At 44.7% G+C, this 70,000-nt stretch overlaps 1 protein-coding gene across 1 annotated transcript; it reads left to right on the top strand.

Moving 5' to 3' along the window:
* Positions 1-40,886: 40,886 nt before the first annotated feature.
* LOC127924701 (mothers against decapentaplegic homolog 3-like) lies at positions 40,887-67,793 on the top strand (the record flags this gene model as incomplete). Its single annotated transcript, XM_052509406.1, has 2 exons — positions 40,887-41,732; positions 67,561-67,793. Coding segments are annotated over exons 1-2 (436 nt in total), but the record flags the coding sequence as incomplete, so codon positions are not given.
* Positions 67,794-70,000: the final 2,207 nt, after the last annotated feature.

Below are 70,000 nucleotides of genomic sequence, written 5' to 3'. Positions count from 1 at the left end.
ATGGGAATCCATAATAAACTCCAGGAAGAGTAGCTGCTGCCTTGGCAGGAACTAATGGGGATCCATAATAAACTCCAGGCAGAGTAGATGCTGCCTTGGCAGGAACTAATGGGGATCCATAATAAACTCCAGGAAGAGTAGCTGCTGCCTTGGCAGGAACTAATGGGGATCCATAATAAACTCCAGGAAGAGTAGCTGCTGCCTTGGCAGGAACTAATGGGGATCCATAATAAACTCCAGGAAGAGTAGCTGCTGCCTTGGCAGGAACTAATGGGGATCCATAATAAACTCCAGGAAGAGTAGCTGCTGCCTTGGCAGGAACTAATGGGGATCCATAATAAACTCCAGGAAGAGTAGCTGCTGCCTTGGCAGGAACTAATGGGGATCCATAATGAACTCCAGGAAGAGTAGCTGCTGCCTTGGCAGGAACTAATGGGGATCCATAATAAACTCCAGGAAGAGTAGCTGCTGCCTTGGCAGGAACTAATGGGGATCCATAATAAACTCCAGGAAGAGTAGCTGCTGCCTTGGCAGGAACTAATGGGGATCCATAATGAACTCCAGGAAGAGTAGCTGCTGCCTTGGCAGGAACCAATGGGGATCCATAATGAACTCCAGGAAGAGTAGCTGCTGCCTTGGCAGGAACTAATGGGGATCCATAATAAACTCCAGGAAGAGTAGCTGCTGCCTTGGCAGGAACCAATGGGGATCCATAATGAACTCCAGGAAGAGAAGTTGCTGCCTTGGCAGGAACCAATGGGGATCCATAATAAACACCAGGAAGAGTAGCTGCTGCCTTGGCAGGAACCAATGGGGATCCATAATAAACTCCAGGAAGAGTAGCTGCTGCCTTGGCAGGAACCAATGGGGATCCATAATAAACACCAGGAAGAGTAGCTGCTGCCTTGGCAGGAACTAATGGGGATCCATAATAAACTCCAGGAAGAGTAGCTGCTGCCTTGGCAGGAACCAATGGGGATCCATAATGAACTCCAGGAAGAGTAGCTGCTGCCTTGGCAGGAACTAATGGGGATCCATAATGAACTCCAGGAAGAGTAGCTGCTGCCTTGGCAGGAACCAATGGGGATCCATAATAAATACAAATAACATGCGGCCAACAAGTGCTGTATTTATGTAATGTTTCACATTGCATGTCAGATAGTAGTGAAATTGTGTCTAAAACAACGTTGCTAGGTTGTGTATTTGTAATAATATCCAAGTAGACACGATTGTCTCTTGACAGGGTATTGAAAGAATCTGTGGAATTTCTGTGGAATCTCAACGGAATGTTGTGACACTGATATAAAAGAGTAGTGTGTTCCTCCTGTGTTTCTCCTTGTGTCCCCGAATTTCCAGTATATACTACCTCTGTGGTCTAGCCATTGGTAGGCCTAGTTATTATACAGGTCACTAATTGCATAGAAATAACATGGTAAATTGGTAAATTTCATAATAATAATTCATCCATTGAATAAACACCCATTGATCTTTGGACAATAAAGTAAAATGCTCATAGATGTTACAGTCACCTACTTTGGAGCTTAAACGGATAGTTTGAGATTTGATCAATTAAACCCTTTTCTACTTCCCCAAAGTCAGATGAACCCATGGTTACCATTTGTGTGTCTCTGCATCCAGTATGTAGGAAGTTAGAGGTAGTTTTGGGAGCCACAGTTAACTAGTGTTAGCACACTGACTGTAGAAAAACAGCTTAATTTCCAGAATTTCAGACTGTCCCTTTAAGTGACGGACTCAGATTGATCTTGAAAACATTAAGCAATTTTGACTGTGACAAATGTCTGGGACTAATTGGTTTCTTATGAGTGAGTTATCATTTGTTTGTCTCTGTAAATTCACCCACGTGCTTCTGTTTGTCACGTATCAAACAGGAAAGAAGCTCACACATACACACACACACACACTGACACACACACACTGACACAGATACTGACACACACACACACACACACACACACACACACACACACACACACACACACACACACACACACACACACACACACACACACACACACACACACTGACACACACACACTGACACACACACTGACACACACACACACTGACACACACACACTGACACACACACACTGACACAGATACTGACACAGATACTGACACAGATACTGACACAGATACTGACACAGATACTGACACCGATACTGACACAGATACTGACACAGATACTGACACCGATACTGACATACACACACACACACACTGACACACAGACACTGACACAGATACTGACACAGATACTGACACAGATACTGACACAGATACTGACACAGATACTGACACCGATACTGACACAGATACTGACACAGATACTGACACCGATACTGACATACACACACACACACACTGACACACACACACTGACACAGATACTGACACAGATACTGACACAGATATTGATACAGATACTGACACAGATACTGGCACAGATACTGACACAGATACTGACACAGATACTGACACAGATACTGACATACACACTGACACAGATACTGACACAGATACTGACATACACACTGACACAGATACTGACACAGATACTGACACAGATACTGACATACACACTGACATACACACTGACACAGATACTGACACAGATACTGACACAGATACTGACACAGATACTGACACAGATACTGACACAGATACTGACATACACACTGACACAGATACTGACACAGATACTGACACAGATACTGACATACACACTGACACAGATACTGACACAGATACTGACACAGATACTGACATACACACTGACACAGATACTGACACAGATACTGACATACACACTGACACAGATACTGACACAGATACTGACACAGATACTGACATACACACTGACACAGATACTGACACAGATACTGACACAGATACTGGCACAGATACTGACACAGATACTGACACAGATACTGACATACACACTGACACAGATACTGACACAGATACTGACATACACACTGACACAGATACTGACATACACACTGACACAGATACTGACACAGATACTGACATACACACTGACACAGATACTGACACAGATACTGACACAGATACTGATACAGATACTGACATACACACTGACACAGATACTGACACAGATACTGACATACACACTGACACAGATACTGACATACACACTGACACAGATACTGACACAGATACTGACATACACACTGACACAGATACTGACACAGATACTGACACAGATACTGACATACACACTGACACAGATACTGACACAGATACTGACGCAGATACTGATACAGATACTGACATACACACTGACACAGATACTGACACAGATACTGACATACACACTGACACAGATACTGACACAGATACTGACGCAGATACTGACACAGATACTGACATACACACTGACACAGATACTGACACAGATACTGACGCAGATACTGACACAGATACTGACATACACACTGACACAGATACTGACACAGATACTGACACAGATACTGATACAGATACTGACACAGATACTGATACAGATACTGACATACACACTGACACAGATACTGACACAGATACTGACATACACACTGACACAGATACTGACACAGATACTGACACAGATACTGATACAGATACTGACACAGATACTGACACAGATACTGATACAGATACTGATACAGATACTGACACCGATACTGACACAGATACTGACACAGATACTGACACCGATACTGACACAGATACTGACACCGATACTGACACAGATACTGACACAGATACTGACACCGATACTGACACAGATACTGACACAGATACTGACACCGATACTGACACAGATACTGACACAGATACTGACACAGATACTGACACAGATACTGACACCGATACTGACACAGATACTGACACAGATACTGACACCGATACTGACACCGATACTGACACAGATACTGACACAGATACTGACACAGATACTGACACAGATACTGACACAGATACTGACACCGATACTGACACAGATACTGACACAGATACTGACACAGATACTGACACAGATACTGACACCGATACTGACACAGATACTGACACAGATACTGACACCGATACTGACACAGATACTGACACCGATACTGATACAGATACTGACACAGATACTGACACAGATACTGACACCGATACTGACACAGATACTGACACCGATACTGACACAGATACTGACACAGATACTGACACCGATACTGACACAGATACTGACACAGATACTGACACCGATACTGACACAGATACTGACACCGATACTGATACAGATACTGGCACAGATACTGACACCGATACTGACACAGATACTGATACAGATACTGACACCGATACTGACACAGATACTGACACCGATACTGATACAGATACTGACACAGACACTGACACCGATACTGACACAGATACTGACACCGATACTGACACAGATACTGACACAGATACTGACACAGATACTGACACAGATACTGACACAGATACTGACACCGATACTGACACAGATACTGACACAGATACTGACACCGATACTGACACAGATACTGACACCGATACTGATACAGATACTGACACAGATACTGACACCGATACTGACACAGATACTGATACAGACACTGACACAGATACTGACACCGATACTGACACAGATACTGACACAGATACTGATACAGATACTTACACAGATACTGACACCGATACTGGCACAGATACTGGCACAGATACTGATAGACACACACTGACACAGATACTGACAGACACAGATACTGACACAGATACTGATACAGATACTGACACAGACACTGACACAGATACTGACACCGATACTGACACAGATACTGATACAGACACTGACACAGATATGAATACAGATACTGACACAGATACTGATACAGATACTGACACAGATACTGATACAGATACTGACACAGATACTGACACAGATACTGATACAGACACTGACACAGATACTGACACAGATACTGACACAGATACTGACACAGATACTGATACAGACACTGACACAGATACTGACACAGATACTGACACAGATACTGACACCGATACTGACACAGATACTGACACCGATACTGACACAGATACTGACACAGATACTGACACCGATACTGACACAGATACTGACACAGATACTGACACAGATACTGACACAGATACTGACACAGATACTGACACAGATACTGACACAGATACTGACACCGATACTGACACAGATACTGACACAGATACTGACACAGATACTGACACCGATACTGACACAGATACTGACACAGATACTGACACAGATACTGACACAGATACTGACACCGATACTGACACAGATACTGACACAGATACTGACACAGATACTGACACCGATACTGACACAGATACTGACACAGATACTGACACAGATACTGACACAGATACTGACACCGATACTGACACAGATACTGACACAGATACTGACACAGATACTGACACAGATACTGACACCGATACTGATACAGATACTGACACAGATACTGACACAGATACTGACACAGATACTGACACAGATACTGACACCGATACTGATACAGATACTGACACAGATACTGACACAGATACTGACACAGATACTGACACAGATACTGACACAGATACTGACACAGATACTGACACAGATACTGATACAGATACTGACACAGATACTGACACCGATACTGACACAGATACTGATACAGACACTGACACAGATACTGACACCGATACTGACACAGATACTGACACAGATACTGATACAGATACTGACACAGACACTGACACCGATACTGACACAGATACTGACACCGATACTGACACAGATACTGACACAGATACTGACACCGATACTGACACAGATACTGACACAGATACTGACACCGATACTGACACAGATACTGACACAGATACTGACACCGATACTGACACAGATACTGACACCGATACTGATACAGATACTGACACAGATACTGACACCGATACTGACACAGATACTGATACAGACACTGACACAGATACTGACACCGATACTGACACAGATACTGACACAGATACTGATACAGATACTTACACAGACACTGACACAGATACTGACACCGATACTGACACAGATACTGATACAGACACTGACACAGACACTGACACAGATACTGACACAGATACTGATACAGATACTGATACAGATACTGATACAGACACTGACACAGATACTGACACAGATACTGACACAGATACTGATACAGATACTGATACAGATACTGACACAAATACTGACACAGATACTGATACAGATACTGATACAGATACTGATACAGACACTGATACAGACACTGACACAGATACTGACACAGATACTGATACAGATACTGACACAGATACTGACACAGATACTGACACCGATACTGACACAGATACTGATACAGACACTGACACAGATACTGACACAGACACTGACACAGATACTGACACAGATACTGACACAGATACTGACACAGATACTGACACAGACACTGACACAGATACTGATAGACACACACTGACACAGATACTGATACAGATACTGACACAGATACCGATACAGATACTGACACAGATATGAATACAGATACTGATACAGACACTGACACAGATACTGATACAGACACTGACACAGATACTGATACAGATACTGACACAGATACTGACACAGATACTGACACAGATACTGACACAGATACTGACACAGATACTGACACAGATACTGACACAGATACTGATAGACAGATACTGACACAGATACTGATAGACACAGATACTGACACAGATACTGATACAGATACTGACACAGATACTGACACAGATACTGATACAGATACTGACACAGATACTGACACAAACACTGACACAGATACTGACACAGATACTGACACAGATACTGACACAAACACTGACACAGATACTGACACAGATACTGACACCGATACTGACACCGATACTGACACAGATACTGACACAGATACTGACACAAACACCGTCCTTGAGGATAAAAACATAGAGACAGAAAACCTGCAGGAAAAGAAGGAACAGCACATCAGAAATCAGCTCAATGTAATTGAAGAATCCATAGACTCTAACCACTTCTGGGGAAATTGGAAAACACTAAACAAACAATAACACAAATAATGACCTATCCAAAATGGAGATGTATGGGTAAACCACTTCTCCAATCTTTTGGCTCTATAATAAAAACTAACAGCAAAAACATATACATGATCAAATACAAAATCTTAGAATCAACTATTATAGACTCCCAGAACCCACTGGATTCTCCAATTATCTTGAATGAACTATAGGACAAAATAAAAAACCCTCCAACCCAAAAGGCCTGGGGGTTGATGGTATCGTCAATGAAATGATCAAATATACAGACAACAAATTCCAATTGGCTACACATAAACTCTTTAACATCCTCAGCTCTGGCATCTTCCTCGATATTTACAACTGAGGACTGATCACCCCAATCCACAAAACTGGAGACAAATTTGACCCCAATAATTACCGTGGGATATGCGTCAACAGTAACCTTGGAGAAATCCTCTGTATTTTCATTAACAGCAGACTCGTACATTTCCTCAGTGAAAACATTGTACTGAGCAAATGTCATATTGGCTTTTTACCAAATTATTGTATGACAGACCACGTATTCACCCTGCACACCCTAATTGACAAACAAACAAAACAAAACAAAAGCAAAGTCTTCTCGGACTTTGTTAACTTCAAAAACCCCTTCAACTCAATTTGGCAAGAGGGTCTGCTATACAAATAGTTGGAAAGTGGTGTTGGGGGTAAAACATACGACATTATAAAATCCATGTACACAAACAACAATTGTGCAGTTAAAATAGGTAAAAACACACACACTTTTCTTCCCACAGGGCTGTGGGGTGAGACATGGATGCAGCTTAAGCCCCACCCTCTTCAACATCAACGAATTGGCGCGGGCACTAGAAAAGTCTGCAGCACCCGGCCTCCCCCCACTAGAATCTGATGTCAAATGTCTACTGTTTTCTGATGATCTGGTGCTTCTGTCAACAACCAACGGGGGCCTACAGCAGCACCTAGATCTTCTGCACAGATTCTGCCATTCACACCATAATTTGCAAATAAATTCATTAAAAATCCTACAATGTGATTTTCTGGATTGTTTTTCCTAATTTTGTCTGTCATAGTTGAAGTGTACCTATGATGAAAATTACAGCCCTCTCTCATCTTTTTAAGTGGGAGAACTTGCACAATTGGTGGCTGACTAAATATTTTTTTGCCCCACTGTACATATTTCCCTCAGATTACACAGATCCACAAAAAAATGGAAAACAAACCCAATTTTGATCAACTCCCATATCTACTGGGTGAAATACCACAGTGTGTCATCACAGCAGCAAGATGTGTGACCTGTCACAAGAAAAGGGTAATCAGTGAAGAACAAACACCATTGTAAATACAATCCATATTTATTTTCCCTTGTGTACCCTTAACCATTTGTACATCGTTACAACACTGTGTATATACATAACATGACATTTGTAATGTCTTTATTCTTTTGGAACTTCTGTGAGTGTAATGTTTACTGTTCATTTTTATTGTTTATTCCACTTTTGTACATTATCTACTTCACTTGCTTTTGCAAGTGAGAGAGAGAGAGAGAGAGAGAGACAGACAGACAGACAGACAGACAGACAGACAGACACAGAGAGACAGAGACAGAGATAAGGTGCAGTGCCCCCCTCCCCCCTCTCTCTCTCCCTCTCTCCTTTCCTCCCTCTCTACTTTTCCCTCCCTCGCTCTCTTCCTCTCTCCCTCCCTCCCTCTCTCTCTTTCCCTCCCTCACTCTCTTCCTCTCTCCCTCCCTCTCTCTCTTTCCCTCCCTCATTCTCTCTCTTTCCCTCTCCCTCCTCTCCTCCCCTAGGGGATGGGATGTTCTCAGCAGTTGTAAAGCAGGCTGGCGACTAGCAGACGGTCTGGCTCCTCTGGCTGGCTGGGCATAGACACACAGCCAGACATTCTGTCATGGGCTTCACTTTCACTGGGCTCAGCTAAACAAGCTCCCCCAGCACCATACACACACACACACACGCCTATACACACAGGCAGGCAGACAGGGAGGCATGAACACACAGACACACACACACAAACGCAAACACACAAACGCCTATACACACAGGCAGGAAGACAGTGAGGCATGAACACACAGAGACACACACACACACACAACAACACACACACACACATACAAACACTTCCTTCCCTGATGCCTGAACATGATACTGAACACAGGAGCTGTTTACTCTGTCCTACTTGTCCAAACACACATTGATTTACGAGGAGAGAGACACAGATAGGGCCTGACGGATGACAATGTATTTACTGTCAGAACCTACAGCAGATGTGTGTATTCTGACAGATGCTCATGCTGTGAGACTGCTTGGTGTGTATTACAGTAGCCTCCTTCCCTGCCTCCTTCCCTGCCTCCTATCCTTGTCACCTATCCTTGCCTCCTATCCTTGCCTCCTATCCTTGTCACCTATCCCTGCCTCCTATCCTTGCCTCCTTCCCTGCCTCCTTCCCTGCCTCCTATCCTTGTCACCTATCCCTGCCTCCTATCCTTGCCTCCTATCCATGCCTACTATCCTTGCCTCCTATCCTTGCCTCCAATTCCTGCCTCCTTCCCTGCCTCCTATCCTTGCCTCCTATCCTTGCCTCCTATCCTTGCCTCCAATCCCTGCCTCCTTCCCTGCCTCCTATCCTTGCCTCCTATCCTTGCCTCCTATCCCTGCCTCCTTCCCTGCCTCCTATCCTTGCCTCCTATCCTTGCCTCCTATCCTTGCCTCCTATCCCTGCCTCCTTCCCTGCCTCCTATCCTTGCCTCCTATCTTTGCCTCCTATCCTTGCCTCCTATCTTTGCCTCCTATCCTTGCCTCCTATCCTTGCCTCCAATCCCTGCCTCCTTCCCTGCCTCCTATCCTTGCCTCCTATCTTTGCCTCCTATCCTTGCCTCCTATCTTTGCCTCCTATCCTTGCCTCCTATCCTTGCCTCCTATCCCTGCCTCCTTCCCTGCCTCCTATCCTTGCCTCCTATCCTTGCCTCCTATCCTTGCCTCCTATCCCTGCCTCCTTCCCTGCCTCCTATCCTAGCCTCCTATCCTTGCCTCCTATCCCTGCCTCCTATCCTTGCCTCCTATCTTTGCCTCCTATCCTTGCCTCCTATCTTTGCCTCCTATCCTTGCCTCCTATCCCTGCCTCCTTCCCTGCCTCCTATCCTTGCCTCCTATCTTTGCCTCCTATCCTTGCCTCCTGTCTTTGCCTCCTATCCTTGCCTCCTATCCTTGCCTCCTATCCCTGCCTCCTTCCCTGCCTCCTATCCTTGCCTCCTATCCTTGCCTCCTATCCTTGCCTCCTATCCTTGCCTCCTATCCTTGCCTCCTATCCTTGCCTCCTATCCTGCCTCCTATCCTTGCCTCCTATCCTTGCCTCCTATCCTTGCCTCCTATCCTTGCCTCCTATCCTTGCCTCTTATCCTTGCCTCCTATCCTTGCCTCCAATCCTTGCCTCCTATCCTTGCCTCCTATCCTTGCCTCCAATCCTTGCCTCCTATCCTTGCCTCCAATCCTTGCCTCCTATCCTTGCCTCCTATCCTTGCCTCCTATCCTTGCCTCCTATCCTTGCCTCCTATCCTTGCCTCCTATCCTTGCCTCCAATCCTTGCCTCCTATCCTTGCCTCCAATCCTTGCCTCCTATCCTTGCCTCCTATCCTTGCCTCCTATCCTTGCCTCCTATCCCTGCCTCCTATCCTTGCCTCCTATCCTTGCCTCCAATCCTTGCAATAGACACCTGAGACCAAACACACAAACACACTATGCCATATTGTTTCAATTCCCACAGAGCGATTCGTCTTTTTCTGGAAATAAGTCTTAGAAGATATACAGGTCTGTAATATAGTTAAGATGAATCAATCGATGGATCAATATAGATACAGTGGTGTCATTGATTTCTCTCTCTTTCTTACTCTCTTTCTCTCTCTCTCTCTCTTTCTCACTCTCTTTCTCACTCTCTCTCTCTCTCTTTCTCACTCTCTTTCTCTTTCTCACTCTCTTTCTCTTTCTCACTCTCTCTCTCTCTCTTTCTCTCTCTTCTCTCTCTCTCTCTCTCTCTCTCTCTCTCTCTCTTTCTCTCTCTCTTTCATCTCTTCTCACTCTCTCTGTGGCATCCTTCCTAAACAGCTCTCTCTCTCTCTCTCCTCACTCTCTCTCTCTCTCTCTGTCATTCTCCCCCCTCTCAGGATATCTATCTCCCCCTTTCCCTCTCTCATCCTCTCTCTCCCCTGTCACTGCGTGGGGTGGTGTAACAGGAGAATGTGGCATTCCTTCCCTAAACAGCTCCCTCTCCCTCTTCAGTTCTCCCTCACTAGGTAGAATTAGAGTACCACTAGTTCAACCCTGTCATTCTCCCTGACCATGATGGGTAGCTGTAGAAGTAGGTACAGGATATCTCTCAGCTCTTCTACAGACAGTTTACTGTGATAACCACTCACCACCACAGTATTACAATATACTAGAAGTCAATACAGGATATGTCTGTAGGGCTTGTGGTGAATGTGTATCTGTCTGCCTAGTTTATATATGCTTAGTGGGCATTACAGTAGTCGGCATCCATGGTTCTATAGACAGAGCTACCGGGTGGTGCAGGACTTTGTTTCATCCATGGTTCTATAGACAGAGCTACCGGGTGGTGCAGGACTTTGTTTCATCCATGGTGCAGGACTCATCCATGGTTCTAGACAGAGCTACCGGTGGTGCAGGACTTTGTTTCATCTGGTTCTATAGACAGAGCTACCGGGTGGTGCAGGACTTTGTTTCATCCATGGTTCTATAGACAGAGCTACCGGGTGGTGCAGGACTTTGTTTCATCCATGGTTCTATAGACAGAGCTACCGGGTGGTGCAGGACTTTGTTTCATCCATGGTTCTATAGACAGAGCTACCGGGTGGTGCAGGACTTTGTTTCATCCATGGTTCTATAGACAGAGCTACCGGAGGACTGGTGCAGGACTTTGGTTCTATAGACAGAGCTCCACTTTGTTTCATCCATGGTTCTATAGACAGAGCTACCGGGTGGTGCAGGACTTTGTTTCATCCATGGTTCTATAGACAGAGCTACCGGGTGGTGCAGGACTTTGTTTCATCCATGGTTCTATAGACAGAGCTACCAGGGTGGTGCAGGACTTTGTTTCATCCATGGTTCTATAGACAGAGCTACCGGGTGGTGCAGGACTTTGTTTCATCCATGGTTCTATAGACAGAGCTACCGGGTGGTGCAGGACTTTGTTTCATCCATGGTTCTATAGACAGAGCTACCATGGTGGTGCAGGACCATGGTTCTATAGACAGAGCTACCGGGTTGTTTGTTTCATCCATGGTTCTATAGACAGAGCATCCATGGTTCTATAGGAGGTGCAGGACTTTGTTTCATCCATGGTTCTATAGACAGAGCTACCGGGTGGTGCAGGACTTTGTTTCATCCATGGTTCTATAGACAGAGCTACCAGGTGGTGCAGGACTTTGTTTCATCCATGGTTCTATAGACAGAGCTACCGGGTGGTGCAGGACTTTGTTTCATCCATGGTTCTATAGACAGAGCTACCGGGTGGTGCAGGACTTTGTTTCATCCATGGTTCTATAGACAGAGCTACCGGGTGGTGCAGGACTTTGTTTCATCCATGGTTCTATAGACAGAGCTACCAGGTGGTGCAGGACTTTGTTTCATCCATGGTTCTATAGACAGAGCTACCGGGTGGTGCAGGACTTTGTTTCATCCATGGTTCTATAGACAGAGCTACCGGGTGGTGCAGGACTTTGTTTCATCCATGGTTCTATAGACAGAGCTACCGGGTGGTGCAGGACTTTGTTTCATCCATGGTTCTATAGACAGAGCTACCGGGTGGTGCAGGACTTTGTTTCATCCATGGTTCTATAGACAGAGCTACCGGGTGGTGCAGGACTTTGTTTCATCCATGGTTCTATAGACAGAGCTACCGGGTGGTGCAGGACTTTGTTTCATCCATGGTTCTATAGACAGAGCTACCGGGGTGGTGTTTCATCCATGGTTCTATAGACAGAGCTTTGTTTCATCCATGGTTCTATAGACAGAGCTACCGGGTGGTGCAGGACTTTGTTTCATCCATGGTTCTATAGACAGAGCTACCGGGTGGTGCAGGACTTTGTTTCATCCATGGTTCTATAGACAGAGCTACCGGGTGGTGCAGGACTTTGTTTCATCCATGGTTCTATAGACAGAGCTACCGGGTGGTGCAGGACTTTGTTTCATCCATGGTTCTATAGACAGAGCTACCGGGTGGTGCAGGACTTTGTTTCATCCATGGTTCTATAGACAGAGCTACCGGGTGGTGCAGGACTTTGTTTCATCCATGGTTCTATAGACAGAGCTACCAGGTGGTGCAGGACTTTGTTTCAGCCCAACACTACCACTCCTTTGAATTAGTTGAAGGTTAATCTAGCAGGTTCAGGACACCCATAACCCCTAATACAATATGGATTTACAATTGAAAATGTCAGAAAAGGACCACTGTAGTCCAGACCAAGATATGGAACCTAGGCCGGGATTCACTCCGATCCACGTTAGATCTGCGTTACAGCGCGCTAAACAAGTAAAGGTCATTTCCGATTGAGCCGACTGTACAGAGCGCTGCGCCGTGAGCTGGTCATGGGTGCACCTCAGCCACGCTCAAGGTCCTAAACGACATCATAACCGCCATCTATAAGAGACATTACTATGCAGCCGTATTCATCGACCTGGCAAAGGATTTCGACTCTGTCAATCACCACATTCTTATTGGCAGACTCGACAGCCTTGGTTTCTCAAATGACTGCCTCACCTGGTTCACCAATTACTTATGTGATTGAGTTCAGTGTGACAAATCGGAAGGCCTGTTGTCCGGACCTCTGGCAGTCTCTATTGGGGTGCCACAGGGTTCAGTACTCGGGCCGACTCTCTTCTCTGTATACATCAATGATGTTGTTCTTGCTTCTGGTGATTCTCTGATCCACCTCTATGCAGACGACACCATTCTGTATACTTCTGGCCCTTCTTTGGACACTGTGTTAACGAACCTCAAGACGAACTTCAATGCCATACAACTCTCCTTCCGTGGCCCCCAACTGCCCTTATATGCAAGTAAAACTAAATGCATGCTTTTCACCCGATCACTGCCCGCACCTGCCTGCCCGTCCAGCATCACTACTCTGGACGGTTCTGACTTAGGATACGTGGACAACTACAAATACCTAGGTGTCTGGTTAGACTGTAAACTCTCCTTCCAGACTCACATTAAACATCTCCAAACCAAAATTACATCTAGAATCGGCTTCCTATATCGCAAACAAAGCCTCCTTCACTCATGCTGCCAATCATACCCTCGTAAAATTTACCATCCTACCGATCCTCGACTTCGGTGATGTCATCTATAAAATAGCATCCAACACTCTACTCAACAAATTGGATGCAGTCTATCACAGCGGCATTCATTTTATCACCAAAGCCCCATATACTACCCACCACTGCGACCTGTACGCTCTCGTTGGTTGGCCCTCTCGTCATACTCGTTGCCAAACCCACTGGCTCCAGGTCATCTATAAGTCTCTGCTAGGTAAAGCCCCGCCTTATCTCAGCTCACTGGTCACCATAGCATCACCCACTCGTAGCACGCGCTCCAGCAGGTATATCTCACTGGTCACCCCCAAAGCCAATTCGCCTTTCCTTCCAGTTCTCTGCTGCCAATGACTGGAACGAACTGCAAAAATCACTGAAGCTGGAGACTCATATCTCCCTCACCAACTTTAAGCACCAGCTGTCAGAGCAGCTCACAGATCACTGCACCTGTACATAGCCCATCTGTAAACAGCCCATCCAACTACCTCATCCCCATACTGTATTTATTTATCTTGCTCCTTTGCACCCCAGTATCTCTACTTTCACATTCATCTTCTGCACATCTACCATTCCAGTGTTTAATTGCCATATTGTAATTACTTCGCCACCATGGCCTATGTATTGCCTTAACTCCCTTATCTTACCTCATTTGCACTCACTGTATGTAGACTTTCTGTTTTATTTTGTTTTACTGTATTATTGACTGTATGTTTTGTTTATTCCATGTGTGACTCTGTGTTGTTGTATGTGTCGAACTGCTATGCTTTATCTTGGCCAGGTCGCAGTTGCAAATGACAACTTGTTCTCAACTAGCCTACCTGGTTAAATAAAGGTGAAATCATTTATTTATTTATTATTAATTTAATCCAGGTCCTGTTTTCAGGGCAACTATCACTCCCTGCTGCCATCTTGTGGTTGAAGCAATGAACTACATTATTGCCTCGATATGTCTCATGGCGCATTTGCTCCGATTTCCTTCTCTGCCGTGCATTTTCTATCTACAATAGACTGCGCATTTTCCATTTGCAATAAACGATGGAGAGAAATGACGCATGGTAGAGAGTGATGCTGCATGACCAAGTATAACACATGGATACAGAGACGTAAGTATCCTATGGCTAGCCTGATAAATCCAGGCTATGAGTGACAGGCCTTCCATACTTCTTACTGGGCGTTGTCGGGCACACATGTATCCAAACAGTGATTTTAGGCGTTGTCAGGCACACATGTAACTACTCAGTGATCCCGTGGCTGGCTTTGATGGAGAGTACCCCACTGAGATTATTTCAGAGCCCTAAGGACATGATGACATGGGGGTGCCACACACACACGCGTGCGGCCCGGGGCAGGAAGGGGGAGATAAATGAGACGAAGTGGCTTAGCCAAACAGAACAGCCTCGGGGGTAGATCTTCAACCCAGGCTAACATTAGCATGTTTATAGAGGTTGAATGTGTTTGTTTACATTCCACTGCCCCTGGAATCACCTTTTGATGAAACCTATTAAGAACAAAGGACCTTGGAAGAAGTCAATGCTCTGTGATGAAGTCGAGCATATGAATGCTAACGTTGTGCTCACATCGTTGTGTACCAAACAACCCTGGCTTTACAACCCATAGATGATCTGAAGACATTGTTAGTCATTTCATGTTGTTGTTGGGGACACCTCAGTGTCAGAAAGCCTGTGTTTCTAACATTTGTTTGACAACGACCCAACACAACAAGGACCAAACACCGGTTTACCAAAATTATTTTCTAAATGACATCTGCATTTGCTCAACTCTGGCAATATAATAAGGTCTCATATCTAAGAACAAAATTCTATGTTGCAGAAAAACAAGATATTCCATTATATGACAATATGTGTGTAGGCTTGTCGAATTTACTGAGAATACAAACAATAACAATGTTCTCTGTCATTTTTCACAACCGCTGAAATTACAACGGGTAGCCCAGGGACGTTATTAGCATAGTGTAGAGGGTGTGTGAATAGGAGAAATTATACAAAGCACAGAGAGAATCAATGGGATGTGGCCAGATGTTGTGTCATCTATGCATGTAATATCTCAGAGGGACCAACGGCTTTAGATCATAGAAATACAGATGTTGTGTCATCTATGGATGTAATATCTCAGAGGGACCAAAGGCTTTAGATCATAGAAATACAGATGTTGTGTCATCTATGCATGAGGTGTCATCTATGGATGTAATATCTCAGAGGGACCAACGGCTTTAGATCATAGAAATACAGATGTTGTGTCATCTATGGATGTAATATCTCAGAGGGACCAAAGGCTTTAGATCATAGAAATACAGATGTTGTGTCATCTATGGATGTAATATCTCAGAGGGACCAAAGGCTTTAGATCATAGAAATACAGATGTTGTGTCATCTATGGATGTAATATCTCAGAGGGACCAAAGGCTTTAGATCATAGAAATACAGATGTGGGATTATTATTATTATTTTACATGATATGACGTTCAATTATGTTTATGGTGCAGAGAGGGACTTTTACAGAAGGTGAGGAGCCTGGAACTGCTACTCAAACTGTCTTGTTTTCGTGTTGGCTGAATGTACCTTGGCCTAGTTAGAGTCTAAAGACCATTAATGTAGAACCAAAAAGTGCTAATGGTTCAAAATGGTAAATATTTCCTTACTGCAGCGTTTCCCTGATCCGGGGACCCCGAGAGGTGCAGCATTTTGTTTTTGCCTTTGCACTTAGTTCTAATACAGCGGTAATGTCTGTTTTTAGACAAATACATACATTTTAACAATTGCAGCAATGAATGAATGACTTGTGCTGGGGACTTTAAGGAAGCTAAACAATAGTTTTAAACCTGTAAACAAACTGTCTTATCTATAACCTACTGAGACTACATGACAGAGGAAAATGTATTTTTAAACAGCAACCTTTCAAGAACGCATGTTGAGAGCTGCAGTATCCAACTTTAGCCACTGGGAGGCGCTAGATGGCCTCTTGTTGACACCACTGCAACTCCAGAGGACATAAACACAAAGCAAACTGAACGAGAAAAGGCATGTGTTGTTAAAAAATAAAATGTCTCTCCCACTTAAATGTTTGATTATTGATGATATCAGCTATCACAAAATGGAGGAATTGGAAAATAAAGTTTTGATCAATACAGATTGGAGCAATTCATTTCTAACATATTATAATCATATATCTACACCAGATTATAACCTAGGCCTATTCATTATACAACGATGTCTCTTCCTCGTGTGTTCTGACTGAGAAAACTATGTTTATTAAAAAAATGATGAGGAATATCTAATGGTGTTTTTACACAGTATAAATTGCTTATTTAAACTAGGAGATTGAAAAATCATTGGACTATACAAAAATAAGTACAACTTAACAGTGATACATTCAACTCTGGCTTCCTGGTTTTATTTGAGTGACAGTGAAATGCAACATGAAAACCATAAACAGCAGCCATATAGGATAAGTCTCTGTGTTGGAGGCGTGGCCCCATTAAAATACCAAACATATGACTGCTCCAGTTGTTGCGCAACAGAACAACACTTTTTTTTTCTGTCAATCATTTATCTAGGCAGGTCAGTTAAGAACACATTCGTATTTTCAATGACAGCCTACCAGGGAACAGTGGGTTAACTGCCTTGTTCAGGGGCAAAACAACACATTTTTATCTTGTCAACTCCGGGATTTGATCCAGCTACCCAATGCTCTAAACACAAGGCTACCTGCCACCCCAAATAGATAAAAGGTGACAACATCTCTTTCCTGACCACTATCAGTAACAGTGCTCTATCCTACTCTATCCTAAACAACAGGAAATGATCCCGCCACTCTGTCCTCGCCCGTATTGACCGACAGTCATGTTGGACATGAGTCATGTTATAGTTGGGAGTGCGTGGTCAGCAGGACCATACATGGAGCTCTGTAGGACTCTATAGGGCTCTGTAGGGCTCTGTAGGACTCTGTAGGGCTCTATAGGACTCTGTAGGACTCTATATTGCTCTGTAGGACTCTGTAGATCTCTGTAAGGCTCTGTAGGGATATGTAGAGCTCTGTAGGACTCTGTAGATCTCTGTAAGGCTCTGTAGGGATATGTAGGGATATGTAGGGCTCTGTAGATCTCTGTAGGGATATGTAGAGCTCTGTAGGACTCTGTAGGGATATGTAAGGTTCTGTAGGGCTCTGTGGGGATATGTAGGGCTCTGTAGGACTCTGTAGATCTCTGTAGGGATATGTAGAGCTCTGTAGGACTCTGTAGGGATATGTAAGGTTCTGTAGGGCTCTGTGGGGATATGTAGGGCTCTGTAGGACTCTGTAGATCTCTGTAAGGCTTTGTAGGGCTCTGTGGGACTCTGTAGATCTCTGTAAGGCTCTGTAGGACTCTGTAGATCTCTGTAAGGCTTTGTAGGGCTCTGTGGGACTCTGTAGATCTCTGTAAGGCTCTGTAGGACTCTGTAGATCTCTGTAAGGCTTTGTAGGGCTCTGTAGATCTCTGTAAGGCTTTGTAGGGCTCTGTAGATCTCTGTAAGGCTTTGTAGGGCTCTGTGGGACTCTGTAGATCTCTGTAAGGCTCTGTAGGACTCTGTAGATCTCTGTAAGGCTTTGTAGGGCTCTGTAGATCTCTGTAAGGCTTTGTAGGGCTCTGTAGATCTCTGTAAGGCTTTGTAGGGCTCTGTGGGACTCTGTAGATCTCTGTAAGGCTCTGTAGGGCTCTGTGGGACTCTGTAGATCTCTGTAAGGCTCTGTAGGGCTCTGTAGATCTCTGTAAGGCTCTGTAGGACTCTGTAGATCTCTGTAAGGCTCTGTAGGACTCTGTAGATCTCTGTAAGGCTTTGTAGGGCTCTGTGGGACTCTGTAGATCTCTGTAAGGCTCTGTGGGACTCTGTAGATCTCTGTAAGGCTCTGTGGGACTCTGTAGATCTCTGTAAGGCTCTGTAGGACTCTGTAGATCTCTGTAAGGCTTTGTAGGGCTCTGTGGGACTCTGTAGATCTCTGTAAGGCTCTGTAGGACTCTGTAGATCTCTGTAAGGCTCTGTGGGACTCTGTAGATCTCTGTAAGGCTCTGTAGGACTCTGTAGATCTCTGTAAGGCTCTGTGGGACTCTGTAGATCTCTGTAAGGCTCTGTGGGACTCTGTAGATCTCTGTAAGGCTCTGTGGGACTCTGTAGATCTCTGTAAGGCTCTGTAGGACTCTGTAGATCTCTGTAAGGCTCTGTGGGACTCTGTAGATCTCTGTAAGGCTCTGTAGGACTCTGTAGATCTCTGTAAGGCTCTGTGGGACTCTGTAGATCTCTGTAAGGCTCTGTAGGACTCTGTAGATCTCTGTAAGGCTCTGTAGGACTCTGTAGATCTCTGTAAGGCTCTGTGGGACTCTGTAGATCTCTGTAAGGCTCTGTAGGACTCTGTAGATCTCTGTAAGGCTCTGCGGGACTCTGTAGATCTCTGTGGGACTCTGTAGATCTCTGTAAGGCTCTGTAGGACTCTGTAGATCTCTGTAGGGATATGTAGAGCTCTGTAGGACTCTGTAGATCTCTGTAAGGCTCTGTGGGACTCTGTAGATCTCTGTAAGGCTCTGTAGGACTCTGTAGATCTCTGTAAGGCTCTGTGGGACTCTGTAGATCTCTGTAAGGCTTTGTAGGGCTCTGTCGGACTCTGTAGATCTCTGTAAGGTTCTGTGGGGCTCTGTAGGGCTCTGTAGGACTACAGGGCTCTGTAGATCTCTGTAAGGCTCTGTGGGGCTCTGTAGGGCTCTGCAGGGCTCTGTAGGACTACAGGGCTCAGTAGGGCTCTGTAGATCTCTATAAGGCTTTGTAGGGCTCTGTATGGCTATGTGGGACTCTGTAGGGCTCTGTAAGACTCTGTGGGACTCTGTAGAGCTCTGTAGGACTCTGTAGGACTCTGCAAGGCTCTATAGGGCTCTGTATGGCTCTGTAGGACTCTGTGGGACTCTGTGGGACTCCATAGCTGTGTGTGTGTGTGTGTGTGTGTGTGTGTGTGTGTGTGTGTGTGTGTGTGTGTGTGTGTGTGTGTGTGTGTGTGTGTGTGTGTGTGTGTGTGTGTGTGTGTGTGTGTGTGTGTGTGCGTGTGTGTGTGTGTTTAACTTGTCTGTCTGACTCAGGTGAACTTCACCTCACCCACAACACATACAGTACTCCAGAATGGTCCTGTCAGCAGACTGAGATGAGCTCTGAGGGGACAGACTGAGACATCCTGGTCTAAAACAACACTGTGTTGCTGTGTGTGTATTACAGTACATAGTATGTGGATGTTGTGTACAGTCTAACAACTAAAAGGTTAGGACACTGTTTACCTGGCAAGATGATGATTGAACTAGGTAACTGATCGTTGATGATTGATTATTTTACCTACGTATAATAAACTAAATGTTCCCATTCTTACTGCATACTTTCTTATATTAATAGGTCAATATCACATGATATAGGACCAACCACCAAACCAATAGAAGCAATACATTTTCTGGAAGTTTCGTAATACTTTTCGTTCTGCAAACTGCTCAAGGCTTTACGACGGCCCATTAGAGTACATTTACCCCCCAACAATTGTTATGGTTATTCATAGCCCTACACACCAAATTGCGCAACACTGTAAGTTTACAAAGATTTGTTAGTCAAGAAGTATAAATGAAGAATTGCTTCCTGTACTGGAATGGATCAAGTGGTGTAAACGATGAGTCAGTCACACCATCCTCATTATGCAGAGGTAAAGTGCCTCCTTACTGAAATAAACAGAGAGAGAGGAGGGAGTGAACGACCCTGAGGCCCAGGAGAAAGAAGTGGGTGTTACACCATGTGCTGCCTCAGACGTGGAGCTGTCAGAGGCTGTCGAGAGATGGTTGGCTTTTAGAGGGAGAAAACATCATGTCATAGTATTGCCAAGGAGATTTGTGAAGACACTGCTTGACAGCTCTCAACAGTTCGCCCTGAGCCCCATCATGTCAGAAACGGACTGGAAGAACAAGCTGTGGTGTCTCATACAGGTAGCTCATAAGCATACAAACACACACACACACACACACACACATACAAACACAGACACACAAACACACACATTACAAGAAAACACACACAATAAACTAGCTTCACATCAACACTGAGATAACATCTCAAAATCTCAAATGTTGGCATGGTAATTCACTGAGATAACATGCTTAAAATCTATTTCGTTAGATACTAAACTGTTCACTATGAACCTTCCTGAACACTGAGATATCATCTCTAAAATCTATTTCACCCTACATTAAAACTGTTCACTATGAAACTTCCTGAACACTGAGATAACATGCTCTAAAATCTATTTCACCCTACATTAAAACTGTTCACTATGAACCTTCCTGAACACTGAGATAACATCTCTAAAATCTATTTCACCCTACATTAAAACTGTTCATTATGAAACTTCCTGGACACTGAGATAACATCTCTAAAATCTATTTCACCCTACATTAAAACTGTTCACTATGAAACTTCCTGAACACTGAGATAACATCTCTAAAATCTATTTCACCCTACATTAAAACTGTTCACTATGAACCTTCCTGAACACTGAGATAACATCTCTAAAATCTATTTCACCCTACATTAAAACTGTTCACTATGAAACTTCCTGAACACTGAGATAACATCTCTAAAATCTATTTCACCCTACATTAAAACTGTTCACTATGAACCTTCCTGAACACTGAGATAACATCTCTAAAATCTATTTCACCCTACATTAAAACTGTTCACTATGAAACTTCCTGAACACTGAGATAACATCTCTAAAATCTATTTCACCCTACATTAAAACTGTTCACTATGAACCTTCCTGAACACTGAGATAACATCTCTAAAATCTATTTCACCCTACATTAAAACTGTTCACTATGAAACTTCCTGAACACTGAGATAACATCTCTAAAATCTATTTCACCCTACATTAAAACTGTTCACTATGAATAACATCTTCCTGAACACTGAGATAACATCTCTAAAATCTATTTCACCCTACATTAAAACTGTTCACTATGAACCTTCCTGAACACTGAGATAACATCTCTAAAATCTATTTCACCCTACATTAAAACTGTTCACTATGAACCTTCCTGAACTCTGAGATAACATCTCTAAAATCTATTTCACCCTACATTAAAACTGTTCACTATGAACCTTCCTGAACACTGAGATAACATCTCTAAAATCTATTTCACCCTACATTAAAACTGTTCACTATGAAACTTCCTGAACACTGAGATAACAAAAGCGCTCTGGTTGTTGGAAACTATTTTGGGCCTTTAGGGCCTTTGATTCTGCTGAAGGCTTCAGTCTATTTCACTTAAAACTGTTTTATATGACAAGATAACATCTCTAAAGTTTTACTATATTTTGTTCATTTGAAATGGAATAATGATGACATTAAAATACTATACTTTAAAACTTTCAGTTGTTTGCACTGACAAACATTAAAATGTATTTCACAAGCGAAACTGTACACCAGAACAAAGTGGGATTTAAAATCTATTCGCTCCAGTGTTTTCATCTTATCAGATAACAGCAAAACTAGACCCAGCATTAAAACTTTTCATTATGATTCCTGGACACTGTAACTCATCCTGCTCTGGGACACCAGCACTGACATAACATCTCTAAACTATTTCACCCTACATTAAAACTGTTCACTATGGACCTTCCTCCTCATCCCCTATTTCCCCAGAAACTGTCCAGTCCACCAACAATGCCAAAATCTATTTCACCCTACATTAAAACATCACTATGATTGAACATGGTCATCTACCTATTTCAGCTCTGCATTAAAACTGTTTTGTGCTGGGTAATTCTTCCAGCATCCCCCTACTGAGATACCCCATCCCGCTCCTGTCTAAAAGCCCATCTGTTTTCCCCCATACATTAAAACTGTTCATCCTGAACCATTTCACCCACTGAGATTAAAACTGTTCACTATGAAACTTCCTGAACACTGAAACACCCTACATTAAAACTGTCTTATGAAACTTCCTGGACACTGAGATAACATCTCTAAAATCCCATTAAAACTGGAGATAACATCTCTAAACATTTCACCACATTAAAACTGTTCACTATGGGGACCTTCCTGGACACTGGATAGAGCAGTCTCTAAAATCTCTTTCTACATTAAAACTGTTCACTATGTCTGTCAATATAACAAAATCATGTTTCACACAGTGAAACTGGGAGAAACTTCCTGAACACTGAGGTAACATCTCTAAAATTATTTCACCCTACATTAAAACTGTTCACTAGCTGAACACTGAGATAACAGCTTGGTTGTATTTCACCCTACATTGTTTAGTTACATGACGAGGCTCTGGTTGCTGCTTTTGCAAAACAAAGAGGGCCTGCAACTGACTCCTGTGTTTTATATGACAAAACACTTTTACTATATTTTGTAGATGGAAAATGATGAAGTTAAGTACTATGGTTTTAGTTTAGTTGTTTATTTCAAACTTGATCCATGTAATCAGGATAACTGATAACAAAAGATTTATATTAAACAGATGTTATCATCTTATCAAAGGTGCAATCTGCAGTTCAAACAATAACAAAGTGGCACACCCCACCACTGATTTGGTAAAGAGCTGAGGGATGATCCTGCTCTGGGACACCAGCTGACATAACACACACACACACACACCCGCTCCTCATCCCCAAGTGTCCCCAGGAGAAATGGAATCACTTGTACTCAAATTCATCTGACAAAGTTATTGTGCTGAATTCTTCCATGAGATCCCCCTAATGACAGTTTCAACCATGTTTTAAGACTGCAGCCCATCTGTTTGTTTACAATCCCCCATTATTTACCAACAAAGAAGTAACTCCAAATAAGCAGCTGTCTATTCCCATGGAGGGCATAGACAATTCATCTAGGCTCATAAGGCATTTATACATTCTAATCTTCAAGAATCAATGGACGTATATCATGAATTTAAAAGTCTTCAGTCTGTCAAAATAACACATAACACAGTGAGTGCTGGGAGAATTGCAGTCTTTGCCTTTAGCTGAGGCAGCTTGTTGTAACCAACAGACTCGGAGGTGTACTTCACTGCAAAACAAAGGCTGTTACTGTCCTGATATAAACACTTACTACAGATAAAAACACGTTTCTGGATGGTAAAGTTGTTTATTTATTTCAGACATGATCCATGTAATCAGGATAACTGATAACACAAAGATAATATTAAACAGGTGTTAAGGACTTAAGGTGCAATCTGCAGTTCAAACAATAACAAAGTGGCACACCCCACCACTGATTTGGTAAAGAGCTGAGGGATGAGTCTGGAGAAATGGAATCAGGCTGTCAAAGTTATCGACTGACCTTCCAAGGTTTTAAGACTGTAGAGTGTTTGTTTACAATTACATTATTTACCAACAAGGGAGGAAGACAAGACAAGTTGTGCTGAGCTTTAAGGGAGCTGTGTTTTTTACAACAGGCTGTTAAGGGAGGAAGACAAGTTATATTCTGATGGGCTAGACAATTCATCTAGGCTCATAAGGCATTTATACATTCTAATCTTCAAGAATCAATGGACTTATATCATGTTTTTAAAAGTCCAAAAAGGATGTAGCAATTGCAGTGTTTTCCCTTTAAGAAGACAAGTTGTGCAGACTTACTGTGGAACTGGCTGTTATGTTGATAGAATTGTATTTATTAAAGGTTGGGAGGATCTTTTGACCGCAGGTTTTGAAGGAAGAGGAGGACGCGACATTACCGTCTCATGGAAATAGATCCAAGGGAAAGAGGCTGTCGTGCTGAGCTTTAAGGGAGCTGTGTTTTTACAACAGTGTGTTAAGGGAGGAAGACAAGTTGTGCTGAGCTTTAAGGGAGCTGTGTTTTTACAACAGGCTGTTAAGGGAGGAAGACAAGTTGTGCTGAGCTTTAAGGGAGCTGTGTTTTTACAACAGGCTGTGCAGTGTGTTAAGGGAGGAAGACAAGTTGTGCTGAGCTTTAAGGGAGCTGTGTTTTTACAACAGGCTGTGCAGTGTGTTAAGGGAGGAAGACAAGTTGGACGCTGGTCAATGCGCCAGTACACACACACTAAAATAGCAACAGTGGGTCAATGTTACTATTCTCGGAAGAATTGCTGGATTGATCAACGGTTGGAGCTTGGAGGAGATTCATCTGCACACGGACAGTTCTTTCTTTTTCTGATTCTAAGGCAAAAGTACAGACGACTGGTACAGTGATGAAGCTAATAGATATGACTACAGAAAATGACCGTGGGCAGAATATAGCAAACCATTTGAAACACTTCCACCTTGAGAAATCACTAATCCTCTCAGCAGTGCTGCTACTTACAGACTGAACCAGTCAAAAGGTTGGACCCACCTCCGCATTCAAGGTTTACCTTGTAGAATAATAACACATATGGAATCATGTAGTAACCAGAAAAGTGTTAAACACATCAAAATATATTTTATATTTGAGATTCTTCAAAGTAGCCACCCTTTGCCTTAATAACAGCTTTGCACACTCTTGGCATTCTCTCAACCAGCTTCATGAGGTAGTCACTTGGAATGCATTTCAATTAACAGGTGTGCCTTGTTAAGTTAATTTGTGGAATGTCTTTCCTTCTTAATGCATTTGAGCCAATCAATTGTGTTGTGACAAGGTAGGGGTGGTGTACAGAAGGTAGCCCTATTTGGTAAAAGACCAAGTCCATAGTATGGAAAGAACAGCTCAAATAAGCAAAGAGAAGCGACAGACCATCATTACTTTCAGACATGAAGGTCAGTCAATACAGAACATTTCAAGAACATTGAAAGTTTCTTCAAGTGCAGTCGCAAAAACCATCAAGCGCTATGATGAAACTGGCTCTCATGAGGACCGCCACAGGAAAGGAAGAACCTGAGTTACATCTCAAATCAAATCAAATTGTATTTCTCACATGCGCCGAATACAACCGGGGGAACCGGTGTCGAGGTAATTTGGGTAATTGTGTACATGTAGGTAGAGTTATTAAAGTGACTATGCGTAGATAATAACAGAGAGTAGCAGCAGTGAGGTGGGGGGTGGGGGGGGTGTTCAGGAGTCTTATGGCTTGGGGGTGGAAGCTGTTTAGAAGCCTCTTGGACCTAGACTTGGTGCTCTGGTACCGCTTGTCGTGCGGTAGCAGAGAGAACAGTCTATGACTAGGGTGGCTGGAGTCTGACAATTTTTAGGGCCTTCCTCTGACACCGCATGGTATAGAGGTCCTGGATGGCAGGAAGCTTGGCCCAGGTGATGTACTGGGCCGTACGCACTTCCGTCTGTAGTACCTTGTGGTCGGAGGCCGAGCAGTTGCCATACCAGGCGGTGATGCAACCCGTCAGGATGCTCTCGATGGTGCAGCTGTAAAACCTTTTGAGGATCTGAGGACCCATGCCAAATCTCCTGAGGGCGAATAGGTTTTGTTGTGCCCTCTTCATGACTGTCTTGGTGTGTTTGGACCATGTTAGTTTGTTGGTGATGTGGACACCAAGGAATTTGAAGCTCTCAACCTGCCTCACTACAGCCCCGTCGATGAGAATGGGGGCGTGCTCGGACCTCCTTTTCCTGTAGTCTACAATCATCTTCTTTGTCTTGATCACATTGAGGGAGAGGTTGTTGTCGTGGCACCACACGACCAGGTCTCTGACCTCCACCCTATAGGCTGTCTCATCGTTGTCGGTGATGAGGCCTACCACTGTTGTGTCATCAGCAAACTTAATGATTGTGTTATAGCTGTGCAGTAATGAGTGAACAGGGAGTACAGGAGGGGACTGAGCACGCATCCCTGAGGGGCCCCGTGTTGAGGATCAGCGTGGCGGGTGTGTTGTTACCTACCCTCACCACCTGGGGGCGTCTCGTCAGGAAGTCCAGGATCCAGTTACAGAGGGAGGTGTTTAGACCCAAGGTCCTTAGTTTAGTGATGAGCTTTGTGGACACTATGGTGTTGAACGCTGAGCTGTAGTCAATGAACAGCATTCTCATGTAGGTGTTCCTTTAGTCCAGGTGGAAAAGGGCAGTGTGGAGTGCAATAGAGATGACATCATCTCTGGATCTGTTGGGGCGGTATGCAAATTGGAGTGGATCTAGGGTTTCTGGGATAATGTTGTTGTTGTGAACCATGACCAGCCTTTCAAAGCATTTCATGGCTACAGATGTGAGTGCTACGGGTCGGTAGTCATTTAGGCAGGTTACCTTAGTGTTCTTGGGCACAGGGACTATGGTAGTCTGCTTGAAACATGTTGGTATTACAGACTCAGACAGGGAGAGGTTGAAAATGTATGTGAAGACACTTGCCAGTTGGTCAGCGCATGCTCGGAGTACACGTCCTGGTAATCCGTCTGGCCCAGAGGCCTTGTGAATGTTGACCTGTTTAATGGTCTTACTCACATTAACTGTGGAGATGGTGGTCACACAGTCGTACAGAACAGCTGATGCTCTCATGCTTGTTTCAGTGTTACTTGCCTCGAAGCGAGCATAGAAGTTATTTAGCTCGACAAGTAGGCTTGTGTCACTGGGCAGCTCTCGGCTGTGCTTCCCTTTGTAGTCTGTAATAGTTTCCAAGCCTTGCCACATCCGACGAGCATCGGAGCCAGTGTAGTACGATTCGATCTTAGTCCTGCATTCACACTCTGCCTGTTTGATGGTTCGTTGGCTGGCATAGCGGGATTTCTTATAAGCTTCCGGGTGAGAGTCCCGCTCCAGAAGATAAGTTCAGAGGATAAGTTCATCAGAGTTACCAGCCTCAGAAATTGCAGCCCAAATAAATGCTTCACAGAGTTCAAGTAACAGACCCATCTCAAAATCAACTATTCAAAGGAGACTGCGTGAATCAGACCTTCATGGACAAATTGCTGCAAAGAAACCACTACTAAAGGACACCAATAAGAAGAAGAGACTTGCTTGGACCAAGAAACACGAGCCATGGACATTAGACCGGTGGAAATCTGTTGTTTGGTCTGAAGAGCCCAAATTTGCGAGTTTTGGTTCCGTCTTTGTGAGACGCAGAGTAGGGGATTTCCACATGTGTGGTTCCCACCGTGAAGCATGGAGGAGGAGGTGTGATGGTGTGGGGTGCTTTGCTGGTGACAGTGTCAGTGATTTATTTAGAATTCAAGTCACAGTTAACCAGCATGGCTACCACAGCCATCCCATCTGGTTTGCGCTTAGTGGGACTATCATTTGTTTTTCAACAGGACAATGACCCAACACACCTCCATGCTGTGTAAGGGCTATTCTTCAAGAAGGAGAGTGATGGAGTGCTGCATCAGATGACCAGGTCTCCACAATCACTCGACCTCAACCCAATTGAGATGGTTTGGGATGAGTTGGAGCGCAGAGTGAAGAAAAAGCAGCCAACAAGTGCTCAGCATATGTGGGAACTCCTTCAAGACTGTTGGAAAAGCATTCCTCATGAAGCTTGTTGAGATAATGCCAAGAGTGTGCAAAGCTGTCATCAAGGCAAAGGGTGGCCACTTTGAAGAATCTAAAATATGAAATATAATTTAATTTGCTTACTTTATGATTCCATATGTGTTATTTCATTTATTCTACAATGTAGAAAATAGTAGAAATAAAAATAAATGAGTAGGTGTGTCCAATGTTTTGGCTGGCACTGTGTATATCTGTATACAGTTGAAGTCGGAAGTTTACATACACTTAGGTTGGAGACATTCAAATTTGTTTTTCAACCACTCCCCAAATTTCTTGTTAACAAACAGTTGTTTTGGCAAGTCAGGTTGGACATCTACTTTGTGCATGACACAAGTAATTTTTCCAACAATTGTTTACAGACAGATTATTTCACTTATAATTGCGTGTATCATAATTCCAGTGGCTCAGAAGTTTACATACACTAAGTTGACTGTGCCTTTAAACAGCTTGGAATATTCCAGAAAATTATGTCATGGCTTTAGAAGCTTCTGATAGGCTAATTTACATCATTTGAGTCAATTGGAGTGGTACCTGTGGATGTATTTCAAGGCCTACCTTCAAACGCAGTGCCTCTTTGCTTGACATTATGGGAAAACCAAATGAAATCAGCCAAGACCTCAGAAAAAACATTGTAGACCTCCACAAGTCTGGTTCATCCTTGGGAGCAATTTCCAAATGCCTGAAGGTACCACATTCATCTGTACAAACAATAGTATGCAAGTATTAACACCATGGGACCACGCAGTTGTCGGACCACGCAGCTGTCATACCGCTCAGGAAGGAGATGCGATCTTTAAGTGCAAATCAATCCCAGAACAACAGCAAAGGACCTTGTGAAGATGCTGGGGGAAACAGGTACAAAAGTATCTATATCCACAATAAAAACAAGTCCTATATCGACATAACCTGAAAGGCCGCTCAGCAAGGAAGAAGCCATTGCTGCAAAACCGGCATAAAAAAGCTAGACCACGGTTTGCAACTGCACATGGGAACAAAGATCATACTTTTTGGAGAAATGTCCTCTGGTCTGATGAAACAAAAATAGAACTGTTTGGCCATAATGACCATCATTATCTTTGGAGGAAAAAGGGGGAGGCTTGCAAGCCGAAGAACACCATCCTAACCGTGAAGCACGGGGGTGGCAGCATCATGTTGTGGGGGTGTTTTGTTGCAGGAGGGACTGGTGCACTTCACAAAATACATGGCATCTTGAGGCAGGAAAATGGTGTGGATATATTGAAGCAACATCTTAATTAAGACATCAGTCAGGAAGTTAAAGCTTGGTCACAAATGGGTCTTCCAAATGGACAATGAACAGGGCTCCGGGCAGCCGAGCGGAAATGGAGGAAAACTCGCCTCCCTGCGGACCTGGCATCCTTTCACTCCCTCCTCTCTACATTTTCCTCCTCTGTCTCTGCTGCTAAAGCCACTTTCTACCACTCTAAATTCCAAGCATCTGCCTCTAACCCTAGGAAGCTCTTTGCCACCTTCTCCTCCCTCCTGAATCCTCCTCCCCCTCCCCCCCCTCCTCCCTCTCTGCAGATGACTTCGTCAACCATTTTGAAAAGAAGGTCGACGACATCCGATCCTCGTTTGCTAAGTCAAACGACACCGCTGGTTCTGCTCACACTGCCCTACCCTGTGCTCTGACCTCTTTCTCCCCTCTCTCTCCAGATGAAATCTCGCGTCTTGTGACGGCCGGCCGCCCAACAACCTGCCCGCTTGACCCTATCCCCTCCTCTCTTCTCCAGACCATTTCCGGAGACCTTCTCCCTTACCTCACCTCGCTCATCAACTCATCCCTGACCGCTGGCTACGTCCCTTCCGTCTTCAAGAGAGCGAGAGTTGCACCCCTTCTGAAAAAACCTACACTCGATCCCTCCGATGTCAACAACTACAGACCAGTATCCCTTCTTTCTTTTCTCTCCAAAACTCTTGAACGTGCCGTCCTTGGCCAGCTCTCCCGCTATCTCTCTCAGAATGACCTTCTTGATCCAAATCAGTCAGGTTTCAAGACTAGTCATTCAACTGAGACTGCTCTTCTCTGTATCACGGAGGCGCTCCACACTGCTAAAGCTAACTCTCTCTCCTCTGCTCTCATCCTTCTAGACCTATCGGCTGCCTTCGATACTGTGAACCATCAGATCCTCCTCTCCACCCTCTCCGAGTTGGGCATCTCCGGCGCGGCCCACGCTTGGATTGCGTCCTACCTGATAGGTCGCTCCTACCAGGTGGCGTGGTGAGAATCTGTCTCCTCACCACGCGCTCTCACCACTGGTGTCCCCCAGGGCTCTGTTCTAGGCCCTCTCCTATTCTCGCTATACACCAAGTCACTTGGCTCTGTCATAACCTCACATGGTCTCTCCTATCATTGCTATGCAGGCGACACACAATTAATCTTCTCCTTTCCCCCTTCTGATGACCAGGTGGCGAATCGCATCTCTGCATGTCTGGCAGACATATCAGTGTGGATGACGGATCACCACCTCAAGCTGAACCTCGGCAAGACGGAGCTGCTCTTCCTCCCGGGGAAGGACTGCCCGTTCCATGATCTCGCCATCACGGTTGACAACTCCATTGTGTCCTCCTCCCAGAGCGCTAAGAACCTTGGCGTGATCCTGGACAACACCCTGTCGTTCTCAACTAACATCAAGGCGGTGGCCCGTTCCTGTAGGTTCATGCTCTACAACATCCGCAGAGTACGACCCTGCCTCACACAGGAAGCGGCGCAGGTCCTAATCCAGGCACTTGTCATCTCCCGTCTGGATTACTGCAACTCGCTGTTGGCTGGGCTCCCTGCCTGTGCCATTAAACCCCTACAACTCATCCAGAACGCCGCAGCCCGTCTGGTGTTCAACCTTCCCAAGTTCTCTCACGTCACCCCGCTCCTCCGCTCTCTCCACTGGCTTCCAGTTGAAGCTCGCATCCGCTACAAGACCATGGTGCTTGCCTACGGAGCTGTGAGGGGAACGGCACCTCAGTACCTCCAGGCTCTGATCAGGCCCTACACCCAAACAAGGGCACTGCGTTCATCCACCTCTGGCCTGCTCGCCTCCCTACCACTGAGGAAGTACAGTTCCCGCTCAGCCCAGTCAAAACTGTTCGCTGCTCTGGCCCCCAATGGTGGAACAAACTCCCTCACGACGCCAGGACAGCGGAGTCAATCACCACCTTCCGGAGACACCTGAAACCCCACCTCTTTAAGGAATACCTAGGATAGGATAAAGTAATCCTTCTCACCCCCCTTAAAAGATTTAGATGCACTATTGTAAAGTGGCTGTTCCACTGGATGTCATAAGGTGAATGCACCAATTTGTAAGTCGCTCTGGATAAGAGCGTCTGCTAAATGACTTAAATGTAAATGTAAATGCAAATGGGCAATGACCCAAAGCATACCTCCAATGTTGTGGCAAAATGGCTTAAGGACAACAAAGTCAAGGTATTGGAGTGGCCTGACCTCAATCCTATAGAACATTTGTGGGCAGAATTTAAAAAGAGTGTGCGAGCAAGGAGGCCTACAAGCCTGACTCAGTTACACCAGCTCTGTCAGGAGGAATGGGCCAAAATTCACACAACTTATTTTAGGAAGCTTGTGGAAGGCTACCTGAAACGTTTGATCCAAGTTAAACAATTTAAGGGCAATGCTACCAAATACTAATTGAGTGTATGTAAACTTCTGACCCACTGGGAATGTGATGAAAGAAATAAAAGCTGAAATAAATCATTCTCTCTACTATTATTCTGACATTTCACATTCTTAAAATAAAGTGGTGATCTTAACTGACCTAAGACAGGGAATTTTTACTAGGATTAAATGTCAGGAATTGTGAAAAACTGAGTTTAAATGTTATTTGGCTAAGGTGTATGTAAACTTCTGACTTCAACTGTGTATCTGAACCTCGCGACCCCGCTCTCTGACTATTCTACACCCTTCACATGTGCGGGTGTTTGTGCTTGTACGTGCGTGTGTGCGTGTGTGTGCATATGTGTGTGCATGTGTGTGTGTGCGTGTGTGAGTACTGCCCATTAAATGTTAAATGTATCTTGCTTGAGCTAGGGTTATGTTAGCCTGGCCTCGACAAGCTGGGGCAGGTTGTGTGCATGCCTGCCTTCACCATACTAAAAGGAGAGAAACAACTGCAGGAGGCTGGGAGAAAGGAGAGAAACTACTGCTGGAGGCTGGTAGAAAGGAGAGATACTACTACTGGAGGCTGGCAGAAAGGAGAGAAACTACTGCTGGAGGCTGGGAGAAAGGAGAGATACTACTGCTGGAGGCTGGTAGAAAGGAGAGATACTACTGCTGGAGGCTGGGAGAAAGGAGAGATACTACTACTGGAGGCTGGGAGAAAGGAGAGAAACTACTGCTGGAGGCTGGGAGAAAGGAGAGATACTACTACTGGAGGCTGGTAGAAAGGAGAGAAACTACTGCTGGAGGCTGGTAGAAAGGAGAGATACTACTACTGGAGGCTGGTAGAAAGGAGAGATACTACTACTGCTGGAGGCTGGTAGAAAGGAGAGAAACTACTACTGGAGGCTGGCAGAAAGGAGAGAAACTACTACTGGAGGCTGGGAGAAAGGAGAGATACTACTACTGGAGGCTGGGAGAAAGGAGAGAAACTACTGCTGGAGGCTGGGAGAAAGGAGAGATACTACTACTGGAGGCTGGGAGAAAGGAGAGATACTACTACTGGAGGCTGGGAGAAAGGAGAGAAACTACTGCTGGAGGCTGGGAGAAAGGAGAGATACTACTACTGGAGGCTGGGAGAAAGGAGAGATACTACTACTGGAGGCTGGTAGAAAGGAGAGAAACTACTGCTGGAGGCTGGGAGAAAGGAGAGATACTACTACTACTGGAGGCTGGGAGAAGGAGAGATACTACTACTGCTGGAGGCTGGTAGAAAGGAGAGATACTACTACTGCTGGAGGCTGGGAGAAAGGAGAGATACTACTACTGGAGGCTGGGAGAAAGGAGAGATACTACTGCTGGAGGCTGGGAGAAAGGAGAGATACTACTACTGGAGGCTGGGAGAAAGGAGAGATACTACTACTGGAGGCTGGGAGAAGGAGAGAAACTACTACTGGAGGCTGGGAGAAAGGAGAGATACTACTGATGGAGGCTGGTAGAAAGGAGAGAAACTACTGCTGGAGGCTGGTAGAAAGGAGAGATACTACTACTGCTGGAGGCTGGGAGAAAGGAGAGAAACTACTGATGGAGGCTGGTAGAAAGGAGAGATACTACTGCTGGAGGCTGGTAGAAAGGAGAGATACTACTACTGGAGGCTGGGAGAAGGAGAGATACTACTACTGCTGGAGGCTGGTAGAAAGGAGAGATACTACTACTGCTGGAGGCTGGGAGAAGGGAGAGAAACTACTGCTGGAGGCTGGTAGAAAGGAGAGATACTACTGCTGGAGACTGGGAGAAAGGAGAGATACTACTACTGGAGGCTGGTAGAAAGGAGAGATACTACTACTGGAGGCTGGGAGAAGGAGAGATACTACTACTGCTGGAGGCTGGTAGAAAGGAGAGATACTACTACTGCTGGAGGCTGGGAGAAGGGAGAGAAACTACTGCTGGAGGCTTGGAGAAAGGAGAGATACTACTACTGCTGGAGGCTGGGAGAAAGGAGAGATACTACTACTGGGGGCTGGGAGAAAAGAGAGATACTACTACTGGAGGCTGGGAGAAAGGAGAGATACTACTACTGGAGGCTGGGAGAAGGAGAGATACTACTGCAGGAGGCTGGGAGAAAGGAGAGATACTACTGCTGGAGGCTGGGAGAAAGGAGAGATAATACTACTGCTGGAGGCTGGGAGAAAGGTGAAATACTACTACTGCTGGAGGCTGGGAGAAAGGAGAGATACTACTGCTGGAGGCTGGTTGAAAGGAGAGATACTAATGCTGGAGCCTGGGAGAAAGGAGAGAAACTACTACAGGAGGCTGGTAGAAAGGAGAGAAACTAATGCTGGAGGCTGGGAGAAAGGAGAGAAACTACTACTGGAGGCTGGGAGAAAGGAGAGATACTACTGCTGGAGGCTGGGTGAAAGGAGAGATACTACTGCTGGAGGCTGGGAGAAAGGAGAGATACTATTGTAAAGTCCATACCAGTGTGATGCATTACATGCTCAGTCTACACTGGTAAATCCCCGTCTCTACCCCTCCCCCATTATCCTAAACACAATAACAACACTATACTACAGACCAACTCCCTAACTCTCCTATCTCTCTCTACACCCCCCACCCAATATCAACACTATACTATAGACCTTATACTCTCCTCTCTCTACACCCCCCACCCCCACAATATCAACACTATACTATAGACCTACTCTCTTCTCTCTACACCCCCCCCCCCACAATATCAACACTATACTATAGACCTACCCTCTTCTCTCTACACCCCCCCCCCCACAATATCAACACTATACTCTCCTCCTCTCTACACCCCCCTCCCCCCACACACACAATACCAACACTATAGTGTTCTCTCTCTTAGAGCGTTGGACTAATAACCAGACAGTCAACACACTGTTCCTAGGTCGTCATTGAAAATAAGAATTTGTTCTTAACTGACTTGCCTGGTTAAATAAAGGTAAAATAAATCAAATAAATATACAGTATCTACCCTGACTATTTACAATTGACCCTCTTTTTATTTGCACTGACTCAATGCAACACACACTGGGCTATACCCACACACTCACACATACTACACTGACTCAATGCAACTCACACATACTACACGGACAATACAACACTCACTGGGCTATACCCACACACTCACACATACTACACTGACAATACACACACACTGGGCTATACCCACACACTTACACATACTACACTGACAATACACACACACTGGGCTATACCCACACACTCACACATACTACACTGACAATACACACACACTCACACGTACTACACTGACAATACACACACACTTACACATACTACACTGACAATACACACACACTGGGCTATACCCACACACTCACACATACTACACTGACAATACACACACACTGGGCTATACCCACACACTCACACATACTACACTGACAATACACACACACTGGGCTATACCCACACACTTACACATACTACACTGACAATACACACTAGGCTATACCCACACACTCACACATACTAGACTGACAATACACACACACTGGGCTATACCCGCATCGAATAGCCCCCGTGATATGCAACTGTTCAGGGAAGTCAGGAACCAATACACGCAGTCAGTCAGGAAAGCTAAGGCCAGCTTCTTCAGGCAGAAGTTTGCATCCTGTAGCTCCAACTCCAAAAAGTTCTGGGACACTGTGAAGTCCATGGAGAACAAGAGCACCTCCTCCCAGCTGCCCACTGCACTGAGGCTAGGTAACACGGTCTCCACCGATAAATCCATGATTATCGAAAACGTCAATAAGCACTTCTCAACGGCTGGCCATGCCTTCCGCCTGGCTACTCCAACCTCGGCCAACAGCTCCGCCCCCCCCGCAGCTCCTCGCCCAAGCCTCTCCAGGTTCTCCTTTACCCAAATCCAGATAGCAGATGTTCTGAAAGAGCTGCAAAACCTGGACCCGTACAAATCAGCTGGGCTTGACAATCTGGACCCTCTATTTCTGAAACTATCTGCCGCCATTGTCGCAACCCCTATTACCAGCCTGTTCAACCTCTCTTTCATATCGTCTGAGATCCCCAAGGATTGAAAGCTACCGCAGTCATCCCCCTCTTCAAAGGGGAGACACCCTGGACCCAAACTGTTATAGACCTATATCCATCCTGCCCTGCCTATCTAAGGTCTTCGAAAGCCAAGTCAACAAACAGGTCACTGACCATCTCGAATCCCACCGTACCTTCTCCGCTGTGCAATCTGGTTTCCGAGCCGGTCACGGGTGCACCTCAGCCACACTCAAGGTACTAAACGATATCATAACCGCCATCGATAAAAGACAGTACTGTGCAGCCGTCTTCATCGACCTCGCCAAGGCTTTCGACTCTGTCAATCACCATATTCTTATCGGCAGACTCAATAGCCTCGGTTTTTCGGATGACTGCCTTGCCTGGTTCACCAATTACTTTGCAGACAGAGTTCAGTGTGTCAAATCGGAGGGCATGCTGTCCGGTCCTCTGGCAGTCTCTATGGGGTGCCACAGGGTTCAATTCTCGGGCCGACTCTTTTCTCTGTATATATCAATGATGTTGCTCTTGCTGCGGGCGATTCCCTGATCCACCTCTACGCAGACGACACCATTCTATATACTTTCGGCCCGTCATTGGACACTGTGCTATCTAACCTCCAAACGAGCTTCAATGCCATACAGCACTCCTTCCGTGGCCTCCAACTGCTCTTAAACGCGAGTAAAACCAAATGCATGCTTTTCAACCGATCGCTGCCTGCACCCGCATGCCTGACTAGCATCACCACCCTGGATGGTTCCGACCTTGAATATGTGGACATCTATAAGTACCTAGGTGTCTGGCTAGACTGCAAACTCTCCTTCCAGACTCACATCAAACATCTCCAATCGAAAATCAAATCAAGAGTCGACTTTCTATTCCGCAACAAAGCCTCCTTCACTCACGCCGCCAAGCTTACCCTAGTAAAACTGACTATCCTACCGATCCTCGACTTCGGCGATGTCATCTACAAAATGGCTTCCAACACTCTACTCAGCAAACTGGATGCAGTCTATCACAGTGCCATCCGTTTTGTCACTAAAGCACCTTATACCACCCACCACTGCGACTTGTATGCTCTAGTCGGCTGGCCCTCACTACATATTCGTCGCCAGACCTACTGGCTCCAGGTCATCTACAAGTCCATGCTAGGTAAAGCTCCGCCTTATCTCAGTTCACTGGTCACGATGGCAACACCCATCCGTAGCATGCGCTCCAGCAGGTGTATCTCACTGATCATCCCTAAAGCCAACACCTCATTTGGCCGCCTTTCGTTCCAGTACTCTGCTGCCTGTGACTGGAACGAACTGCAAAAATCGCTGAAGTTGGAGACTTTTATCTCCCTCACCAACTTCAAACATCAGCTATCCGAGCAGCTAACCGATCGCTGCAGCTGTACATAGTCTATTGGTAAATAGCCCACCCATTTTCACCTACCTCATTCCCATACTGTTTTTATACTGTTTTTTATTTATTTACTTTTCTGCTCTTTTGCACACCAATATCTCTACCTGTACATGACCATCTGATCATTTACCACTCCAGTGTTAATCTGCAAAATTGTAATTATTCGCCTACCTCCTCATGCCTTTTGCACACATTGTATATAGACTGCCCATTTTTTTCTACTGTGTTATTGACTTGTTAATTGTTTACTCCATGTGTAACTCTGTGTTGTCTGTTCACACTGCTATGCTTTATCTTGGCCAGGTCGCAGTTGCAAATGAGAACTTGTTCTCAACTAGCCTACCTGGTTAAATAAAGGTGAAATAAAATTAAAATAAAATACCCACACACTCACACATACTACACTGACAATACACACACACTGGGCTATACCCACACACTCACACATACTACACTGACAATACACACACACTGGGCTATACCCACACATTCACACATACTACACTGACAATACACACACACTGGGCTATACCCACACACTCACAGATACTACACTGACAATGCAACACACACCGCTGTTTATACTGATTGCCAAGTCACTTTTACCCCACCTACATGTACTCTACATATTACCTCAATCCCCTCCACTACCCCTCCACATTGACTCAGTACTGGTACCCCTGCACATTGGTACTCCTTGTATATAGCCTCATTATTACCTTAACTACCTCGTACCCCTGCACATTAACTCAGCGCTGGTACTCCTTGTATATAGCCTCGTTATTACCTCAACGACCTCATACCCCTGCACATTGACACAGTGCTGGTTGGTACTCCTTGTATATAGCCTCCTTATTACCTCGACTACCTCGTACCCCTGCACATTGACTGGGTACGGGTACTCCTTGTGTATATAGCCTCGTTATTACCTCAACTACCTCGTACCTCTGCACATTGACTCAGTACTGGTACTCCTTGTATATAGCCTCGTTATAACCTCAACTACCCCGTACCCCTGCACATTGACTCAGTACTGGTACTCCTTGTATATAGCCTTGTTATTACCTCAACTACCTCGTACCCCTGCACATTGACTGGGTACGGGTTCTCCTTGTATATAGCCTCGTTATTACCTCAACTACCTCGTACCCCTGCACATTGACTCTGTACTGGTACTCCTTGTATATAGCCTCGTTATTACCTCAACTACCTCGTACCCCTGCACATTGACTCAGTACTGGTACTCCTTGTATATAGCCTCGTTATTACCTCAACTACCTCGTACCTCTGCACATTGACTGGGTACGGGTTCTCCTTGTATATAGCCTCGTTATTACCTCAACTACCTCGTACCCCTGCACATTGACTCAGTACTGGTACTCCTTGTATATAGCCTCGTTATTACCTCAACTACCTCGTACCTCTGTACATTGACTGGGTACGGGTTCTCCTTGTATATAGCCTCGTTATTACCTCAACTACCTCGTACCCCTGCGCATTGACTCAGTACTGGTACTCCTTGTATATAGCCTCGTTATAACCTCAACTACCTCGTACTCCTGCACATTGACTCAGTACTGGTACTCCTTGTATATAGCCTCGTTATTACCTCAACTACCTCGTACCTCTGCACATTGACTGGGTACGGGTTCTCCTTGTATATAGCCTCGTTATTACCTCAACTACCTCGTACCCCTGCACATTGACTCAGTACTGGTACTCCTTGTATATAGCCTCGTTATTACCTCAACTACCTCGTACCTCTGCACATTGACTGGGTACGGGTTCTCCTTGTATATAGCCTCGTTATTACCTCAACTACCTCGTACCCCTGCACATTGACTCAGTACTGGTACTCCTTGTATATAGCCTCGTTATTACCTCAACTACCTCGTACCTCTGCACATTGACTGGGTACGGGTACTCCTTGTATATAGCCTCGTTATTACCTCAACTACCTCGTACCTCTGCACATTGACTGGGTACGGGTTCTCCTTGTATATAGCCTCGTTATTACCTCAACTACCTCGTACCTCTGCACATTGACTGGGTACGGGTACTCCTTGTATATAGCCTCCTTATTACCTTAACTACCTCGTACCTCTGCACATTGACTTGGTACGGTTTGTCCTTGTATATAGCCTCCTTATTACCTAACTACCTCGTACCTCTGCACATTGACTGTGTACGGGTTCTCCTTGTATATAGTGTCATTACTGTTATTTTATTGTGTTCCTATTTCCTTTTTTTGCAAATATTTCTTAGTGTTTACACTAAGGGCTTGTAAGTAGGCATCTCACTGTAACAGTCTACACCTTTGTTAATCGGCATGTGTGACAAATACAATTTGATTTGACTGCCACAGTCTTGTAGCAATCACAGTTTTAGGATTGTGTTCTACGAAGAGGAAAGTATGACAGGTACTTTAGTGGTGTGTTGTGTGGATTCTGTCCAATAATCTGGAACACATTGGCAGTGGACCCCTTCAAAAAGTTTCCCAAATGGTTAGACAAGAGCACAGCCTCTCCTGAGTTCTGGAATCAAATATGGTTTATGTTATTTTTTTCTAATAATGAGCAGAGATTACACACTTTATGCAATATGCACAAGGTTGCTGTGTACAAAGTCAGTTCTCATTGATGAAAGGAACCTTGTGATCTTCTATAGGCCTCTATGTTTTATTAAGTGTTGGTGCTGCATGCATTGTGGAATGTTACATAATGTGTCAGACTTGAGCGTTATGTGGAGTTTTTATCACAACTCTTGGCAATTGGTATGGGTTGGGACCAGGGACTGGGACCGAGCCGGTGGGGCAGGGCCGGTGGGGCAGGCCCGGGCGAAAGGCAGGGCCCGTGCAATGCAGATGCAGCACATTTTGGTCAGCTGCAGCCTACGGGCTTTCACAGATCTACTTTGCAGTCTGAATGGGGAGTCTACGGAGGGTAGTCGTCCTGCGTTTACATTTGAAGCAGATTTTTTAGACTTCAGACGGAGCCTACGACGGCGGATGACTATGAACTTGGCCAAACTTCGTTGATAATCACACGTATACCAACGCGTGTAGGAGAGGAGGCCATATTACATATATATTTTTTCATTCAAAATCCTTAGTCCAAAATGACGAATGTTCTTTGGTTTTCACCTACGGCTTTAATTTAGGCGAGGATGAAGAATGCATTTCGAATCGACTAGAGCGAACTACGTTTCGCCGCGGAGTGTTACTGATTTGAATCGTGTGCAACAGTGTAGTGGTGGAGTGGTGCGGTAATCGCTGAGCCAGTCTGTGCGCTAAAATTGGTAGCTACAAATGAACTTTGTTTGTGCAGCATATGTGTACATTTAACAAAGTCGTTGTTCAAGCGCCCACTTCATTTTGTCCTTTGGATAGTTTTACAAAATATTTACATTTGTATCTTGCGAAACCAAGGACCACAGTACTGGAAGGACTTTACTGACCTCAAGATGTCAATTCTGCCTTTTACTCCCCCCATTGTGAAAAGGCTTTTGGGTTGGAAAAAAGGCGAACAGAACGGACAAGAGGAGAAATGGTGTGAAAAAGCTGTGAAAAGCCTGGTGAAGAAGTTGAAGAAAACAGGGCAACTGGATGAATTGGAAAAAGCCATCACGACACAGAATATCAACACGAAATGTATTACTATACCAAGGTAGGCGACTGGAAACATACATTTGCAATGTTTGCGCAAGAAATGGAATCGATTGAATGTGACAGTTCTCAAACACAAATCTGGCTAGGTAGTTAGGTTGGACTTTCCAGTTGTATCTTTCTCTTCCTCGCAAACAATTTTGATATTGTAGCCATTGAATATTTCTCATTCAATAATAGTTCGGCTTTTGGGCATCCTGCACAAACCATGGGTAGGTAACTAGCCAGCTAGCTAACTGAGCAAAGTTATACAGTGAGCTGCCTCTTGTCTGCATCAGCAATCACTGTACAGTAAACATAGCTAGGTAGCAACTGTAGCTAGCTAGCGAGTGTTGAATGTTTTGAGGGTTGCCCGTGTTTTCTTTTCAACAATAATCATTGCATGCCACTTTTGTTGCACAACGAATTCTAGTTCACTGTCCTGGCTGGCAAACTACCCACTACCCTCGGTAGATATATTTATGATGCAGGAAACGAGGCGAATCTGCATAGTGGAATAGACAGCTGTTCAATTCTAAACACAAATGGGTGACGAAGTTATATAATTTGGCCTTAATCTGGGGCGCTTTCTACTAGGATGGTGCGTAGGCGAGGCTGAATCATCGTTTTCGCCATGCAGTGCAATACATCCACTGCTGTCTTGACAGATTTCAATCATTACACAGTAATAACCGAACGTACTCTCCTTAAAAAACACATCAATTAGGCCTAGCCTAGTTCTCCAGCTGCATCCTTGTAAGCTTGTCATGTCACTGTAATGCTGAAAAGCTAGCTTCTACTTACACCTCCTTATCAGCTCAGTCAATGTGTTGTTTGTAAACTCATCTGTGTTTATTGTACAAGAGAGCTTTCATATCCTTCAGTATACGGTATCGATGTTTGGTTTATTTGCAGCCACACTAGTATGTAATGCTTACGTTTGGGTAACTTCTGTGACCCTACTGCTGTCACTGTTGGTGTTTCAGAACCTCACAACAAAGCAGACCTGTGATTGGCTGAAACGTTCATGTTGTTCCATAAATTCCAGCAGTTAATCAATGGATCAGCCTTCAAAATCTCATCTCCACTTTTGTCTGACATGGACTGTTGGTTAGCAAGCTGCTGGGGCGGTGGTGTGGGCTGAAGTTGGATATATTTAGATAATCAGACACTCCCACATTCTTGTTTGACCACCACAAGTGTTGTGCATTCTTCAGTCAATTGAATATCCTCTTAGCCAGGCTTGTAGCACTGAAGATATCCGGCCCGGAAGTATAATACGCTAATATCTCCCTAATACCCTGGCTGTAGTGCAAAAGCCCTTGTCACAGACCAGTGTCATATAGTCAATGCTGGGACTGGAATGGGGGAAATCTGATCCAGGAGCAGTGCTTAGGGGGACTTCCTGCCCCTGAATAACGGGCCCACATTGCCCGGGAGGTCTGTTCCTATTTATTCCCCTGTGGTGGAGCTGACAGCAGCTGCTTGCTCAGGCCTGTCGAGGTGGTCATGGGGGAGCTCTCCTGACTAACACATGAATTCCCCAGCGCCTCATCATTACTATCCTCACAGCTGATGAGCTAGCTAAGCTACAGTAACTCACCAGACTCTCTGCACTGTGCTCTGGATTTCACTGAGTCACAGCTGGCTTGATAGAGCTGATGGTGGTGGACTTGTATGGAACGGTAACACGTGTAGCCTATAGGACAGGTGTTTGTGGGGAGACCCGAGTTGACAAATGATAATTAAAAAATGTCTGTAAAATGTTGTCATATTGTTACATTCAATTGAGAATTGAACTCCCACTAAATAGGCATACTTTGAATAATTGACTGTGAACAATAACAATGGTTATTACCCATTTAGGCTTTCTGTTTTTAGAGTAGGGCAGTTCATGCCAGATTGGCCAAGAATCAATATATTTATGATGTTTTGGATCCTTCTGAGATGAAATCCATAGATGGGTCCATTAAGGGAAGTCTATACATGGGATTCCCCAGTAACACATCAGATCAAGGTACTCACTGATCTCGACCCCAAATCCTAAACCTGAGGAAATTGAGCAACCGACCTACCAGATCGAGACCCCAAATCCTAAACCTGAGGAAGTTGCGCAACCGACCTACCAGATCGAGACCCCAAATCCTAAACCTGAGGAAGTTGAGCAACTGACCTGATCTAAATGAAGCACAATTATTTCATATTGAAACAGGAGCTGTGTTAAACACTAAAGCCTCAGTGCCCGGTGTGGATTTAGAGGCCCTGAGTTGTTAGATAACATTTCAAATGGGTTTAACAGCAGCAATCTCCTCTAAGAAGCTGTGTAATCAGAGAGAATTCTAGCCTATAGCTGGCCTAACAGCAGCAATCTCCTCTAAGAAGCTGTGTAATCAGAGAGAATTCTAGCCTATAGCTGGCCTAACAGCAGCAATCTCCTCTAAGAAGCTATGTAATCAGAGAGAATTCTAGCCTATAGCTGGCCTAACAGCAGCAATCTCCTCTAAGAAGCTATGTAATCAGAGAGAATTCTAGCCTATAGCTGGCCTAACAGCAGCAATCTCCTCTAAGAAGCTGTGTAATCAGAGAGAATTCTAGCCTATAGCTGGCCTAACAGCAGCAATCTCCTCTAAGAAGCTGTGTAATCAGAGAGAATTCTAGCCTATAGCTGGCCTAACAGCAGCAATCTCCTCTAAGAAGCTGTGTAATCAGAGAGAATTCTAGCCTATAGCTGGCCTAACAGCAGCAATCTCCTCTAAGAAGCTGTGTAATCAGAGAGAATTCTAGCCTATAGCTGGCCTAACAGCAGCAATCTCCTCTAAGAAGCTGTGTAATCAGAGAGAATTCTAGCCTATAGCTGGCCTAACAGCAGCAATCTCCTCTAAGAAGCTGTGTAATCAGAGAGAATTCTAGCCTATAGCGTGCCTAACAGCAGCAATCACCTCTAAGAAGCTGTATAATCAGAGAGAATTCTAGCCTATAGCTGGCCTAACAGCAGCAATCTCCTCTAAGAAGCTATGTAATCAGAGAGAATTCTAGCCTATAGCTGGCCTAACAGCAGCAATCTCCTCTAAGAAGCTATGTAATCAGAGAGAATTCTAGCCTATAGCTGGCCTAACAGCAGCAATCTCCTCTAAGAAGCTGTGTAATCAGAGAGAATTCTAGCCTATAGCTGGCCTAACAGCAGCAATCTCCTCTAAGAAGCTGTGTAATCAGAGAGAATTCTAGCCTATAGCTGGCCTAACAGCAGCAATCTCCTCTAAGAAGCTGTGTAATCAGAGAGAATTCTAGCCTATAGCTGGCCTAGTGGGTCATGGCGGGTCATAGAGAGGTTTTAGGCCTCATTATTATGTTTTCCCTCCTGATTGTCTGAATACAAAACCATCGAAATAATGATTTGTTTGTTTGGAAACCAGTCGTCTTATTTCCTGTTACATTTTTCTTTTCTAAAATGTTGCGCAACAAATGGCAGTTTTCTACCCAGAGTTTGTCTTATTTTGTGGTGCAAAGCTATTGCTCGGCATGCTTCTCGGCGCCTCTACACTTTTGTGGTTTTGGACAGTCACTTTTTTTTTCTTTTTAAATAATGGGTAGTTCTGAGAAACTAAGGCTCTGGGCCAAATTCATGTCTTAGTCATTCTGCAGTGTGTACTTATGGCTTTGTGATGGCTCACACTCTCTCGCCTGAGCAATGCTGATGGCACTGGCAGGAACTTCGGTATGTGAGGCCTGCTTAGAGGCCCACTTCCGCCTAAAACAAACATTCTCACATCTGTCAAGTCATTTTAGAGTGACTTTCTCAGAGCCAGTGGAGGCGGCTGTTAAGTGACGGAGCCTGCTCTGTTTGAGTGGGGAGAAGACTAGTGTTCTCTCCCTGTCCTTTTAAATGTGCTTTAGTGAACTGTAGGCTAGGTGTGGCCTTCCTCAAGCAAAATGGGACAACACTATCGTTTTCATGGGAGTCTCCCCTTTCCGTAGTGGGGTCATATTAGTTTGTATCTGTTTATTGTTTACTCCATGTGTAACTCTGTGTTGTCTGTTCACACTGCAATGCTTTATCTTGGCCAGGTCGCAGTTGTAAATGAGAACTTGTTCTCAACTAGCCTACCTGGTTAAATAAAGGTGAATACATCTCAAACGGTCCGGACGCTACAGACAGAGGTTGGCACATCGACGGTACCGACCTCAGATGAGTCCGTAGCTTGTGGGGGTCTAAGAGCAAAACGGAGAACACCATGGTGTTGGTGAGAGGCTCGCCGTAGTGATCATATCAGTAATTAGGTCAAACTTTACGCTCGCTACAAACGTTTTCGTGAGAAGTCCCAATTTTTTTAGGACTATCCCCTGGTCTGACAAACGGCACTGCAGCTTTGCCAGTTTCCACCACAGATGTGGAAGGCTGAGGATGCAGCCCATTGTATTGAGATGCAGCCCATTGTATTGAGATGCAGCCCATTGTATTGAGATGCAGCCCATTGTATTGAGATGCAGCCCATTGTATTGAGATGCAGCCCATTGTATTGAGATGCAGCCCGTTGTATTGAGATGCAGCCCATTGTATTGAGATGCAGCCCGTTGTATTGAGATGCAGCCCGTTGTATTGAGATGCAGCCCATTGTATTGAGATGCAGCCCATTGTATTGAGATGCAGCCCATTGTATTGAGATGCAGCCCATTGTATTGAGATGCAGCCCATTGTATTGAGATGCAGCCCATTGTATTGAGATGCAGCCCATTGTATTGAGATGCAGCCCATTGAAAACAAACAGCCATCCTTAGTTTAAACTGCCTGATTTGGATGTTTTTATTATGTTCGATTTTTGCATCAACAATTACGAGTCGGCAGGTAGCCTAGTGGTTAGAGCATTGGGCCAGTAACCGGCAGGTAGCCTAGTGGTTAGAGCATTGGGCCAGTAACCGGCAGGTAGCCTAGTGGTTAGAGCATTGGGCCAGTAACCAGCAGGTAGCCTAGTGGTTAGAGCGTTGGGCCAGTAACCAGCAGGTAGCCTAGTGGTTAGAGCAATGGGCCAGTAACCGGCAGGTAGCCTAGTGGTTAGAGCATTGGGCCAGTAACCAGCAGGTAGCCTAGTGGTTAGAGCATTGGGCCAGTAACCGGCAGGTAGCCTAGTGGTTAGAGCATTGGGCCAGTAACCAGCAGGTAGCCTAGTGGTTAGAGCATTGGGCCAGTAACCGGCAGGTAGCCTTGTGGTTAGAGCGTTGGGCCAGTAACCGGCAGGGAGCCTAGTGGTTAGAGCGTTGGGCCAGTAACCGGCAGGTAGCCTAGTGGTTAGAGCGTTGGGCCAGTAACCGGCAGGTAGCCTAGTGGTTAGAGCGTTGGGCCAGTAACCAGCAGGTAGCCTCGTGGTTCGAGCATTGGGCCAGTAACCAGCAGGTAGCCTCGTGGTTAGAGCGTTGGGCCAGTAACCAGCAGGTAGCCTAGTGGTTAGAGCATTGGGCCAGTAACCAGCAGGTAAGGTAGCCTCGTGGTTAGAGCGTTGGGCCAGTAACCAGCAGGTAAGGTTGCCTCGTGGTTAGAGCGTTGGGCCAGTAACCAGCAGGTAAGGTAGCCTAGTGGTTAGAGCGTTGGGCCAGTAACCAGCAGGTAGGGTAGCCTAGTGGTTAGAGCGTTGGGCCAGTAACCAGCAGGTAGGGTAGCCTAGTGGTTAGAGCGTTGGGCCAGTAACCAGCAGGTAAGGTAGCCTAGTGGTTAGAGCGTTGGGCCAGTAACCAGCAGGTAAGGTAGCCTAGTGGTTAGAGCGTTGGGCCAGTAACCAGCAGGTAAGGTAGCCTAGTGGTTAGAGCGTTGGGCCAGTAACCAGCAGGTAAGGTAGCCTAGTGGTTAGAGCGTTGGGCCAGTAACCAGCAGGTAAGGTAGCCTAGTGGTTAGAGCGTTGGGCCAGTAACCAGCAGGTAAGGTAGCCTAGTGGTTAGAGCGTTGGGCCAGTAACCAGCAGGTAGGGTAGCCTAGTGGTTAGAGCGTTGGACCAGTAACCAGCAGGTAGCCTAGTGGTTAGAGCGTTGGGCCTGTGACCAGCAGGTAGCCTAGTGGTTAGAGCGTTGAGCCAGTAACCAGCAGGTAGCCTAGTGGTTAGAGCGTTGGGCCTGTAACCAGCAGGTAGCCTAGTGGTTAGAGCATTGGGCCAGTAACCGGCAGGTAGCCTAGTGGTTAGAGCGTTGGGCCAGTAACCAGCAGGTAGCCTCGTGGTTCGAGCATTGGGCCAGTAACCAGCAGGTAGCCTCGTGGTTAGAGCGTTGGGCCAGTAACCAGCAGGTAGCCTAGTGGTTAGAGCATTGGGCCAGTAACCAGCAGGTAGCCTAGTGGTTAGAGCGTTGGGCCAGTAACCAGCAGGTAAGGTAGCCTCGTGGTTAGAGCGTTGGGCCAGTAACCAGCAGGTAAGGTAGCCTAGTGGTTAGAGCGTTGGGCCAGTAACCAGCAGGTAAGGTAGCCTAGTGGTTAGAGCGTTGGGCCAGTAACCAGCAGGTAAGGTAGCCTAGTGGTTAGAGCGTTGGGCCAGTAACCAGCAGGTAAGGTAGCCTAGTGGTTAGAGCGTTGGGCCTGTAACCAGCAGGTAGCCTAGTGGTTAGAGCATTGGGCCAGTAACCGGCAGGTAGCCTAGTGGTTAGAGCGTTGGGCCAGTAACCAGCAGGTAGCCTCGTGGTTCGAGCATTGGGCCAGTAACCAGCAGGTAGCCTCGTGGTTAGAGCGTTGGGCCAGTAACCAGCAGGTAGCCTAGTGGTTAGAGCATTGGGCCAGTAACCAGCAGGTAGCCTAGTGGTTAGAGCGTTGGGCCAGTAACCAGCAGGTAAGGTAGCCTCGTGGTTAGAGCGTTGGGCCAGTAACCAGCAGGTAAGGTAGCCTAGTGGTTAGAGCGTTGGGCCAGTAACCAGCAGGTAAGGTAGCCTAGTGGTTAGAGCGTTGGGCCAGTAACCAGCAGGTAGGGTAGCCTAGTGGTTAGAGCGTTGGGCCAGTAACCAGCAGGTAAGGTAGCCTAGTGGTTAGAGCGTTGGGCCAGTAACCAGCAGGTAAGGTAGCCTAGTGGTTAGAGCGTTGGGCCAGTAACCAGCAGGTAAGGTAGCCTAGTGGTTAGAGCGTTGGGCCAGTAACCAGCAGGTAAGGTAGCCTAGTGGTTAGAGCGTTGGGCCAGTAACCAGCAGGTAAGGTAGCCTAGTGGTTAGAGCGTTGGGCCAGTAACCAGCAGGTAGCCTAGTGGTTAGAGCGTTGGGCCAGTAACCAGCAGGTAGCCTAGTGGTTAGAGCGTTGGGCCTGTAACCAGCAGGTAGCCTAGTGGTTAGAGCGTTGAGCCAGTAACCAGCAGGTAGCCTAGTGGTTAGAGCGTTGGGCCTGTAACCAGCAGGTAGCCTAGTGGTTAGAGCGTTGGGCCAGTAACCAGCAGGTAGCCTAGTGGTTAGAACGTTGGGCCAGTAACCAGCAGGTAAGGTAGCCTAGTGGTTAGAGCGTTGGGCCGGTAACCAGCAGGTAAGGTAGCCTAGTGGTTAGAACGTTGGGCCAGTAACCAGCAGGTAAGGTAGCCTAGTGGTTAGAGCGTTGGGCCAGTAACCAGCAGGTAGCCTAGTGGTTAGAGCGTTGGGCCTGTAACCAGCAGGTAGCCTAGTGGTTAGAGCGTTGGGCCAGTAACCAGCAGGTAAGGTAGCCTAGTGGTTAGAGCGTTGGGCCAGTAACCGAAAGGTTGCTAGATCGAATCCCCGAGCTGACAAGGTAAAAATCTGTCATTCTGCCCCTGAACAAGGCAGTTAACCCACTGTTCCCTGCTAGGTCGTCATTGTAAATAAGAATTTGTTCTTAACTGAATTGCCTATTTAAAGAAAGGTTAAATAAAAAATAAATAAAATCAACAGTTTGAAGGATTAGGAGGAAGACACTTGCAGAGTCAATTCCATCTCAGCGGCTGTCAATACATTAAAATAGAATGGAATGGACAATCCTATTTGAAAATTAGGAGCAATTGTCAATTAGTTTAATGAGTTGACTGTATTTTAACTGGTCTTCCCTCTTGACCCGTCCCAAACTGAAGGCCTTTACTGTGGAGCAGAGCTGAGAGAGCAGAACTGTAACAGACGGCACAGAATTGTCTCTCTCACTCTTGGTTCGGGGCCAGGGCCCGGGAGCAGCAGTCTGTCTTGTACACACACGTCCCTTTGACTGCAGGGCTGCAGGCTGGTGCCACCGACTCACACGGCAGCATGTTTGAGCAGGAGAAAGACAGTCCCTCAGTTTGTGTCTGGATTAAGGGCCATTCTGTGGCTAATATGCCTAATTTATTTACTGTGGTATTGTTCTGGTAAAGAGTGTTGAGTATTGTTTCTTAACCTGGTATGGAAGTCAAAATTCTGGTATTGTGACAACACTAAGGGAGAGGAAGTGGGGAGAGAGAAACGGAAGCAGGAAGCAGGAAGAACAGAGGGAGGAACTTGAGCTGATAACAAAATAATTAACAGATTGGTGTCCCCCACCACAAGTGGTCTATAGTGCTGTTGTACAGCAATAGAAGCGTGGGTGATGGTGTCTATTAGATAAAGCATGTCATGATGAAATAAACTGGCCTAGTTGCGATTTAGAAAATATTTGAGAATGCATTATACCACCGAAGTGACCTACAGTGAAATCTCAACTATGTACACACACTAGAGGTCGACCGATTATGATTTTTCAATACCGATTATTGGAGGACCATAAAAGCCGATACTGATTAATCGGCCGATTTTTATTTATTTATTTGTAATAATGACAATTACAACAATACTGAATGAACACTTATTTTAACATAATATAATACATCAATAAAATCAATTTAGCCTCAAGTAAATAATGAAACCTGTTCAATTTGGTTTAAATAATGCAAAAACAAAGTGTTGGAGAAGAAAGTAAAAGTGCAATATTTTCCACGTAAAATATGTGCCATGTAAGAAAGCTAACATTTCAGTTCCTTGCTCAGAACATGAGAACATATGAAAGCTGGTGGTTCATTTTAACATGAGTCTTCAATATTCCCAGGTAAGAAGTTTTAGGTTGTAGTTATTATAGGAATTATAGGACTATTTCCCTCTATACCATTTGTATTTCATATACCTTTGACTATTGGATGTTCTTATAGGCACTTTAGTACTGCCAGTGTAACAGTATAGCCTCCGTCCCTCTCCTCGCTCCTCCCTGGGCTCGAAACAGGAACACAACGACAATTAGCGCGCGCTAACTAGCTAGCCATGTCACTTCGGTTACACCAGCCTCATCTCGGGAGTTGATAGGCTTGAAGTCATAAACAGAGCAATGCTTGATGCACAACAAAGAGCTGCTGGCAAAACGCACAAAAGTGCTGTTTGAATTCATGTTTTCACGCCTGCTTCTGCCTACCACCGCTCAGTCAGATACTTGTATGCTCAGTATGCTCAATATCATCAACCATGTGTAGTTAACTAGTGATTATGATTGATTGTTTTTATAAGATAAGTTTAATGCTAGCTAGCAACTTACCTTGGCTTTACTGCATTCACATAACAGGCAGCCTCCTTGTGGAGTGCAACGAGAAAGAGGCAGGTCGTTATTGCGTTGGACTCGTTAAGGTTGCAAGATTGGATCCCCCGAGCTGACAAGGTGAAAATCTGTCGTTCTGCCCCTGAACAAGGCAGTTAACCCACTGTTCCCAGGCCGTCATTGAAAATAAGAATGTGTTCTTAACTGACTTGCTTAGTTAAATAAAGATTAAATAAAGGTGTAAAAAAAATCGGCAAATCGGCGCCTAAAAATACCGATTTCCGGCTGTTATGGAAACTTGAAATTGGCCATTCCGGGACTCTGAACGCTAAAGGTCCCAAAGTTTCTGCTCATGTGCGGTACTCTACTTAACACCGTCTCTCCTCGTAGAGAACAGGCTGCTCTGGTGAATGGTGCTCCTTTAATGATGTGAGATCAATGTCTGCCAGGTCCCATAGTGATAGTATTCTTCATAACAGAAATGAATAAAAATGGTACTATTTGTGGGTTATATTTGTCCTGTTACACACAAGTGTGTTTTGGAGATGTGTTTCTGGCATATCCCAACTCCCCCTGAGAAACACCCACAGGGAATGGGGTCACGGTCACCATATCCCAACTCCCCCTGAGAAACACCCACAGGGAATGGGGTCACGGTCACCATATCCCAACTCCCCTGAGAAACACCCACAGGGAATGGGGTCACGGTCACCATATCCCAACTCCCCCTGAGAAACACCCACAGGGAATGGGGTCACGGTCACCATATCCCAACTCCCCTGAGAAACACCCACAGGGAATGGGATCACGGTCACCATATCCCAACTCCCCTGAGAAACACCCACAGGGAATGGGGTCACGGTCACCATATCCCAACTCCCCCTGAGAAACACCCACAGGGAATGGGGTCACGGTCACCATATCCCAACTCCCCCTGAGAAACACCCACAGGGAATGGGGTCACGGTCACCATATCCCAACTCCCCCTGAGAAACACCCACAGGGAATGGGGTCACGGTCACCATATCCCAACTCCCCCTGAGAAACACCCACAGGGAATGGGGTCACGGTCACCATATCCCAACTCCCCCTGAGAAACACCCACAGGGAATGGGGTCACGGTCACCATATCCCAACTTCCCCTGAGAAACACCCATAGGGAATGGGGTCACGGTCACCATATCCCAACTCCCTCTGAAAAAACCCACAGGGAATGGGGTCACGGCCTGGGTCAACGTTGTACAGCACCCTCGGAGCAATTAGGATTCATTACCTGGCTCAAGGGCACAGCGACAGATTTTTCACCTTGTTGGCTCCGGTGTTCGAACCAGTGACTTTTGGGTTACTGGCCCAACGCTACCTGCCACCCCTGCCAAATATAACTGCATAGTCTAAAGTTACTGTAAGACAAACACCACCTAATTTCTTATATTTCAGGATGTGGCCAAAACTCAAGTGTGCCACTAGGCAAAATATGTGCTTTGATTGAAACTTAAACTGCAGCAAAGCCTACCTGTTTTTAACACAAGCTGCTCCAAAATGTGCTCACTGTACCTCATTCAAAAAGACACTGTATAGCTCAAGTTGATCTGAATGAATATTCCCATGAAAGTGATTGAGATCACATGGTTAATATGCAGATGCTGCGTGGACATTTCACCGGTAAAACTTGAAGAATTATCCTTCACGGTTTGACAGTGAGAAATGTGAAGGGAGAGTGACCACAGCAATGTGGGCATAATGTAGACGTAAATAAACCCAGGGGTCTTCTGCTCTGGGGGACACGGGATCCGCAGCCTCTGAGACAAGTTGAAAAGCATTGGATTGTCGTCAGCATGGGCGTCAGTTTCACTCCACTATATAAGTCACATTGAGCTTGGCGTTATCATTTGAACTGCCCGCCCTCATTGCAAGAAGGGACATCCTCCAAAATCACTATACATCACATGTCTCCTAGCCTCCCAGCATGCTTTCTGTCCCTAACACTAAATAATATAAAATATTTTAAAACCAAACTAAAGCAAATCAGGTCTAAAAACTAACCGATTTACGAATTAAAATCTAAAAATGAACAGTAATCTTGGCGCACACATACTTATAAATATATATAAACACAACATGGAAAGTACTGATAAATATATATAAACACAACATGTAAAGTACTGATAAATATATATAAACACAACATGTAAAGTACTGATAAATATATATACGAACACAACATGTAAAGTACTGATAAATATATATAAACACAACATGGAAAGTACTGATAAATATATATAAACACAACATGTAAAGTACTGATAAATATATATAAACACAACATGTAAAGTACTGATAAATATATATATATATAAACACAACATGTAAAGTACTGATGAATACTGATAATATATATAAAACACAACATGTAAAGTACTGATGAATATATATATAAACACAACATGTAAAGTACTGATGAATATATATATATAAACACAACATGTAAAGTACTGATGAATATATATATATATATAAACACAACATGTAAAGTACTGATGAATATATATATATATAAACACAACATGAATAAAGTACTGATGAATATATATATATATAAACACAACATGTAAATACTGATGAATATATATATATATAAACACAACATGTAAAGTACTGATACATATATATAAACACAACATGTAAAGTACTGATACATATATAAACACAACATGTAAAGTACTGATAAATATATATAAACACAACATGGAAAGTACTGATAAATATATATATATAAACACAACATGTAAAGTGTTGGTTTTATGAGCTGAAATAAAATATCCCAGAAATTCACCATACGCTCAAAAAGCTTATTTCTCTCAGATTCTGTACACATTTGTTTTACATCCGTGTTAGTGAGCATTTCTTCTTTGCCAAGATAATCCATCCACCTGACAGATGTGGCCTATCAGGATCCATCATCCACCTGACAGATGTGGCCTATCAGGATCCATCATCCACCTGACAGATGTGGCCTATCAGGATCCATCATCCACCTGACAGATGTGGCCTATCAGGATCCATCATCCACCTGACAGATGTGGCCTATCAGGATCCATCATCCACCTGACAGATGTGGCCTATCAGGATCCATCATCCACCTGACAGATGTGGCCTATCAGGATCCATCATCCACCTGACAGATGTGGCCTATCAGGATCCATCATCCACCTGACAGATGTGGCCTATCAGGATCCATCATCCACCTGACAGATGTGGCCTATCAGGATCCATCATCCACCTGACAGATGTGGCCTATCAGGATCCATCATCCACCTGACAGATGTGGCCTATCAGGATCCATCATCCACCTGACAGATGTGGCCTATCAGGATCCATCATCCACCTGACAGATGTGGCCTATCAGGATCCATCATCCACCTGACAGATGTGGCCTATCAGGATCCATCATCCACCTGACAGATGTGGCCTATCAGGATCCATCATCCACCTGACAGATGTGGCCTATCAGGATCCATCATCCACCTGACAGATGTGGCCTATGAGGATCCATCATCCACCCGGACAGCTGATGAAACTGAGGAGTATTTCTGTCTGTAATAAAAAAAAACTCATTCTGATTATCTGGGCCTGTCTCCCCAGTGGGTGGGCCTATGGCTGTGCCCTGCCCAGTCATGTGGGCGGTAGGTAGCCTAGTGGTTAGAGTATTGGGCCAGTAACCAAAGGTTGCTAGATCGAATCCCCGAGCTGACAAGGTAAAAATCTGTCGTTCTGCCCCTGAACAAGGCAGTTAATCCACTGTTCCCTGGTAGGCCGTCATTGAAAATAAGAATTTGTTCTTAACTGACTTTAAATAAAGATATATATATATATATTTTTTTTTTTAAATGTGACATACAGATCAATGTATTTAAAGTGACTGATTTCCTTATATGAACGCTAATTCAGTAAAATGGTTGAAATGATTGAGTTTAATATTTTTGTTCAGTATGGTGGTAGTCGTGGTTGTAGTTGTGGTGGAAGTCGTGGTTATAGTCGTGGCCAATAGGACACAAAGCAGGCTTGTTGTCTGTGTGAAGAGTTAGTGTTCCTCTCCCCCACAGACAGATAGTGGTCAGGCCAAGGCAAAGCAGAGTAGAGCTTTCTCTCACTAATACAACCTAACTCCTGCCGCCTCCACACAGAGCAGCAGTTGCTAACCAAACAGCAGCCCACACCCTCCCCAAGGCCCCAGCAACCAGCCGCAGCACATTCCTCTGGGCTGACTAACCATGCCTCACACACACTCACACACACACACACACTATAAGCCCCGCACACACTCAGCGCATGGAGGGAGCGTGGAGACCACGATTGGGGCACTCACACTTAATACCATGACCAGACCTGACACACACGTGCGCGCACAATACCCGTGATGCCCTCTGCTTGGTCACACAGAAGCAGTCAACAAGCCAAAAATGCAGATGACCCGGTGCCCACATCCACTGGGGAATTGTCACACAAAACCCTCCAGCTTCTGGATGAGGTACGGTGATGATACACGCTGGAGCTACCAGGCAGAGCAGACAGGCAACACTGTGTCCTTCTGTACCCATCTGCCAAGACTACACACACACACTGAAGGAACAGAAAGAGATGTCTCAGACAGGTACGGTGATTGTACACGCTGGAGCTACCAGGCAGAGCAGACAGGCAACACTGTGTCCTTCTGTACCCATCTGCCAAGACTATACACACACACACACGGAGACACACACACACACACACGGAGACACACACCGAAGGAACAGAAAGAGATGTCTCAGACAGGTACGGTGATTGTACACGCTGGAGCTACCAGGCAGAGCAGACAGGCAACACTGTGTCCTTCTGTACCCATCTGCCAAGACTATACACACACACACACACACGGAGACACACACACACGGAGACACACACACGGAGACACACACACCGAAGGAACAGAAAGAGATGTCTCAGACAGGTACGGTGATTGTACACGCTGGAGCTACCAGGCAGAGCAGACAGGCAACACTGTGTCCTTCTGTACCCATCTGCCAAGACTATACACACACACACACACACACGGAGACACACACACACACACACACACACACACACACACACACACACACACACACACACACACACACACGGAGACACACACCGAAGGAACAGAAAGAGATGTCTCAGACAGGTACGGTGATTGTACACGCTGGAGCTACCAGGCAGAGCAGACAGGCAACACTGTGTCCTTCTGTACCCATCTGCCAAGACTATACACACACACACACACACACACACACACACACACACCGAAGGAACAGAAAGAGATGTCTCAGACAGGTACGGTGATTGTACACGCTGGAGCTACCAGGCAGAGCAGACAGGCAACACTGTGTCCTTCTGTACCCATCTGCCAAGACTATACACACACACACACACACACACACACACACACACACACACACACACACACACACACACACACACACACACACACACACACACACACACACACACACACACAGATGGAGACACACGCCGAAGGAACAGAAAGAGAGATGTCTCAGACAGCAGTATCCACTTTCTGTCAGACAAATCAAACAATAGGGTTGAGCAGCCAGTGGTAATTACAACACAGACAGACAAACTCTCAGTGAACCAGTGTGTATCACATCACTAGAGAACAATACAGTCTGGACTGTGACTCAGGTACCTGCTTTAAAATGTGTGGGTGTGTGTGAGGAGGAGACATTGTGATGGCTCTGAGGGGTCTGTCCCAGACAGATTGAGATTAAACGCCTTTGTTGAGCGAGTCAACCAGAAAGTGTGTGTCTGTTTTAGTTAGTTTTTTAGTTGCAGTGCTCAGGCTAGTCTGTTTGTTTTTAGTTGCAGTGCTCAGGCTAGTCTGTTTGTTTTAGTTGCAGTGCTCAGGCTTGTGTCCCTGTCTGTTTGTTTTAGTTGCAGTGCTCAGGCTAGTCTGTTTGTTTTGTTTGTTTTAGTTGCAGTGCTCAGGCTAGTCTGTTTGTTTTTACTTGCAGTGCTCAGGCTAGTCTGTTTGTTTTAGTTGCAGTGCTCAGGCTTGTGTCCCTGTCTGTTTGTTTTAGTTGCAGTGCTCAGGCTTGTGTCCCTGTCTGTTTGTTTTAGTTCCAGTGCTCAGGCTAGTCTGTTTGTTTTAGTTGCAGTGCTCAGGCTTGTGTCCCTGTCTGTTTGTTTTAGTTGCAGTGCTCAGGCTAGTCTGTTTGTTTTGTTTGTTTTAGTTGCAGTGCTCAGGCTAGTCTGTTTGTTTTTAGTTGCAGTGCTCAGGCTAGTCTGTTTGTTTTTAGTTGCAGTGCTCAGGCTAGTCTGTTTTAGTTGCAGTGCTCAGGCTAGTCTGTTTGTTTTTAGTTGCAGTGCTCAGGCTTGTGTCCCTGTCTGTTTGTTTTAGTTGCAGTGCTCAGGCTTGTGTCCCTGTCTGTTTGTTTTAGTTGCAGTGCTCAGGCTAGTCTGTTTGTTTTTAGTTGCAGTGCTCAGGCTTGTGTCCCTGTCTGTTTGTTTTAGTTGCAGTGCTCAGGCTAGTCTGTTTGTTTTGTTTGTTTTAGTTGCAGTGCTCAGGCTAGTCTGTTTGTTTTTACTTGCAGTGCTCAGGCTAGTCTGTTTGTTTTAGTTGCAGTGCTCAGGCTAGTCTGTTTGTTTTTAGTTGCAGTGCTCAGGCTAGTCTCTTCTTTGTCTGTTTGTTTTTAGTTGCTGTGCTCAGGCTAGTGTTTCCTTGGCAATATTAGGTTAAGCATTAAGCAAAGGCCCTAAAGCAACATCCAGGGTGGTCTGCAATACCTTTTATCAGTTGAAATCAAATGAAGCATAACGTATTTTGGTCCAGGCTAGATCCTCCCTGCCTATCTAATGGTTGAACCTATTTAACTTTCAGTTAGTATTTCATCTTGGCTGAACGAACAGTAGCCTTTTCCCCGTGTGTTTGATGTTGGTGTTGAGACCACCCCAGACGCAGGCAGGCACACACACATTGTCTCTACTCCAGCTGTGCTCACTGAAACAGGATGTGTTTGCCTGCTGTTTTGAGCTGAGGGGAAGAGAGGAAATATCTAACTAGCTAGCAGGTGAATGACTGGCAGGGCAGGTGCACACACCCTTAGGATTTCCCCCAGACATGGAAGCTGTAAAGGTAGAGTTCAGGAAGTGTGTGGTATCATTTAGGCCCCTCCCCCATGTTTTGCTTGCTGATGCAGTGTCATTTACCAGGTTACCACTGACTGCTTCCAGTCAGATTGGACACTTTGGCCACAAGCTTTTATGATGGGGCACACAATGCTTGGAGGGTGGAGAGGAGGAGAGGGGAAGTAGTCGGGCCAGGGGGACAGACGGAGGGGGGGGGGGCAGCAGACACTCTGAGCCGCCCTGATCTATTGAGACAGTCTGTCATTCTTTACCCCCCCCTTTTGTCCTGCTCTCTCCTCTCCCTTCTCTCTCTCTGCTCTCTCCCCTGCTCTCTCCCCTGCTCTCTCTCTCTCCTCTCTCCTCTTCCTTCTCTCTCTCTGCTCTCTCCCCTGCTCTCTCCCCTGCTCTCTCCCTTCTCTCTCTGCTCTCTCCCTTCTCTCTCCCTTCTCTCTCCTCTGCTCTCTCCCCTGCTCTCTCCCCTGCTCTCCCGCTCATATTTCTGTATGAGGACATGGCCATCCTGTTATTGTAGATCAGTCTCTGTAGTTTATGGACATTAGAGACAGGCAAGGTAGTCTTTGTTGTGTTGCTCGACTGTAGTTAGTCATTATGAGGGAGCAGAAATAGAATGTTTAGTCTAACTAGATTCTATATCAAAGCATAGCCTATAGGCTAAACCAACCAGGATTAGGATTATTAGTGAATAAACTGTCATTCATTTAAATATCTTAAATAAGTACAACGATGTAGCCTGGTGGATGTTTTTCTACCAGTCCAACTTCCTTTTGACTCACTGTAGCAGTGTGCTGAGTGAGCTGAAGAATTCCGTGGCCAAAGTTTTGGCCTTGGTCCACGTGTGTGTGTGTGTGTGTGTGTGTGTGTGTGTGTGTGTGTGTGTGTGTGTGTGTGTGTGTGTGTGTGTTCAGAGGCGCTTGGAGCACAGAACCGTAGCCAGTGTGTGACTGTTCGTGCTTCAAAGTGTTTGTTTTGCCCCCTCAGATTAGTGCAGCTCAGCCTGGGCCAGTCGGAGTCTCTGATCTGAGGCACACACACACACCCTTCACACACACCCCACCAACCCCTTAAATCTGAGAACCCCCACTCACACAACCCCTAACCCCTCCACCCCAGCAGCAGCAGCTGTACTAACCCACAAATCTGGGCCCTTTCTTCTCCATACTACACAAACATAGACAACACACACAACAGCAGGCGATGTGGGTGAGGCAGGGGGGATTTAGGGTGCAGGTCTCCCATCTCCTCCAGGGTTGTGAGGGGGCTCCGGGTCAGTCTCTGTTGGAGAGCCACAGTACCCTCCACCCAGTTCCCCCAAAGCAAATTCAACTTCTAACCTTTTCCACATCAGTTCAACACCTACATTTAAATGTCCACATTGTTAACAGATTTCCCTTTGTCACGCTTTATTCAAATACCTGAATGCATTCTGCAAACGGTGGAACAGGCTACATCTGATAACACAACAACTTAATGGCAGTGGCCAACTACTGTAGCTGTCTAGCCAGCTGACCTCTGTAACTAGCCAGCAAGCAAAGCTGAAGGGATTGCAAACCGGTTAGAGTAACTCTAGGCAATGCAACTTTTGTTGGCCTAAAGACCCGTCTTTTCAATGCTGTCTTCGTATTCTGATAGCTGAAGTTGCATGTAAGTGTCGAGTGTATACCGAGCTATACTGTAACGCTACATAAGCCTAGCTGAATGGAATCAGGACTGGGGATAAACATGAGTAACCATGCTCCATTAGCTAGGTCTAGCTGAATGGAATCAGGACTGTGGGGATAAACATGAGTAACCATGCTCCATTAGCTAGGTCTAGCTGAATGGAATCAGGACTGTGGGGATAAACATGAGTAACCATGCTCCATTCGCTAGGTCTAGCTGAATGGAATCAAGACTGGGGATAAACATGAGTAACCATGCTCCATTAGCTAGGTCTAGTGACTCACCGCTTCTCACTACTTTTCCCCCCAGATACACTCTAGAAGGTCATGTACTTGTTTACCCAGTTTCTGTCACTGAAATGATATTATTTTTGTATATGGCCTGTCCAATGCGGGATTGCTGAGAGTGTCATTCAGTGTAACTTGCCACAGTCACACAGCCATAGCTAGGGCCTGGCTGTTCTGCTGGCCTGGGTCCATGGAGGGCTTGGACTCCGGATCCTTCCTGAACCCATTTGGTGTTTTCCATTCCCCAGCACCCGATCCATCTTTCATGTCTTGTCAGAGTTCTCGCCCACCGGCACCGGCAGGGCATACCGGGTCAAAGCCATTCCTCTACTGCCATCCTGGAACATATTTGAAACACAACGCGCTCCACATACTCATAAAGCATATTTGAAGAGTGCGAGGTCGTCTGGGGCCTGGTATGGCCCCTCCAACAACATGGTAGTCGCTCGGGGACGGTGGCATGTTATGAATGGCTGGGGGTTGTTCTGGGCAACGTTTCACTCACTTCTATCACTTCTATCGCTGTGGTAAATGTCTTGAACAGTGACTCGGTGGCTGTATGTGAAGTTGTTGGCTGTTGTTGGAGTCTGAATCTGTGTGTCTTGTGTTTCCTGGACCTGAGTTGGTCCAGACCAGAAAGCTGTTGCGGGGGTGCAGTGACGAGAGTAGGGTCCCAGTGAAGGGCTGAGTCAGGGAATGAGAATGGGCAATTCCAAGGTAAAGGAATTACTCAGAGACTCCGATTTTTCAATTTAAAATGTATGCCAAACAAAAACTATTGATTTTTCAAAGTTTAACAAACCATACAATTCTATGCACAAAGACAACTTTTAACAATTACCATAGTAAATAAAACTAAAAACATTTACTGGAAATTACGGTAAAATCTCTCTCCTGGTTTATTCTGTTACCAAAGTGGTATATTTGCACAGTTCTGCTGTAAATGTGGTTCTGCCACACACCGTAATAGTTTTGGTGAATAGCATGTTTTTGTCTGTTCCATGTTCAGTGTCAACCCCCAGCCTAAACCCCAAAGGAATACACCCACTGTAGAGCATGGGCCTGAGACGCAGTTACATCACCTCAGCCCAGTCTGTACACACACACTAAACAAACCTGGGTTCAAATACTATTCTATTACTTTTCAATACATTTCAAAACAATTATTCAGATAACTAAAGGTTATGTGGTTAGTTTTATGTTTTAAAAAAAACTAGTAGTTGAATATTGGAATGTATTTGATACACTTTTTGAAAATACTACACTGACTCAAATCCACGCCCAAGCCTAACCTTTAACCCATAACCCTAAAACTATACCGAACTCCTAAACCTGCCTGTATCCCATAGCCTTAATTATAACCCTAATTTGAACCGTAAATGTAACCCCTAAGCCTAAAATAGCATTTTTCCTCGTGGACTGGAAAAATGTCCCCACTTACCCAAATGTTTCCTTGTTTTACTATCCTTGTGAGGACTTCTGGTCCCCACAAGGATAGTTAAACACACACACACAGAACACTAGAGAGTGAGCTGAGCTAACCCAGCCCCCCATTAACCTTAATTCTTTATGATGGCCACAGGACTCACTGATGTGCAAAGCCCCAGGAAATGGCTGCTCGTTTACGGGCTGTGGCAACAGCAACCCACTGACTCCTTTTCAGCCAATTGGGGCTCATAAAAGGGGACCTTGCCCTGTGCCATGCGCTGTGTGAAATAACTTTTTGTTTAATAAGAACAGGAGGATGTGTTTGAGTAGGACCGAGAGCTCGTCAGGATAGAGAACTGAATGCTCTGTGTGACAATGCGACTTCGGGACTGTATGTTATAGATTTTCTGCTGGGACGCACACACACACACGTTTTCATGGATTAATTATTTAGTTTGGTTTAAGGCAACATTGTTGAATCCCCCCACACCCACCCCCCACACACACACACCTGTCCTCCACCACCACACACAGGGGAATTCTGCTAGTAACCCCCCTTTCTCAAAATGCCAAGACAGTGAAAAGCTGCTATGAAATATTAATGTTTTCCCTCTGGAGGCACAGTAGTTGGCTGAGACTAACGCACACGCGCTCAGTATGGCTGAGTACCACTGAAGGCTCCTCCAATCACATTACAGCATGGAGCGTTGGTACGATGAGGTCACTGGTTAGACTCCTGAGACTCTCCTGCAGGCTTCTAAAGAGCTTAGTGGGGGACCAGATTAAACTAACAGGGAAGAAAAATAGAGGTTGACCGATTTATGATTTTTCAACGCCGATACAGATTATTGGAGAACCAAAAAAAGCTGCTAACTATTAATTGGCATATTTTTATTTATATATATATATTTTGTAATAATGACCAATGAACACATATTTTAACTTAATATAATGCATAATTAAAATCATTTTAGTCTCCAATAAATAATGAAACATGTTCTATTTGGTTTAAATAATGCAAAAACAAAGTGTTGTAGAAGTAAAATTGCAATATGTGCCATGTAAGAAAGCTCACATTAAGTTCCTTGCTCAGAACATGAGAACATAGGAAAGCTGGTGGTTCCTTTTTAACATGAGTCTTCAATATTCCCAGGTAAGAAGTTTTAGGTTGTAGTTATTATAGGACTATTTCCCTCTATACGATTTGTATTTCATATACATTTGACTATTGGATGTTCTTATAGGCACTTTAGTATTGCCAGTGTAACAGTATAGCTTCCGTCTCTCTCCTTGCTCCTCCCTGGGCTCGAACCAGCAACACAACAACAGCCACCACATCGAAGCAGCGTTAGCCATGCAGAGCAAGGGAAACAACCACCCCAAGGCTCAGAGCGAGTGAAGTTTGAAACGCTATTAGCGTGCGCTAACTAACCAGCCATTTCACTTTCACAGGTTTGAAGTCATAAACTGTGCAATGCTTGACGCACAACGAAGAGCTGCTGGCAAAACGCACGAATGTGCTGTTTGAATGAATGTTTACACGCCTGCTTCTGCCTACCACCGCTCAGTCAGATACTTAGATACTTGTATGCTTGTACTTGTATGCTTGTATGCTCAGTCAGATTATATGCAACGCAGGACTCACTAGATCATATCTAGTAATATCATCAACCATGTGTAGTTAACTAGTGATTATGATTGTTTTTTTTATAAGATAAGTTTAATGCTAGCTAGCAACTTACCTTGGCTTACTGCATTTGCGTAACAGGCAGGCTCCTTGTGGAGTGCAACGAGTGAGAGGCAGGTCGTTATTGCGTTGGACTCATTAACTGTAAGGTTGTAAGATGGGATCCCCCGAGCTGACAAGGTGAAAATCTCTTTCTGCCCCTGAACGAGGCAGTTAGCCCACTGTTCCTATGCCGTCATTGAAAATAAGAATGTGTTCTTAAATGACTTGCCTAGTTAAATAAATATTAAATAAAGGTGTAAAAAGAAATGTTAAAAAAAACTCCAAATCGGCGCCCAAAAATACCGATTTCAGATTGTTATGAAAACTTGAAATCGGCCCTAATTAATCGGCCATTCCGATTAATCGGTCAACCTCTACTCCATACATCTTGTCAAATATAGAGAACTGATAGTGTATACTGGTTGTTGGATTGTCATAGGGTCCTTGAGTGTTTTTTTTTTTTTTTAATAAATGGATTCTTCATGTCTTACTCATTTGTAAGAAGTAGTTTGGTCCAAATTGGATGTTGGGTATTATATTTACTGAATAGTATCTAAATCCTATAAATTCAAATGACCAATTTGGTTGCAATCAGAATTTTTCTGCGATTTTAAAATGTCAACAAAATGTTTCAGGAATGGCATTTTGTTTCTAACTCCAGAAACGATTGATGGTGGGTGTCATGGCTGGCTGAAATGACCTGAAATGACCTGATGACCTCATTACTTTGGACCGTCAGCAGGATGATATCCCTTTACCAAGATGGTAATAATTCACGTCAGGATTTTGACCATGTAATTGTAACCGGAGAATTAATAGTGAAGTTAGAAAAACAAGGTGAAATTCAGTCGTGATGAATCGGCTGCACGTTTCCTAACCCCCCACCACAAGTTCTCCTACTAATAACAAGCTGAAAGCCATGCGTAGCTTCTCCTTTTACACCTCCTGTCTCTGAGTTAGTGATATCATTGCCACTTATTATTATTATTATTAGACCTAAAAACCCTTCTCACACAGCTCTGACCCATGACAATAAGGGGTCATATTAAACCAAACATTCACAAGCTGTGGTGTGACTGCTGTGTAGTTAGATTTTATACGCTGTGAAGACGTCTTTCTGACTGTCTGAAATTCTATAAAGGAACATTTTTAATTCCATTGGTAATGTTTTGAATGTTTCCACGGTTATAGTGGAATCATTTTTGTTCAGTTCAATTCAAGAGTGCAGGCGTTTTCCCCTACATGTACCCTGGCTCAGTGGTCTACATGTTTCATTGACAACAGATGGCCATGGGTAGAAACCCTGTCACTACTGTAACCTAGTAACTGGTCGTCTGTGGCCTAGACAGCCTCCCTCTGCTGCTGGGATGCTAAATCAGGGTCAGCCCAGAGATGGGCAACTGGTCCACTGTTTGTCCATAATGGTCACCGTTATGTTTGGAGGAAAAAGGGGGAGGCTTGCAAGTCGACGAACACCATCCCAACCGTGAAGCATGGGGGTGGCAGCATCATGTTGTGGGGGTGCTATGCTGTAGGAGGGACTGGTGCACTTCACAAAATAGGTGGCATCATGAGGAAGGTAAATTATGTGGATATATTGAAGCAACATCTCAAGACATCAGTTAGGAAGTTAAAGCTTGGTCGCAAATGGGTCTTCCAAATGGACAATGACCCCAAGCATACTTCCAAAGTTGTGGCAAAATGACTTAAGGACAACAAAGTCAAGGTATTGGAGTGGCCATCACAAAGCCCTGACCTCAATTCCATAGAAACATTTTGGGCAGAACTGAAAAAGCATGTGCGAGCAAGGAGGCCTACAAATCTGACTCAGTTACACCAGCTCTGTCAGGAGGAATGGGCCAACATTTTTACCCAACTTATTGTGGGAAGCTTGTGGAAGGCTACCTGAAACGTTTGACCCAGGTTAAACAATTTAAAGGCAATGCTACCAAATACTAATTGAGTATATTTGAGGGAAGCTGTCTAGGCCACAGAAGACCAGTTACTGGGTTACAGTAGTATATAGAGAACTGATAGTGAGTATATTGAGCGTATGTAAACTGATGACCCACTGGGAATGTGATGAAAGAAATAAAAGATGGAAGAAATCATTCTCCTTTCTATTATTCTGACATTTCACATTGTTAAAATGAAGTGTGGATCCTAACTGACCTCAGACAGGGAATTCTTACTGGGATTAAATGTCAGGAATTGTGAAAAACTGAGTTTAAATGTATTTGGCTAAGGTGTGTATAAACTTCTGACTTCAACTGTATGTACTACATTACTAAAAGTATGTGGAAACCTTCTAGTTCAACATCTCATTCCAAAATCATGGGCATTTAATATGGAGTTGTTTTCCCCTTTGCTGCTGTAACAGCCTCCACTCCTCTAGGAAGGCTTTCCACTAGTTGTTGATACGTTGCTGCAGGGACTTACTTCCATTCAGCCACGGCGTTAGTGAGGTCAGGCACTGATGTTGGGCGATTAGGCCTGGCTTGCAGTCAGCGTTCCAATTCATCCCAAAGGTGTCCGATGGGGTTGAGGTCAGGGCTCTGTGCAGGCCAGTCAAGTTCTTCCAAGCCGATCTCGACAAACCATTTCTGTATGGACCTCACTTTTTGCACGGGGCTTGCTGAAACAGGAAAGGCCCTTCCACAAAGTTGGAAGCATAGAATCGTCTGGAATATTATTGTATGCTGTAGCATTAAGACTTCCCTTCACTGGAACTAATGGGCCTAGCCCAAATCATTATTCCTCCTCCACCAAACTTTACAGTTGGCACTGCATTCGTGCAGGTAGCGTTCTCCTGGCATCCGCCAAACCCAGATTCGTCTGTCGGGGCTGCCAGATGGTGAAGCGTATTCATCACTCCAGAGAACGTGTTTCCATTGTTTCATTGTCCAATGGCGGTGAGCTATACACCACTCCAGCTGACACTTGGCATTGCTCGTGGTGATCTTAGACTTGTGTGCGGCTGCTCGGCCATGGAAACACATTTCATGTAGTGTATAAAATTGCACACTCTTCTCTCCGGACCAATGTATATAATTGCAGGTGGGTGGGGGTGGGGGGGCTTTAAAGTGTTTTGCTCGCAAGGTGAAATGTTTTTGCTATTACTCAGTGTATGGGGTGTGATCTCTGTACACTCATAGTCGTGAGATTGTGTTCTTACCTTTTTGGAGTTGGCCTGCTTGGCCATTTTCAAGAACGGCAAACTATTCAAGCAATGTGCCAAAAGGCAAAACAGTTTATGAACTTATAACTCCCAAAGCAGTAACAACAAAACAAACCTCTCTGTCTCCAGGCAAAACAGTTTATGAACTTATAACTCCAAAGCAGTAACAACAAAACAAACCTCTCTGTCTCTAGGCAAAACAGTTTATGAACTTATAACTCCCAAAGCAGTAACAACAAAACAAACCTCTCTGTCTCTAGGCAAAACAGTTTATGAACTTATAACTCCCAAAGCAGTAACAACAAAACAAACCTCTCTGTCTCTAGGCAAAACAGTTTATGAACTTATAACTCCAAAGCAGTAACAACAAAACAAACCTCTCTGTCTCTAGGCAAAACAGTTTATGAACTTATAACTCCAAAGCAGTAACAACAAAACAAACCTCTCTGTCTCCAGGCAAAACAGTTTATGAACTTATAACTCCAAAGCAGTAACAACAAAACAAACCTCTCTGTCTCCAGGCAAAACAGTTTATGAACTTGTGACTCCAAAGCAGTAACAACAAAACAAACCTCTCTGTCTCTAGGCAAAACAGTTTAAACCTGAACTTATAACTCCAAAGCAGTAACAACAAAACAAACCTCTCTCCAGGCAAAACAGTTTATGAACTCTCCAGGTAACAACAAAACAGTTTGTCTCTGGCAAAACAGTTTATGAACTTATAACTCCAAAGCAGTAACAACAAAACAAACCTCTCTGTCTCTAGGCAAAACAGTTTATGAACTTATAACTCCAAAGCAGTAACAACAAAACAAACCTCTCTGTCTCTAGGCAAAACAGTTTATGAACTTATAACTCCCAAAGCAGTAACAACAAAACAAACCTCTCTGTCTCTGCCAGGTCTCTGGATGGACGGTTACAGGTGTCCCACAGGAAGGGCCTCCCGCACGTCATCTACTGCCGCCTGTGGCGCTGGCCGGACCTGCAGTCCCACCACGAGCTGCGGGCCGTGGAGCTCTGTGAGTACGCCTTCCACACCAAGAAGGATGAGGTGTGTGTCAACCCCTACCACTACCAGAGGGTGGAGACGCCAGGTACAGACAACAGTCCCCTTTCATTAAAAACCACCAGAGGTTCAATGAGCTTCGCCTCAGTAGCATGTATTGCACATCTTGTAAATGTATTGGCTCTGTGACTACTGGTTTGACAGGTGTGAGAGGCTCCGCCTCAGCGGTCATTTGTGAAAACATAAAAGAGCTATCTATAACTTTTGGTGTGTTAGAGAAACAATGCATTGTATCTGTGCATTTGTGTTCTTTGTGTTTCTGTCTGTCTGTGATACATGTCTAATTGTGTTTCTGTCTGTCTGTGATACATGTCTAATTGTGTTCTTTGTGTTTCTGTCTGTGATACATGTCTAATTGTGTTTCTTTGTGTTTCTGTCTGTGATACATGTCTAATTGTGTTCTTTGTGTTTCTGTCTGTGATACATGTCTAATTGTGTTCTTTGTGTTTCTGTCTGTGATACATGTCTACTTGTGTTTCTGTCTGTGATACATGTCTACTTGTGTTTCTGTCTGTGATTCTAATTGTGTTTCTGTCTGTGATACATGTCTACTTGTCTGTCTGTCTGTCTGTGATACATGTCTAATTGTGTTTCTGTCTGTGATACATGTCTACTTGTCATGTCTGTCTGTCTGTGATACATGTCTAATTGTGTTTCTGTCTGTCTGTGATACATGTCTAATTGTGTTCTTTGTGTTTCTGTCTGTCTGTGATACATGTCTACTTGTGTTCTTTGTACATGTCTATTCTGTCTGTGATACATGTCTAATTGTGTTTCTGTCTGTGATTCTGTCTGTCTGTGATACATGTCTACTTGTGTTTCTGTCTGTGATACTGTCTGTGTTTCTGTCTGTGATACATGTCTAATTGTGTTCTTTGTGTTTCTGTCTGTGATACATGTCTAATTGTGTTTCTGTCTTCATGTCTACTTGTGTTTCTGTCTGTGATACATGTCTAATTGTGTTTCTGTCTGTCTGTGATACATGTCTAATTGTGTTTCTGTCTGTGATACATGTCATGTCTACTTGTGTTTCTGTCTGTGATACATGTCTAATTGTGTTTCTGTCTGTGATACATGTCTACTTGTGTTTCTGTCTGTGATACATGTCTAATTGTGTTTCTGTCTGTGATACATGTCTAATTGTGTTTCTGTCTGTGATACATGTCTAATTGTGTTTCTGTCTGTGATACATGTCTAATTGTGTTTCTGTCTGTGATACATGTCTAATTGTGTTTCTGTCTGTGATACATGTCTAATTGTGTTTCTGTCTGTGATACATGTCTAATTGTGTTCTTTGTGTTTCTGTCTGTGATACATGTCTAATTGTGTTTCTGTCTGTGATACATGTCTAATTGTGTTTCTGTCTGTGATACATGTCTAATTGTGTTTCTGTCTGTGATACATGTCTAATTGTGTTGTGATACATGTCTAATTGTGTTCTTTGTGTTTCTGTCTGTGATACATGTCTACTTGTGTTCTTTGTGTTTCTGTCTGTGATACATGTCTAATTGTGTTCTTTGTGTTTCTGTCTGTGATACATGTCTACTTGTGTTTCTGTCTGTGATACATGTCTAATTGTGTTTCTGTCTGTGATTCTGTCTAATTGTGTTTCTGTCTGTGACTTGTGTTCTACTTGTGTTTCTGTCTGTGATACATGTCTATGTCTGTCTGTGATACATGTCTAATTGTGTTTCTGTCTGTGATACATGTCTAATTGTGTTTCTGTCTGTGATACATGTCTAATTGTGTTCTGTCTGTGATACATGTCTAATTGTGTTTCTGTCTGTGATACATGTCTAATTGTGTTTCTGTCTGTGATACATGTCTAATTGTGTTTCTGTCTGTGATACATGTCTAATTGTGTTCTTTGTGTTTCTGTCTGTGATACATGTCTAATTGTGTTTCTGTCTGTGATACATGTCTAATTGTGTTTCTGTCTGTGATACATGTCTAATTGTGTTTCTGTCTGTGATACATGTCTAATTGTGTTTCTGTCTGTGATACATGTCTAATTGTGTTTCTGTCTGTGATACATGTCTAATTGTGTTTCTGTCTGTGATACATGTCTACTTGTGTTTCTGTCTGTGATACATGTCTAATTGTGTTTCTGTCTGTGATACATGTCTAATTGTGTTTCTGTCTGTGATACATGTCTAATTGTGTTTCTGTCTGTGATACATGTCTAATTGTGTTTCTGTCTGTGATACATGTCTAATTGTGTTTCTGTCTGTGATACATGTCTAATTGTGTTTCTGTCTGTGATACATGTCTAAT

The sequence above is a fragment of the Oncorhynchus keta genome, unplaced genomic scaffold, assembly GCF_023373465.1.
Source record: "Oncorhynchus keta strain PuntledgeMale-10-30-2019 unplaced genomic scaffold, Oket_V2 Un_contig_4469_pilon_pilon, whole genome shotgun sequence".
Lineage (NCBI taxonomy): Eukaryota > Metazoa > Chordata > Actinopteri > Salmoniformes > Salmonidae > Oncorhynchus > Oncorhynchus keta.
The sequence above is the reverse complement of the archived record's forward strand: the minus strand, read 5'-3'. Positions and strand labels throughout refer to the sequence as shown.